Here is a 72089-nt window from a genome sequence, read left to right as displayed (position 1 = left end):
AGCCTATAAATAGAGGAGCTTGGTTTCATTCTCTCTCATCCCTTGGCACACCACCTCTCTCACACTTCATCCACCACCCATCACCACCATAACACCATCATCCACCACCATCATCCATTGTCCATCATAGAGTGTGTGAGTCGTCTCGGGATCCAAGATTGATCGTAAGAGTTCTTGACAATCAAGGCCATGTTTGCCTAAGTCTCTTACATCACTTGGTGAAGACAAGTGTTTAGTATAATACTTTTTATTTTTAATCTTTTGCACTTTTTATTTGGTTTTGTATTAATGACTTTAATAACTAGTTACTTATGTTGAAGGTGATCTTTCCTTATCGTTTGTCCGTGGTGTCTTGGCATTATTTTACTGTCTATATAAAATAAAAGATTTTCACCATTCATATCTCCACGGTCTATATGGAGGTATGTTGGCTACCTGGTCGGGGGTTAAGGGAACGGTTTGGTAAAGGTCTTGCCCTTGTTCAGCGTTTAGAGGTCCTGCTTGGGACCTGGGTCAAATTTAGTAGGATCTCCTTCAATGCCCATAGGTATTGGATGGCGGGGATCCAAACTCTTTGACCCCCTCATAAGCTAACTACTATTAATACTATAACCCGGTTATTTAGGACTGTATCCCTGCTGACTCAGACTACTTAGCCGAGGGTAACGTCACCGCCGAAAACGGGGCCTACCATAATTTGCATTAATAACTTAATTCATTATCTTTCAATAATCCGACCCTTTAGGATTGTATCCTTGCTGACTCAAACTACTGGGTTGAGGGTAACGTCACCTTCGAAAAAGGGGCCTACTACAATAACTAAGATAATCTCTTAAACAAGTGCAAAAGTGCGAAAATAATCAAAGGTTATACTAATACACGTGTCGGATCCAAGTGATTCATCTTGTCTATCTGTTTTTTATTTATTTTATTTTTCAGCATTTAGTTAGTTTTTATTTTTCTTAGTTTAAAACATTTTTCTAACTTTTTTTGATTTGATTAGACGTTGAGGATAAACCGGTATTAAAAGCTCTTGTGTCCTTGGACGACCTCGGTATCTTACCAACACTATACTACGTCCACGATGGGTGCACTTGCCCATATGTGTGCTTAGTGTTAGTAAATATCGTGTTTTATAAATTTAAAACTTGGCTAAAAGTGTAAAAAGGGCTTAAATATATATCTAAAAACATATATACACTAACACGCATCACTTATGTTTTATGCTTCCGCTGTTAAACTAAAATCGGTTTACTTCCTTTTGGTCACCAATCGTATTGTGTTTGGTTTTATTTACTTAATTATGTTGTTCAATATGATTGGTGGCTCGATCCTGGTCATGTCACCCCTCCAAGCGGTGATACTCCGCATGATGGATTTTGGGGGTGTGACAGTAATCACAGTTTGTTTTATAATGTGAAGGGGATAGAATTTGATGAACAAGGTCGAGATAACTTTGATTAGGTCAACATATAAACACATAAACACATAATTGTTTTCTTGGTTATTAATTTGTTATCAGTTTGTTATTAATTGTTATTAACTTGTTCTTGATTTGAACATGGGTATTCAAGGTATACCAGGAACCCAGTCGATGGACTTCAACGTCCTCAAGAATCTATCTGAAAAAGATAGGATGATCTTCCAAAAATTCAATTTCGTTTACAAGGAAACGAGATATTCGAATTAAGGTAGACAACAATTAAGGACTTACGAAAATATCCTTAGGTACCCTATTAAGGATTTATAGTGGTACTTTGGGTATTTGTCCCGAGTTGTAACTTGTGCCTTGTACTTCGTTTCCTTGGAAGAAACGGGTACTTAAGATTTTCATGGAAAACGCAAGAGATCATAAAATGGAAGAATTTTGGGAGTAGTTTGTTCTACAAGGAATACGGTTCCTTGGTTGTCGGTATTGTAGGGGATTTGTTGTTTATATATGCAACCACATTTGAACATTGCAATGTAAATAAAAGATTTATTTATAAACAACAACAACTGTTTCATAGACCATGACAACAAAAGAAAATAATACACATGGCTTGATTATTTCTAAACAGCGTTGTCTTCCAGTCGGTCCGATGCTCATCCCTGCGCTGGATTTGCATTAGCAAGCTTTGGGCAATTCCTTCGGAAATGACCCATCTTGCCACAGTTATAGCAAGACCCTGGAGGAAAACGAGCTTGAGCAGGATTGTTGTCAGCTGGATTTGGTGCAGCTGCAGCTGGGCAAACCCTTGCTGTATGACCTATAAGTCCACAAATTAGGCATTTGCGGCACTTCACACTGGCATGATGATGAAGGCTACATTGGTTGCACAAGGGTGCAGTTCTGTTGTATGGCTTCCTAGCAGGGGGTTGAGCTGGTTGGTTGGGGACAGCTTGATCATTGTGGGCAACCACAGCGAAGTTCTGAGAAGCCTTTCGCTTCTTGGACTTCTTGGAGGATTCAGTCTGCTCATCCTTTGGTTTCGATTCCTCGATCGGTTTCTTGTCGCCCTTTCGGAAAAGTTTACCTTTCCTGATCTGAGATTCAGTCAAGGTAGCGGATAGCTCAATGGCCTGTCTAACTGTAGTGGGGTTGCTACCAGTAACAATGTCGTGTACTGAGTCAGGGAGGCCATCAATGTACTTTTTGATTGCCTTATCCAAAGGCGTAACCATGTTCGGGCATAACAGACTTAATTCCTCATAACGGTCCGTGTAAGCTCGATGCTCACCACTATCTTGCTTAAGATCGTCGAATTCCATTTCCAATGCCCTGATTTCATGACGAGGACATAATTCCTTCATCATCAGAGCTCGAAGCTCTTCCCATGTTTGAGCCAGTGCTACCTCGGCACCCCTATCTCTCATCACACCATTCCACCATGTCAAAGCTTGTTTCTCAAAGACACTAGATGCGAATTCAACCTTTCGCTCGTTTGGACACTGAACATGCCTGAAGGTGCTCTCTAGACTCTCGAACCATTGCAGAAGTGCAGTTGATCCTTGGGACCCAGAAAACTTTGATGGCATAGCTGAGTTGAACGTCTTGAAGTTGCAGGGAGCATTATTGTTGTTATTGAGGGCTTGGTTAGATTGAACAATGATGTTTGGGATTGCAGCAGCCATTTGCTGCGTAATGATAACTGCCAGTTCTTCATTAGGTATCTAATTGTCATGTCGAGGAGGCATTCTAAAAGAGGAAGCATGAGAGAAAACAAGGGAAATGGCATTGGGTAAGAATAGGATGTTACAATTACCGACCAAAAAGCATGGGTGAACGTCATTTGTTCGAACCACGAAGCAAACAAACGACACACAAAAGCTGAATCAAAGTAAATAGGTCCTCATAATGTATCGCGAAGACATGCTTTAGCCTATAAGTGGACACTCACCCCAAGAGTTCCCAGGTAAGAGTGACTGGTCCGATTATGTGGATTTGTACGGACACTCTAGCCTTAGACAGAAAACTCAGGATACAGGCACCCACCCTTCCAGATTGCACGTGTTCAATTAATAAGACCCAAACTTTGACAAGATTTTGAAAACTTTGAAGGTTCAAAACCATGTAATAAATCATCCTAGAACAGATGATTAGTTTTCAAAGCAGATTCGAAATTTGTGTTCCTGTTGTGGTTGTCACCTAAAGATAGGCGACGGTATTGTTTTATGACTAAACGCAAGTAAACTCGCGTTAGGGTCCTAGGAAGGTTATAGACTAGGTCAAAGCATCACTAATAACCTAATTCCCTATAACCATGAGCTCTGATACCAACTTTTCTGTCACACCCCGGCCACGTTAAAACAACAAACCGCGGCGGAAACGTCGGGGAGTGTCGTAACAGAATCATTGTTTCACAACACATGGATAAAAGTTCTGTTTTATTGAATTAAATTTATTACATTGTATTGAAATTGGAAACAAAACATGAACAAATAAACTTTCATTGTTATTAAGTCACTAAGGCCTCGTCCGTTCCTATGTGAGCATGCATCAATATCATCATCAAACATCACCAACTATGGTACCTGAAACACATGTGAAAATAAGTCAGCATAAATATGTCGGCGAGTACATAGGTTTTATGTGAGTGTCAGATTCATGGCTCGATTTACCTTTTGAAATAACTCAAACAACTTTGTTATTAGATATTTAGAAAACTTAGTTTTGTAAAATGTTCATATTGTGAATTGAAATAACCAAGTTAAAACAGATTTGTTATAATTTATAAAACCTCGATGCCATGAAACTTAACTCAAAACATTTGTTTTTGTAAACCCAAATCATAAATTGTTTTTGTAATAAAACTCAAATAGTTTATATTGTTAGAAAAACCTTGTAATATAACTTCGTTTTGATAACCTTTGCCCAAGTGATCTAGATAATGCAACGATATATAATGTGTTGAAAGCACTTATATATAGGAAGTACCAGTGGCGTATCCACCACGCTTTTAACACATTACACCTGCCCCGTTACCTAATCACTTCCCCAACCCAACGGTTCTAAACGGTTCACATCAATCAAAAGTTCCATACGGTTCACAAGGATCAAATAGTTCCAAATGGTTCACAAGGATCAAACAGTTCCAAACGGTTCTAACAGTTCAATAATTCACATAGATCAAACAGTTCAAAATGTAAAACAATGTGTCCATATGCTGGATGAACATATGCAACAAATGTAATATAAATCAATGTGCTAGCATGCTAAGTGAACATACATAGCAAAACATAATGAAATCATGTACTATAGGCGTACTAATGAACATAGCCAGTATATGATATAAAAGCATGAAAAGCACGAAAGTAACAAGTAGGCACATGTGTTTCACCCCAAAACAGTTGAAAATAGTAAAAGAGGGGACTATGTACTCACTTGAAAATGCTTAGAAGTTAACAACCAAGCAAAGCTAGAGGGATCACGGAAATCAAACGGCACCTAATATAGGTAACTACAATAATAAACCGGACCTAAATCGGAAGATCGGATAGGATGTGGTTTCGTAAACCAAATGAGTGTTGGAACTCATATGATATGGTTTAACAAAGCCTACATACTAAAACGAAACCTATCCTAAGTGCTTACGACCCATTACGACCTGTTTAGGTAGCTTACGCTACTATAACGCGTCGTTCGCGTAAAACGCATTCGGGCCGCCTAACTAGTCCTATGACAAGTATTATATGCCTTAACATGTCTAATAATGTTACCTAATCAGCTTAGATGTAAATATTTAGGTTACATATGCTTAAATTGATATTATGCGTAAAAAGGGCATTTTGGTCATTTTCCTAAGGCATATAAACTACCTATCATACAACTAACTAAACGAAGTGACCATAAGGTATAACCTTGGAAGGTTATTCCCTATATAACTATGGTCACAATATATGCTTGGTCAGATCCTAATGATCGACCAAACGGGTCGGGTTCGAAAGTCTAAGCGGTTGTTTAGACCGCTTATCTTACGACCCTATATAAGCACTAAACTAAAAGTGACGAGTTAAACATGTTAAAATATGTTTAACGAAGTTAGATAACAAGTTTGATATCAAAACAAAAGGTTTTGATACCCAAGAATAGTTTGGTTGCAAAATACGCATAAACGCGCATTTTGACCGAAACTATGACTCGTCACTATGCCTAAATAACGTGGTAATCAGTAGGTATAGTCACAAGGGACTATAACCATCGTGATTACGCTCACGTTGCGAAGTTCAAACAAACTTCGTGTTGACCATAAACTTGTCAAAGCTGAAAGTCAAACGCAGTTTGACTTTCACGCTTAAAAATGCGTAAAAGAACGAAAGAAACTTACAACGGGTCCAAGCAAGGAAGAACTTGATCTAAAAATTCTTAGGTATGAATAGGGATGGCAATCAAACCCGAACCCATGGGTAAACCCGAAACCCAACACATTTGGGACGGGTTTGGGGTCAGTTAATCGGGTTTGGGATGGGTTTGGGAATGGTTATTATTGTGACACCTGTGTCACCACAAACACCAAACAAAGGCCAAATCAATGAAACATTGTGTTTCATACTTGGGATTTGTATAAATATGTGTATCCTTTACACATATCAATTCTTGTTTCAATTCCGAGCTTTAAATCGCTTTCTGGAAAGTTATACGCGCACTGGTGCGTAAACGTAATTAGTATAACGCGACAAACACTCCGGAATAGTTAAATAGGCTTAACATACCTTAAATGACCTTTACATAACTTAGAAATAAGTTTTGGAAGGTTTGGTATGGCAAAAGCAAGTTTATTCGATCGCAGGGACTATTTGCGTCAAACTGCGAAACTATACCGATTCGTAAGGTAACGTACATTCCAGAACTTGATCATAAGTTAAACATACCACATATAACCTAAACATGGCTTAGAAATAAGCTTTGATAGGTTTGGTGTGCGAAAACATGCTTATATGATCTTACAGGGGCTAAAAGTGTCAAAACGACGTAAGTTTGCATTTTCGCGCATATCTTACGTTCTGATCACATATGGACATCCAAAATTTTTGTACACACTAAAATATTTTTATTTTAGTGATCGGCATGCAAAAATCCCATTCGTCGCTTAATTTGGTTCGTTTTCGCGTCCGTTTGAGTTTCGTCGTAATTTAACGAACAACGCGACTGTACGACCAAACGAGCTGACATCCGAGAGTGTTCCAAGCATATTTTGAGTCCTCTAAACTTTATTGACCTTGTAGAGCCTTGAAAATGGCTTATCGGGTGTCAAAAGTGCCAAAAATGGACTCGAATGCATGCAGGGACCAAACTGTCATTTTCAAACTTTTGCTGATCTGGGGGCTCAGGCGGGGCGCGTAAGCCCAGCCCCAAACCTTACGCGGGGCGCCTCAGGTGCCCAGCGACCAGAAAGTTGGTTTTCAGCAACTGTTTGCAAATTCAGGGGCTGTTTTGGTAAATTCTTGGTGTGTTGAGCAAGTTTGTGTGTTCACCAAGGCTCCTAATCAGTTTGTAACAAATGGATGGTCATGATTTATTGCTTAATGGTTAAACAAACCACTTGTGATGATCTTGTTCATCACCAACAACTATAAATAGCTTGGCCAACTTCCTCATTCCTTGCTCATTTCCTTCTCTTCACCTCTCTAATCTGATTTGGGAGCTTTCTAATCTGCTTGGAACTTTATTCTTTGTAGAAAAGATAGCTAGGACCCTTTGTAAGTCTTCTTTCATGCTTGTTCTTTATGTTTAAGCAGAAAGTCAAACAGTTTGGCCAACAGTTTGACTTTCGGTTTTGACCATCAATTGGTCAAGTCAAAGTTCAATTGAACTTTGACACGTGATTGTAATCACGATAGTTATAATCCTTCGTGATTATAGCCGCTGATTACCACGTTAACTAGGTATAGTGTCGAGTCAAAGTTTCGGTCAAAATGCGTTTTAGCACGCATTTTGCAACGGAACTACTTTAGGGTATCAAAACACTTTGTTTTGATACCAAATCAGTAGGTTAAACATGTTTTGACATGTTTAACTCGACACTATTAGTTTAGTGCTTGTTTAGGGTCGTAAGGTAAGCGGTCTAAACAACCGCTTAGACTTTCGAACCCGACCCGTTTGGTCGATCTTTAAGATCCGACCAAGCTTAGTTAGTGATCATAGTTGCATAGGGAATAACCACTGAGGTTATGCCTTATGATCACATAGGATTGGTTAGTCGTATGCTAGTTAGCTTGTATGCCCATAGGAAGTGACCAAAATGCCCTTTTGAAGCTAAAATCCATATTTTGACTATGTGAACATATTTTTGACATATAATCTGAATTAGTAACATGTTTAGGGATAATTGGGCATGTAAGACTTGACATAGCACATAGTTAACCATCCGAACGTAGTTTCACGCAAACGACGCATTATAGTGGCTTATACTACCATAATGGGTCGAAACGGGTCAAAAGCACTTAGGTAGACTTCCAAATCAGAATGTTGGGACTATTAAATCATACCATATGAGTTCAATTACTCATTTGATTTATAGAACCTCATTCTATCCTATCTCCCGACTTAGGATCCGATTGTTTAACATAGTGATCCATACTAGGTACCACTTGATTCCTTGATTTCTCGAGCTTTGTTAGGACACTTAATCAAGGATACTCGCAATCTCAAGTGAGTACATAATCCCCTCTTTTACTGTTTTCAACTGTTTTGAGGTGAAACATATATGCCTATCTGTTATTTTCCTGATTTTAAACTACATGATTATACATGCTTAGTACATATTCTTTTGATAAATTAAACAATTACCTATGGTTTAAACACTGATTTTCAAAACTTTTAAAACTAATTGTTGGATTGTGCCTATTTTTATACATTCACCCAGCCGATTGGTAGTACGATATAGCGCTATAGGACTAGACACCCCATTCCTGTTGTATGGAATGTCAGAAACCAAATTTTAACCAAATAGAAATTGCCTTCGTGGTATTTCTATAGTCTCCAAAGTGTAGTTTGATACACTAAGGCTTGATTGAATACCAAATCACACTCCCTTTGTATATGTTGATATACTACAAAAGTACAGTTTGATGTGCTCTCAAATGTGATCTACCAAAGTATATTTTGATATACTAAGTACAAAATCCAACATATGTTTTAACTTACTACTTTGTTATTTACCAAAGCATAGTTGATATGCTATTTTTAAACCAAAGCATAGTTTGATATGCTACTGTTTACCAAAGTATAGTTTGATATACTACCAACATTTTTATTTCATAAACCAAAGTATAATTTGATATACTACCAAAGCATAGTTGATATGCTATTTTTAAACCAAAGCATAGTTGATATGCTATTTTCAAACCAAAGTATAATTTGATACACTATCAATACTTTTATCCTTAAACCAAAGTATATTTTAGATATACTACCAAAACTATTATTCTAATTACTAAAGTATATTTCGATATACTATCCATTTAACTATTTTAAAACTAAAGTATACTTTGTTATACTATTTATACATACTTTTCAAAACCAAAGTATATTTTTGTCTATACTATAAACCTTTTTCCAAAACGACACGTTTTCAGAAACAAAAACTTTTACATTAGATTCATGGCTATTTTGAAAACATAAAACCTTTTCTCGCATTATCTAAAGCCATGAATCTAATACACAAAAACCTATGTTACTCACAGGCATTTTTATGCTGACGTGTCTATTTTCATATATGTTTCAGGTATTGCTGTGTGATGATTGTTGATGCATGCTACACATAGGATGGACTCGTGCCTTAGTGACTATAAAACTGAGAAACAATTATTTGTGTTTATTTGAATTGTACCAAAACATTGAGTTCAATAATTTAATAAAACAAAACTATTTGATCCATGGTTGTGAAACAATGATTCTGTTACAACACTCCCCGACGTTTCCGCCACGATTTGTTGTGTTACGTGGTCGGGGTGTGACAGAAAAGTTGGTATCAGAGCCAATGGTTATAGGGAATTAGGTTATTAGTAAAGCTTTGACCTAGACTATAACCTTCCTAGGACCCTAACACAAGTTATCTTGTGTTTAGTCTTAAAACAATACACATCACCTATCCTTAGGTGATTAACAAGAACAAAACACAATTCATTCTCTCGAGTCAAAATTTTTCAAAACATCACAAGAAGTCATCTATCCTTAGATGATTTGTTTTTAGGCTTTTAAGCCTTTGGTGTTTTCAAAATCTCGTCAAAGTTTGGGTCTAAATAATGTGAACACGTGCAAACTCGAAGAGTGAATGCCTGTACCCTGAGTTTTCTGTCTAAGGCTAGAGTGTTCGTACAAATCCGCAATATCGGACCAGTCACTCTTACCTGGGAACTCTTGGGGTGAGTGTTCACTTATAGGCGAGCATGTCTTCAGTTACATTATATTGACCCATTTACTTTGATTTGTCACAGTGTCGTTTGTTTGTTTTAAGTAACGAACAAATGGTCACAATCCTTATGCTTTGTCGATATTCTTAACATCCAGTTTTGAATATCCAATGACATCTCACTCGATTTTCCCTCATGTTTCTTTGCTCTTTTAGAATATGCCTCCTCGACGTGATCCAGCTCAGGATGCCGCTTTGGCAGCCTTAATCGCTCAGCAATTCGCTGCTGTACTCCCGAACCTTATCGCCTAGATAAATCAGGCAAACAATAACAATAACAATGTTCTGTGCACCTTTAAGACATTCAACTCAGCTAAGCCACTCACATTTACTGGGTCTGAAGGGGCCACGGGACTCCTACAGTGGTTTGAGAGTCTTTAAAGCACATTTCGTCATGTGCAATGCCCAAACGAGCGAAAAGTTGAGTTTGCGTCGAGTGTATTCCAGAAAAGAGCACTCACATGGTGGAACGGGATAATGAGGGATCGAGGTGCCGATGTGGCAATGGCACAAACCTGGGAAGAGCTTCGGGCTCTAATGATGAAGGAATTCTGTCCTCGTCATGAGCTTAGGGCGTTAGAACGGGAATTTGATGATCTCAAACAAGACAGCGGTGAACATCGAGCCTACACTGATCGTTATGAGGAATTGAGTCTGTTATGTCCTACCATGGTTACGCCTTTGGATAAGGCAATTGAAAGGTACATCGATGGCCTTCCTGATCCAGTTCAGGATATTGTTACTGGTAGCAACCCTACTACCGTCAGACAAGCCATTGAACTATCTGCCACCCTGACTGAATCTCAAATCAGGAAGGGTAAGCTTTTCCGAAAAGGCGATCCGAAACCATCTGACAAGACAGCACAAGATAAACCAAAGGATAAACAGACCGAGTCCTCTAAGAAGTCGAAGAAGCGTAAGGCTTCACAAAACTTCGCAGTAGTCGCTCAGAATGATCAAGTTGCACCAAATCAGCCAGCACAGCCTCGTGCTAGGAAGAACTATATTGGTACTGCACCCTTGTGCAACAAATGCAACCGTCATCATGTGAATCAGACTCCGTGCCACAAGTGTACCCACTGTGGACGATTGGGGCATTTGGTCAATACATGTCGTCATGTTATCCAAAACCAGAATGCTGCAAATCCTGCTGCTGTTCAAGCACGGTTTCCACTTGGATCGTGCTATAACTGTGGTGATCTTACTCACTACCGGAACAATTGCCCGATACTTGTTAATGCAAATCCAGCACGTGGACGAGCATTTAACATAAACGAGGCAAATGCAAATGACAATGCAGCAGTGAACAATTAGACTTTTGTATTTCCTTTGTTTGTTATCCTTTGACATTTGAGACAATTCAGTTATTATAAATAAAATGGTTGTTCCAATTTTATTTCCAAAACTGATATGATTGTGTATGTGTTGGCATACCTCTACAATATCGACACCAAAGATCCATGTTCTTTCCAGAACAAACTACTCGTGTGGTTCCTTCATTCTATGATCATTTGTGATCTCCCCAAAAATCCTAAGTACTAGTTTCTTTAAGAAACAAAGTACAGGTACGAATTTCAAATTCTAAATCAGATACTTGAAGTACCATTTCAAATCTTTGATTTGATAAAGGTGCTATTGTAAGTCCTTAATTAGATTCTTTATGTGTCCTAATACGAATGTTATAACACGACATAAACAAATTCCAAATCCTTATAAGATCTTCCTATCTTCATAGTTAGATTCTTGAGGATATTTTAAAGTACTAATTGAAGTCCGTGATTGGATTTCTAGTGTACTTCAAATTAACAAACGAGCTAATAACTAAATTAACGAATACACAATTTAGTGATTTTGTGTTTATGTGTAATTCCAAAGCTCATTATCTAAGTCCTGGTGGAATCTTTCGTATTTTCATATGTTAGATTCTCAGAAGGATACTCAAAGTACTGTCTTAAATCCTGAAGGGGCTTCTATGCAAATAGTAAGAACCTTGGATTCCAAAGTGCTGATTCAAAACGATTATTTGGTTCCGAGTTATAAAGATCCCTTAGATGGTCTATTTAAAGAGATCATACGACGATCTAGATAAGGAGATCATGTGTTGATCTAGTTAAAAAGATCGTTCGTTGATTTAATTAAAAAGATCTTTTGGTGATCTAGTCAAGTCATTTCATGTTTGTTCGATTGATTTTACCCCACACATTATGAAATGAACTGTGCGGACTGTGCAAGGAATTACGTAATTATGGATGCATACGTAATTATGGAATTCAGTGCACAGAAACCACAGCAAGTTTTGTCATGTGTTAAGACCTATAGTGATGAGAATAACGAGATGGGAGCAATGTAAAAGGGCATGGTGGATACGCCGCTGGTACTTCCTATATATAAGTGTTCCTTATTACATTGCAAAAGTAGCGTTATTTAAATTACTAGAAGTCCTGGACCTTGATCAATGCCATTCTATTTTGCAAATCTCCGACTCTGATTTCGAGCACACACAAGTTTCCTATAATAGTCTTCATAGGAAACCTCCTCCTATCCATTACCCGAAACTCCATGTTTTTGTTATTTCAACAACGACATTTTGGCAGTTATCATATTCGCTAAGAATCCAAACGTGACCTAGAGTTTTACTTGGGAAACGGAGGATTCATTCGAAAGCGAAACAATCACAGTTGTCTTCACAAGTTTCCTCTAGAATTAAATTTCGCGACGAAATTTCCTAAAGTAGGGGAGACTGTGACACCTGTGTCACCACAAACACCAAACAAATGCCAAATCAATGAAACATTGTGTTTCATACTTGGGATTTGTATAAATATGTGTATCCTTTACACATATCAATTCTTGTTTCAATTCCGAGCTTTAAATCGCTTTCTGGAAAGTTATACGCGCACTGGTGCGTAAACGTAATCAGTATAACGCGACGAACACTCCGGAATAGTGAAATAGGCTTAACATACCTTAAATGACCTTTACATAACTTAGAAATAAGTTTTGGAAGGTTTGGTATGGCAAAAGCAAGTTTATTCGATCGCATGGACTATTTGCGTCAAACTGCGAAACTATACCGATTCGTAAGGTAACGTACAGTCCAGAACTTGATCATAAGTTAAACATACCATATATAACCTAAAAATGGCTTAGAAATAAGCTTTGATAGGTTTGGTGTGCGAAAACATGCTTATATGATCTTACAGGGGCTAAAAGTGTCAAAAACGACGTAAGTTTGCATTTTCGCGCATATCTTATGTTCTGATCACATCTGGACATCCAAAATTTTTGTACACACTAAAATATTTTTATTATTGATCGGCATGCAAAAATCCCATTCGTCGCTTAATTTGGTTCGTTTTCGCGTCCGTTTGAGTTTCGTCGTAATTTAACGAACAACGCGACCGTACGACCAACGAGCTGACATCCGAGAGTGTTCCAAGCATATTTTGAGTCCTCTAAACTTTATTGACCTTGTAGAGCCTTGAAAATGGCTTAACGGGTGTCAAAAGTAAAAAAAATGACTCGAATGCATGCAGGGACCAAACTGTCATTTTTCAAACTTTTGCTGATCTGGGGGCTCAGGCGGGGCGCGTAAGCCCATCCCCAAACCTTACGCGGGGCGCCTCAGGTGCCCAGCGACCAGAAAGTTGGTTTTCAGCAACTGTTTGCAAATTCAGGGGCTGTTTTGGTAAATTCTTGGTGTGTTGAGCAAGTTTGTGTGTTCACCAAGGCTCCTAATCAGTTTGTAACAAATGGATGGTCATGATTTATTGCTTAATGGTTAAACAAACCACTTGTGATGATCTTGTTCATCACCAACAACTATAAATAGCTTGGCCAACTTCCTCATTCCTTGCTCATTTCCTTCTCTTCACCCCTCTAATCTGATTTGGGAGCTTTCTAATCTGCTTGGAACTTTATTCTTTGTAGAAAAGATAGCTAGGACCCTTTGTAAGTCTTCTTTCATGCTTGTTCTTTATGTTTAAGCAGAAAGTCAAACAGTTTGGCCAACAGTTTGACTTTCGGTTTTGACCATCAATTGGTCAAGTCAAAGTTCAATTGAACTTTGACACGTGATTGTAATCACGATAGTTATAATCCTTCGTGATTATAGCCGCTGATTACCACGTTAACTAGGTATAGTGTCGAGTCAAAGTTTCGGTCAAAATGCGTTTTAGTACGCATTTTGCAACGGAACTACTTTAGGGTATCAAAACACTTTGTTTTGATACCAAATCAGTAGGTTAAACATGTTTTGACATGTTTAACTCGACACTATTAGTTTAGTGCTTGTTTAGGGTCGTAAGGTAAGCGCTCTAAACAACCGCTTAGACTTTCGAACCCGACCCGTTTGGTCGATCTTTAAGATCCGACCAAGCTTAGTTAGTGATCATAGTTGCATAGGGAATAACCACTGAGGTTATACCTTATGATCACATAGGATTGGTTAGTCGTATGCTAGTTAGCTTGTATGCCCATAGGAAGTGACCAAAATGCCCTTTTGAAGCTAAAATCCATATTTTGACTATGTGAACATATTTTTGACATATAATCTGAATTAGTAACATGTTTAGGGATAATTGGGCATGTAAGACTTGACATAGCACATAGTTAACCATCCGAACATAGTTTCACGCAAACGACGCATTATAGTGGCTTATACTACCATAATGGGTCGAAACGGGTCAAAAGCACTTAGGTAGACTTCCAAATCAGAATGTTGGGACTATTAAATCATACCATATGAGTTCAATTACTCATTTGATTTATAGAACCTCATTCTATCCTATCTCCCGACTTAGGATCCGATTGTTTAACATAGTGATCCATACTAGGTACCACTTGATTCCTTGATTTCTCGAGCTTTGTTAGGACACTTAATCAAGGATACTCGCAATCTCAAGTGAGTACATAGTCCCCTCTTTTACTGTTTTCAACTGTTTTGAGGTGAAACATATATGCCTATCTGTTATTTTCCTGATTTTAAACTACATGATTATACATGCTTAGTACATATTCTTTTGATAAATTAAACAATTACCTATGGTTTAAACACTGATTTTCAAAACTTTTAAAACTAATTGTTGGATTGTACCTATTTTTATACATTCACCCAGACGATTGGTAGTACGATATAGCGCTATAGGACTAGACACCCCATTCCTGTTGTATGGAATGTCAGAAACCAAATTTTAACCAAATAGAAATTGCCTTCGTGGTATTTCTATAGTCTCCAAAGTGTAGTTTGATACACTAAGGCTTGATTGAATACCAAATCACACTCCCTTTGTATATGTTGATATACTACAAAAGTACAGTTTGATGTGCTCTCAAATGTGATCTACCAAAGTATATTTTGATATACTAAGTACAAAATCCAACATATGTTTTAACTTACTACTTTGTTATTTACCAAAGCATAGTTGATATGCTATTTTTAAACCAAAGCATAGTTTGATATGCTACTGTTTACCAAAGTATAGTTTGATATACTACCAACATTTTTATTTCATAAACCAAAGTATAATTTGATATACTACCAAAGCATAGTTGATATGCTATTTTTAAACCAAAGCATAGTTGATATGCTATTTTCAAACCAAAGTATAATTTGATATACTATCAATACTTTTATCCTTAAACCAAAGTATATTTTAGATATACTACCAAAACTATTATTTTAATTACTAAAGTATATTTCAATATACTATCCATTTAACTATTTTAAAACTAAAGTATACTTTGTTATACTATTTATACATACTTTTCAAAACCAAAGTATATTTTTGTCTATACTATAAACCTTTTTCCAAAACGACACGTTTTCAGAAACAAAAACTTTTACATTAGATTCATGGCTATTTTGAAAACATAAAACCTTTTCTCGCATTATCTAAAGCCATGAATCTAATACACAAAAACCTATGTTACTCACAGGCATTTTTATGCTGACGTGTCTATTTTCATATATGTTTTAGGTATTGCTATGTGATGATTGTTGATGCATGCTACACATAGGATGGACTTGTGCCTTAGTGACTATAAAACTGAGAAACAATTATTTGTATTTATTTGAATTGTACCAAAACATTGAGTTCAATAATTTAATAAAACAAAACTATTTGATCCATGGTTGTGAAACAATGATTCTGTTACAACACTCCCCGACGTTTCCGCCACGATTTGTTGTGTTACGTGGTCGGGGTGTGACAATTATTTTTTTCACGGGTTTGGGACGGGTTTGGGATTTAGTGGTATACCCGTTTACCCGACCCAATTACCCGATAAAGTATACCCGTTTACCCGATTGTATACCCAATATTATTTCTTTTATATTATTAATATGTATATATATGATACATCCATTTTTTACACATATAGGTATTCTATTCCGTATACATTATAGTTATTTGATATATATTTTTATAATAACAATACAAAATGTAATCGGTTAGTAGTTACCCGATAGATACCCAATGGGTTTTGAGATGAGTATACCCAGCGAGTAATCTTTTTAAATTAACGGGTTTACCCGAAACCCGCGGGAATACCCGATACCCGATGGGTATTTACCCGCTAGAAACCCGACGGGTTTTGGGACGGGTTTGGGACAAGCTTATCTAATCGGGTTTGGGTTTGGGATTACCTAAACCCGTCCCAAACCCGACCCGTTGCCATCCCTAGGTATGAAGGTTTTGAGCTTCAACTTAGAGAAATTCAGATCAAGGTGTGAGGATTGGAATGAATGGAAGTGGGTATTTATAGATTTCGGTCCACCGTTAAGATCGTTCTTCGATAAACGAACTTCGATCTCAACCATCCATGTGTGCCCACTGAATTAGATTACTATGGGTACCCAAAACAAACTTCAAGTATGAAGAAACCATGTGTAAAACCCATGAAACCAGCTGCTGAATTGAAAAACAAGTTTGCTGAACTGGGCTGTTTACACGGGCCGCATAAGCAGAAGCATTGGGCTACGCGCCCCGCCTGGCCTGACTTTCAGAAAAAGTCAGTTTTGGTCCCTGCATGTTCAGAACTTACTTTTCGATGCATTTTTGGCACGTTTAAGCCCCGTTAACCCCATTTCAAAAGCTCTAAAATGAAGTTAAAGTATAGGGAACATGAAACATGCTCAAAAACATCTCGGATGTCGGTTCGTTTGGCCGTACGGTTGCGTTGTTCGGTTAATTACGACGAAACACGAACGGACGCGAGAAACGATCCAAATTACGCGACGAATGGAATTTTATCATGCCAATCACTAAAATAAAATATTTTAATGATTACATATATTTTTGGATGTCCGGATGCATTTAGAATGTAAGATATGCGCGAAAATGCAAACTTATGCACTTTTTGATGCTTTTAGTCCCTGTTTGATCTAAAAGTTTATTTTTGCGCACCAAACACCTCTAAGCCTATTTCTAAGCTATGTAAAAGATATTTAGGGCATGTTTAAATTAGATCATATTCCAGAATATTAGTTACAGTGCAAATCGGCATACTTTCACAGTTTGTCGAAATTAGTCCCTGTAAGCGAATAAACTTGATTTCGACACACCAAACCCTTCAAAACTTATTTCTAAGTTATTTAAAGGTTATTTAAGGTATTTTAAGCCTATTTCAGTATTCCGGAGTGTTTGTCGCGTTAAACTGATTACGTTTACATATCCGTTCGCGTATAACCTTCCAGAAAGCGATTTAAAGCTCGAAATCGAACAAGAATTGATATGTGCAAATGATACACATATTTTTACAAATCCCAAGTATGAAACACAATATTTCATTGATTTGGTATTTATTTGATGGTCGCAGAGGCACAAATGTCATAGTAAGCCCCGGACGTTGGGTAAATACGCCTTGCGGTTATAGAATTTGTTAGTGGTTGAATTAGTGCAAAAGTATACGGGACAAATAAATAATTTAGGCATTTATAGTCTTTCAGCCTGTACATTCTATTTTTGACACAATGATCTTGATAGACCCGTTGGTAATTTAATTACGTACGCATAGGAAAAAGAATCACCTAAAACGGACGCTCGGATAGAAAGTTATGAATGTTTGAAGTTAGAATTGTGACAAATTTAAGAGCTGGGAATCTGTAGCTCAAAACAAGCAACCTGCTGTCGAAATTAGGGTGTCGCGTCGCGCGACACCAAGGCTGAATCATGGTCGCGTCACGCGACGTCGGTCGCGGCCCACGACGGATTTAAGCGACTTAGTCGCGGCCCGCGAGGGCTCTATCAGCTGCAAAAATTTTGGATTTTGTTCGTTTTGTTCAAGGGACTTGTTTAATTATGTTTTTAACTCATCAAAACTAACTTATGTGTTGGTTTTGAATTTAGGTACTCATTGTATGCTCTCAGATAATGATCAAGTATGGAACAAGAACCGAACACACAACGTTTTGAAGCTTCCGCGTCAATCTAAATTTGTTATTGACAATGTTCGTTTTGTTAACACTTAACTTGAAGCCTTGGATGTTTTAAACTAGTAGTTAGTTAACTAGAACTCTATCACTATGCAAACTTACGATTTTGTCTAATCTGTTTGTAAACAATGTATTTGGTATAAAAATACGTATTTTTATGTTAAATTCTCAATTAAATGAGACGGGTATTACAAGTTGGTAATCAGAGCTCAAGGTTATTAACAAAGTGTGTTCAGTTCGAAGCTTAATCAAACATCCGGTAAGAATTAGTTATCCAATAGATGTTATTACGATTATTGAAAGAAAGAAATTTTAGTTGATGTGCATGGGAAGAGCGTGTTAACACACTCAAACCCGGAAAGTGAACTAAACATGAATGGTTTAAGCAAGTGGTGAACTTGCCTAAACCAAAACGAGTAATGCATAGGTTATAAAATGAAATGTTTAATAATGAATATAAACATTCCAGATTCAAAATGGCCGATGGAGGGAATGATGATACGGTGCCGATGGTCACCGAACAAATGAGAGGAGTGATTGCCGAAGAAGTAGGGAAGGCAATTGAGAATAGTCTATCTGGTTTTATAGACAAAATTCAAAACACGGTGCTTAATGTGGTAGAGGAACGAATCCAAAGGTTGGAAGAAAATGCCAACCGAGCTAAGGAAAAGTCCAGAGAATGGAAAGGTTTTTCATACAAGGAGTTCATGGCGTGTAACCGCCAATTTATAATGGGGAGGTCGATCCGATAATATGCCAACGGTGGCTAAGCGACATCGAGGGAGTGTTTGAAACGACCCACTGTGAGGTAAGCGATTTTGTAGCTTACGGTACGGGACAGTTAAGAGGTCAAGCCAAGGACTGATGGGATAATAAGAAGAAGGAGATTAGGGCCGATGCTGCAAAGGCTATGACTTGGGATGAGTTTAAGGCACCATTCCTTAAACTCCATAGCCCCAAGGCGGTCATCAACAGAATCAAGGAGGAATTCATCTAGTTAAGGCAAAAGGGTGAATCAATTGATAAGATCACAGGTGTTTTCATGGATAAGCTGAGATTCTGTAATGAGTTAGTGACTACCGAAGAGTAGAAAATATATTACTACTACAACATGTTGAGTGCCGAATATCAGGAATTCATGACTCCCTCAAAATACGAGACTCTCACCGAGATCATAAACACTGCTCGGGAAAGAGAGATAGAGTTGAAAAAGCAAGTCGAGCGGGGTGAAAAAAGGGCGGTAGATGCTAACCCAAGCCCTACGAAGCAGGTACGAACAACTGAATCAGCAAAGAAGCCGGATGTGAAGGGCGGATCGTCAAGCTGTAAGGTATGTGGAAAGGGGCAAAAGGGCGAGTGTCGCTTTAAGGATAAACTGTGTCCCATATGAGGAAAGGTAGGGCATACGGCTTCGCTATGCCCGGGAAAAGTTTCGGTTTGTTACAAATGCTACCAACCGGGTCACAAGAAATCTGAGTGCCCGCAGTTGGACGGGAAAAAGAATGAGAAGGATGTGCAGATGGAGGCACATAAGGCAAGGGCTAGATCCTTCCAATTAACCGCATCCGAAGTGAAGATTGAAGCTGATGACGTTTCGGGTATGTTTCTTGTAAATTCAATTTTAAACACGAATTTTGATCAATATAAGTGTGAATGATAATTGCATAAGGGTATATATGAGTAGTGAAATGAGTGAATTATGTAAAAGAAATACCTATATATATATATATGTATATAAGAAAATAAATAATGGTAAGCATGTGAAGCCGAGGTAAAAAGTAATCTCGATGAATATTGCAATGGGAAGTAGTACGCGTACACTCGGACCCGGGAACTTAATGAAGTGAATAAATGTTGCATTGGGAAGGAGTGTAATTACACCCGAACCCGGAAATTGCAATAGTAATAAATGTCAAGGACATAGTTATGGACTTGGCCAAACGAAATAAAACATGTAAAAACATTGTTTATATCAATAAACAATGTGGAGAAAATGTCATACAACAATATGGAATAATGAAAATGAAGTAAATTGATTTTGTTATTATTACAAAGGATTAAGGTCAAAAATGAGAAATTTAGACTCAGACAGAAATATCCTCGAGAAAGAAGCTAAATGGGTAATATGTAATTATTCGCTGCTGTGAATAATGAAGTATCAATAAATTTAGATCTAGAAACTTGGATATGGGTAACTATCCAAGTAACATGTTATTAATAAAATCCTTATGAGGAAGAACGATGATCACATTGATGAGTATGAATGCATAAAGGATCAGTAAATTAAACGAATTAAAAGTGTTGGAATGAAATGACACGAGTAAAAGATGATCTACGGGATCACCATAACCCTCGGGATTATAAGCCGAGTAAGGGTTTAAAGGATTAAATGAACCGCGTGTCAGCAATAGAAAGGAATAAACCAAAAAGGGGAGAAAGCCTAAAGAAATAACCTACGAGGCTAAGCAAAAGAACCTACGGGTCACTTGGGGTAAAAACGCAAGGAATGGTTACAAATCCCCGCGTACTATAATAGCGAAAAAGAATAAATTCTTGTCGTCAATTCCTGAATATGAGTAATTGACATGAATTAAAGAGACAGATGTTAAACTAAGATTTAGTTTTAGTAAGAAACAACGCTTAACAAATATGAATATTATGGGATAAATCAGAAAAATAGTTAATAACAAAGAATATAGGCCTTAACACCGATAGGTGTAAGACGATACGTTAGAAAGAAGATTTTGATAATGAAAAGTTTGTAAAAACTTAAATATGACGTGATGCGATGCGATCATAATCATAAAAGTGATATAGAATATAATCAAGTTGTAGCGCAAGTTATGGGATAGGAGATCATAAACTCACATAAGTCCAAATATGACGAAGGGATAGATCCAAATTTACGAGGCATGAGGTGACGGTGACTAATCAGACTAACCGATAAGATCACCCAAGGTCAAAATAGTGTTGTGATTTACATAAAACACTTGGCAATATAGGGTAATATAGAATAAGCATATTGACGAACTCATACTATTGAGTGGTCAAGTGGCAATTAGGCCGAGTAGGCGGCAAAATAAGAAATACAAGACACAAGTTAAAGTCTGACGTGCTGTCGTGGTACACGCAAATTTAATCCAATTACAACTAATTAGCTAGCGGTAAGTGGGTATCGAACACAGGGAGTTTGTGGAATATGTGCTATCTTGATGTATGTCTAAATTAACTAAAGCAAACTAAATTGCAAGAAATGTAAATTCAGAATTTTGGCAATTGGTTTCAATTACTAGATTAAACTAAGTTAAATTACAAATCAAGGTTATGTTTTGTAACAGGATAAGAGGATAGTGATCATCCCAAGTTTCAGGTTTTAAGTGACAATTAACGTTAATGTTCAACTGGAAAGAACCACATAGACATGGATCATGTAAGATCAATTGTTTGTGATGAAAGGGAACTAAGTACTCGGATTCCTAGAACGCGAGGTTGTTACCTGATGACCAATCAACATATATCCAACTCTAATCCCTCCCATGATATCTCGATTACCAACGGCACCAAGAACGTATGATTTAGAACTATGATCAAACATACATCAACAGTTTACAAACAACCAATCAAACACCATACTAAACTAACAACACATGCACAGTCTAATATTCCAGAAATTAAAGAACAAAACATAAGTGTCACGAGAAAACCTTACATTCGGGATGACCACCAACGAGATTAGCTGCGCATAGTGTGGTGAATCATCATTACATCAATTATATTGTTCATAGGAATTAAAACAACAAACCCAATGTTAGAATCTTCCAAAATCCACACAAGAACACCTATTTTCACCTCCAAGGACTGCTCAAAACGGTTGGGAATGATTGGATTTGAAAAGACACCATAAAACATCATAAATTAGGGCAGTTACACATTTCTCGCTGGCCTCCACCGTAAGCTACGATGGCCACCGTAGCTTACGGTGGCTTGGAATGGCTTACGGTGGGTCTCTACTGCCTTACGGTGGAAGAAAAATGTTGGGGGCTACCGTAATTTACGGTAGCTACCGTAAATTACGGTAGGCTTCAGCATGCAATTTTGTTTTCAGCATAACTTTTTCGTTTCAACTCCGTTTTCTTCACCGTTTTCGCCTACGTTCTCGTAATTTCGTCCTCTATAATGTTATCCTCTTAATTCTTCCATACCAATAATTGATATTTTTTCATTTATTCTCCGTCTTTCAAACTCCAATCCAGTCGCGCCTATTCGAAGCTTCATTTCCACACTTTTAAGCCCCAAATGTACCTGAAACACAAGCAACCGTAGTTATCTAATTCTAGACAATTACCCGATTAAATGTGGGATTTTAATATCGTTTATACCACTTAAGGGTTGTCCTACGGACTACCCGTCACATCCCCACACTTAACCGTTGCTTGCCCCTAAGCATCTCATTTAAACAAACGACAATTTACTTAAGTGATCAAGCACAAACCAAGCAAACAAATGTTCTCATTTACTAACTCTTTCTAAAAATTGCACATGACACACCCCTCACAAAACTCTCCTCTCGGCGACAAGCAATAACTAGCAAAGATAAGCTAGATCACACTAAAAGCAAACGGGTGGTTGCACGACAATAAGCTTCTAATTATATCGGTCCTTCGCCTAAATGATTTGCTAAACATGCACGTGAATCAAATGATCTTAGAGGTTGTAACGTGGCAAGGCAAATGGGTTGGAAATGGAAATACATATGCGAAGTAGCTAACGATTCAACCCGGTCTTTTATTTCTAACTAAAACAAAACATAAACAACTATATACAAACTATCTCATTCATTTTTTTTTTCATTTTTCATTGCTTTTTCTTTTTTTTTTCTTTTCTTTTCATATCTCTTTTTTTTCTTTTTTTTTTTCTTTCGATTTAACAAACATAACAAACAAGCATACTGGAACAAGATGATTATACTAATAGACCGAGTCAAATACGGGTTAATTTTTTAAGGGAAAGTAGGCACGGGTTAACAAAAGATCGGCTCAAAGCTCAAATGGGCTACTAAAGTCCAAACCCCCGCCCCTCTCGCTACCATCTATACAACCTAATAAAAGCCTTAATTAGGGGACACATGTCCCCCTTCTAGGGCCTCTAAATCTCATTTTCCCGCCAAAATGTTCATTCTCCTCATTTCCCTTGAATAACCCGACACAGGATCCAGCAACTAATTCGGATCCTCAATCTTCGGTCCATATTTAAGAGAACAAATCGATCAACTTTCCCATTCACCTTTCTTCTCTTATACTCTTTGTGATTTTAGGGGTTTTTTACCTTTATATCGTTCGATTCTTCATCAGATCTAACAACGATTCTTGAAACATCGACGGTATGTATGTTATTCCTCTAATACGCAATCTTTGAATCTGTAATTTTATTTGTTCTTATGACTAATTTTAGGGTTTTTTTTCCTTTCTATTGTTGGATTCTTCATAAGCTCTTATACCGATTCTTCGAACATCGACGGTATGTATGTTATTCCTCTAATACGTAATCTTTAAATCTGTATTTTTTTTGTTCTTATCACTGATTTTAGGGTTTTTTTTCCTTTCTATTGTTCGATTCTTCATCAGCTCTTATACCGATTCTTCGAACATCGACGGTATGTATTTTATTCCTTTAATAATACTTAATATTTCAATCTGTAATTTTTTTTGTTATCATTGAAGAATCGAACAGACAGGTTACATCTTCAGAACCATTAATCATCTATACAACCTAATAAAATCCTTAATTAGGGGACACATGTCCTCCTCCTAGGGCCTCTAAAGCTCATTTTCCCGCCATTTCTCTAAACTCTTCATTCCCCTTGATGTGAACCGAACACGGGATCCGAATAACACAACCGGGTCATTATAACCCGACTTCTTACGTTTCATTCGCATAGACCTAGGGTTTCTCCTGTCTCCTTCCACATACGCCTCTCTCTCTCTCTCTCTTCCCATCGCCTCCTCAAACCCTAGATTCTTTACTCCTCTCTTTCTCCGCTCTTTAGAACTCTGCATAGATCTTTCTTTAGAATCATCGCCACTCTCCTTCGCTCCAATCTCCAACACTCTCCTTCCAGATCTCCATCGGCTACAAATCCTCGATGACGTTGAAGATCATTCATCCTTTTCTTTTTGATTATGTCACATCTTGAAAGGTCCACCACCCTCCCTTCAACCCAGGTATATCACTGATTATTACCTATATCTTCAATGTCTTCGATCGTCTACAAAAAGGTATGTATATATGAGATGTGTATGTTTATGTTATTGTGTTTTTTATTACAACAACGCTGATGGTTGGCTATGGTTTCAAGGTCGTTATCTGATTTCAAATATTCTTCACATTCATTTTTCTCTTACTGATATTTTGATTTTGATTACAGAATCTGTTGGTATATATTTCGCCAATGGTTCAGTTCATGTTGTCTGAGAACACCAACGGGAAATTGTCAGACCAGGAGGCGAAATCGTCAGCCGGAAAAGAGATCCCGTTGTTCCTCAATGAGACCAGCGAGTAAAAATTTGTAGTCATCTTCTTCTCCAATGGCTAAGCAGGTTGATTTTTTACCTAATTTAGATTGGGGGTTTTATGTGATATTGATAGACGAACGTGTACTGTGAGTTTTTTTTCTCAATAATGAATGATATGGAAATTCTAGAGAGGAAAACTAAATTGTTTTGAATACTTTCCTACAGTAACAATTTTTCATTATGAAACCAACACAAGTTATAACCCAATATTTTGAAGTGCACGCAACATCTGATCAAGTGGCAAGATATCGGGATAATCATCATGTTAGTACGTTTGTGTATAAATATTCTGTAACCAAAACATGTCATTGTAGTTATATTGGAAGATTCTGACTTTAAAGAAACGGATAATCGGGTGCAAGTTTACAACCAGAGCCACTGTTCTGGACAACAGACGGAGCACGGGTATGGTATATGATCGATACAAACAAAAATTTATGGTTTCTTTTGTAATTGATTTGAATTTTTTTTTTTTTTTTGTAATACAATGTTCGTAGATGCCTCAGTATGTTTTTTTTTTGTTATCTTTTGATATATCCCTTAAAAATTACTAGAGGTTAGTAAATGCATGATTTAGTTTTATGTTCATTAATTAATTAATCCACATACGTATTACTTATTTATTTCAGATAACAGGGGAACCACCAAAGAGTGGTACCGAGGTGGTATACAAGGTTACTTTGAGTCTTTTGAGGAATTTCGGCATGGCCTTTGGGAGGGTATGGTCAACTTCATTAACGGAAAAACTTGCAGGGTATCATTTCATTTGTCCGCGCTCTACCTGAAAATGGATGTCATCCGGTTCTGTCTTCATCGATTCAACAATGTTAAATATCATAGGTATGTGGTAGTGTGGGAATTTTTGGGAAGATGATCATATCTATATGTGAAAATTGTTTGTTTGCTTGGAAATATGATCTTTTAGACTCTTAGAATAGATGTTGGCCTGAGATTGACTATGAAATGTGTTATTCTATTATGTCGTTGCTTCGAATCAAGGTTTTTTTTTAATGTGTTACTCGGCCTTCATTATGTTGAAAAGAAGTATCTAAAATTACTTAAACAAGCTAACAAAGTCAAAACTCATAAGAGGCTGTGCATTTTGGAATAATGTTATGGAGAGTCGGATATGAGTTGTTTTTAAAAAATAAACAAGTTTAGATAAAATGGTGCTTTTTAGTTGAATTATATAGATGACGATAGAGACTTGGCTGAAAATGCTCTAAGCTGTAGAAAGATAGTGAGTTAAGGATAAATGTAGAATTATCTATCACCTTGAATATGCACTTCCAAGTTCCAAAATTCTCTGTGATTATTACTTTAAGATTATATTATTCTCTCTTTCTTTCATAACTATATAGAAACAAACATTTTTGTTAATCATCGTGATCTTTCTTACTTGATTGAAGGTATGCTCATTGTTCTAATTTTGTGTGGGTTCGTATGATTTCAACTTTTGCTTGATTGAGATTATTTTTCTTTGATTCGAGTGTTTTGGGAGATTGATCGTTTCTATGATTTAAGGTTTGTTTATCTTTCAGATTCATACATTTATTATACCTTCTTATCTGTTCCGCTAATCAGTAATTCTGTTTGAACCCCTAAAATATATGATTTTGTTGAAGATTGCGCTTTGTTTTTCAATCAATTATGAACAATGACGGTACTTGTGGTTTCGATTGGGCTTTTGTCCGTGATTTTGATGCTTGGTGTTTGTAGAGGGTCATCTACTTCACGAATATTTGAAGGCATGCTGACGCACAACAATAGCACCGACATTTTTTTCCATTCAAAACAGGTACAGTTAAATTTTCATAATTCTTTATTGACCATAAATGAGATGATTTTTCATTCATGCTTCTTGGGTACATAGCACAAGAGTTGGCTCATTTCCAATTAAGGGTATGGCACTATTTGTTGGAAAAATAGGTGAAAATAGCATTTTCACAAATATAGGAAAATGATTTTTTCCTATTTTGGACTAGAAATAAATATAATAAAATGAGTGGGTTTTATATATTTATTTGTGGGTTTGTGTTCTATGTTGGAAGAGCTTCACAACGAACTAAACCACGTCCAAAACGGAGCTAAGATGAATGAGGTATCGATGCTCAAAGTTGGGTGTTTGGAACATTCAATGCTGAAACTAAAGGGAAAGTAGCACCTTGTCCCACATAGGAGGAGAGATGGAACCTAAATGGGTATTTAAGGTGGAACTCTCCATCCTTATTGTTTCATGGAAGCACACACTAGTGTCCTCGCGAAGGGTGCGGAGCACCCAAACTCGCACTCGCACTCGCACACACTCGCGCGCGTGGCGTGGCGTGGCATGGGCGATGAGGCGCAATGTGGCGCTTTGATGGCGCACTTTGCACTTCGCATCACAGCTTGAGAGCCGCCTTTGTATTTTTGACCGCGTGTGCGTGGTGGAGCACAAGGGTTGCAAGGACTAAGTGGTAGGTGATGCGGCGCATGACGTGGCAGTCATGCGCATGCGCGCGCGAGTACACATGGCACGGAGGCGCGCGGTTGCGCGCTTGGTGCTTGGGTCCTGCTGTGTCGTGCGCGGCGCACCAGAGTGAGCCAATACGGCGCGACTGTGTGGCGCGCTCGTATGGGTTCACAGGTGACGTGGCGCACGCGCGCATGGACTTGAGCCAAGAGGACGCACCGCGCATGGGCATGCAGACCTGGGCGCGCGCGCACAAGCTTCCAGCATTGAATGACAGTGCAGTTTCAGTCCAGCTTCGTAACTGACGAGTTAATAAGCTTTGACTGAGAATTAAATGACGTATTAAATTGCATTGAAGACGTTTAATACAATTTAAACCTCTCTTTAATTCGTTTTTGACTGTTTCAACCTAGGAGCTGTATAAATACAGCTCCATACCCACAGCAGAGGGACACTAGCAACAACAGCTATATGCAAACAAGTCTCTACACACTTCTGATCATTTTCCTCCTGCAAGTTTCAAGGTAACCTTCGGGTTGTAGACGAACTCCGGTAGTACCGCTGCTTCGGCTGTTGTACCCTGGGAAACAAAACGAGTACTCTTGGGAGACTCGGAATTTGTTTTAAGGGAAGCGTGTGTACACGTGCCTCAGCCTTCTTGTTCATCTAAGTTCTTGTATTTCTTTTTATTTCAATTGTAATTGTACTGTAATTTTCTGCTTTCTCATTTCTGTATTGTAATCAGTAAATTAATTTTGTTTATTTTATTTAAATTACGCGAGCGGTTCCTACAATCTTAAAACAAATTTTTAAAACCGTTTGTGTAATCAAAACCATTCTGTTTGTGATTCAAACCAGTTTTGTTTTCACTCAGTTTGTGTTTTAAAAACAGATTTTTTTTTTGTTTTCATCTTCAAAGGAGCGACTTTGGTTGAAAACCATTTTGGTTACATTCAGGTTGTCCTAAAAAAACTTGCTAAAAACTTTCTGACTTGGTCTTCAAAGTTGGATTTAGAAGCCAATCAGTAAGTTATAATTATTAAAATTTCTGTTTTTTGGTCTTCAAAGTTGGACTTAGAAGCCTAAACAGTAAATATGTGGTAAAATTAAAATTTAATTGTTTACTTCTGGTTTTTGCGTAAATCGGAATTTTTGACTAAACTTTTAAAAATTTTATTTTTTCAGCATGACGAACGATAATGTCAACGTTAACAACACCACAAATGTTGTGACGGGAACCCTCCTAAACGCCACCACTATGGGAGCGTCCACAGTGGCTAATCAATCTGAACGACCCGAGAAGTTCTCGGGTCTACACTTCAAGCGGTGGCAGCAGAAGATGTTCTTCTACCTGACCACCATGAACCTTGCGAGGTTCTTAACGGAAACCGCTCCCCAACCTGGGGAAGGGGAGACCGACCCACAAAGACAGTGCGCGGTAGATGCGTGGAAGCATTCGGATTTCATATGTCGTGGCTATGTGTTAAACGGCCTGTCAGATGCGTTGTATAATGTGTACTACAACGTCAAGACTTCCAAAGAGCTTTGGGATGCCTTGGACAAGAAGTACAAAATGGAGGATGCTGGCACAAAGAAATTTGTGGTAGCCCGTTTTTTGGATTTCAAAATGGTTGATTCTAAAACAGTTATGAATCAAGTCCAAGAATTCCAAATTATACTTCATGACATCTCTGCGGAAGGCATGACACTTAGCGAGACATTCCAAGTGGCAGCGATGATTGAAAAGTTACCTCCTAGTTGGGTTGATTTTAAGAATTATCTTAAACACAAACGAAAGGAGATGACTATAGAGGACCTTATTGTTCGTCTTCGGATTGAAGAGGACAATAGAATTGCCCTAAAAGGCAGCCTTGCGCAGACTAGTGCTAGCGCAAATTTGGTTGAGCATGGGCAATCCTCTAAGGGCGCGAAGGGCAAGGGGAAAAAGGACAAAGGGAAAGCAAAGGCTAGCAACCTTGGACCGAAGAAAGGGTTTGTGAAAAAGAAACCTCAGACGTTCCAAGGGACTTGTTACAACTGTGACGAGTCGGGGCATCGGGCTAATCAATGCAAGAAACCAAAGCGTGAGCGTGCGCACATGGTGGATGAAGACGGAATGCCTTTGGTGGCAATGATTTCCGACAAAACCGCAATGTTGGATGAGGTCAATGCTGTGACCAACACTCCAAAAGGATGGTGGGTTGATACGGGAGCGACCCGTCATGTATGCCCAGACAGGAGCATGTTTACCACCTTCAAGGAGCTTGCGGGAGATGAGAAGCTGTACATGGGAAATGCAGCCACCACGGACATCAAGGGTGAAGGAACGGTGATTTTGAAGTGGACTTCAGGGAAGGAGCTCACTCTAAGCAACGTGTTATATGTCCCAGACTTGCGCAAGAGCCTAGTCTCGGGTTGGTTGCTTAATAAGTTTGGATTTCGTTTAGTTTTTGAGAGCGATCAATTTGTACTAACTAAACGAGGAATGTATGTAGGCAAGGGCTATTCCCAAAATGGAATGTTTAAGTTGAATGTAATGGCAGTCAAGAAAAACATGAATAAAATTGCTACTACTTCTACTTATATGCTTGAGTTTTCTTATTCGAATAAATGGCATGGTAGATTAGGTCACGTAAATTTTAATTCAATACGCCGTTTAATCAATTTAAATTGTATACCAACATTCCATATTGATTCACACTATAAATGTGAAACATGCGTTGAATCCAAACTTACAAGATCATCATCAAAATCGGTTGAACGAATAACCGAACCCCTTGATTTAATTCACACTGATATTTGTGATTTAAAAGCGGTACCCACAAGAGGTGGAAATAAATACTTCATCACGTTTATTGATGATAGTACTAAATATTGCTATGTATATTTACTAAAAAGTAAAGATGAAGCAATAAATAAATTTATCTTGTATAAAAATGAAGTTGAGAATCAACTTCAAAAGAAGATAAAAGCTTTGCGAAGCGACCGAGGAGGCGAATATGTTGCACCTTTTGCCGATTTATGCGCAAAAAGTGGCATTGTACATGAGTGTACACCTCCTTATTCTCCACAATCAAATGGCGTGGCGGAACGAAAGAACCACACATTGAAAGAAATGATGAACGCCATGTTGATAAGTTCTGGGGTGAGCCAGGAAATGTGGGGGGAAGCCATTCTCTCGGCTAATTATCTTTTGAACAAGATACCACTCAAAAAGAGAGACGAAACTCCATATGAGTTATGGAAAAGGAAGAAACCTTCATACAAATACTTGAAAGTGTGGGGGTGCCTAGCAAAGGTGATTGTACCACCTCCTAAGGCTCTTAAGATAGGACCCAAAACTGTTGATTGCATATTCATTGGGTATACGCATCAAAGTAGTGCACATCGCTTTCTTGTACATGAGTCCAAGAATCCTGATGTACACGTAAACACTATCATGGAGGTGAATCCTAACGTTGTGTCTTACTTTGAAAATGTGTTTCTTTAAAAAAAAAAAAAAAAAAAAAAAAAAGAAACATGCAACGTCATCAACACCTACTTTTGAAGTAGGTGAAAGCTCTTTTACACCAATTGAGGAGGTAGTTCATGATAAGACACATGAACGACCTGAGGTTGAAGAAAGTGATCGTAGGCGAAGTAAAAGGCCAAGGGTTGAAAAATCCTTTGGTCCAGACTTCGTTAGCTATATGGTTGAGGGCGAGCCCAATACATATCGCGAAGCAGTTTCCTCTTCAGAAGGACCTCAATGGAAAGAAGCAATAAGAAATGAAATAGATTCTATATTGCAAAATCATACTTGGGAGTTAGTAGATCTTCCACCTGGTTGCAAACCACTTGGATATCGTTGGATATTCAAAAGGAAGATGAAAACTGATGGAAGTATTGATAAATACAAGGCTAGGTTGGTGATTAAAGGATTTAGACAAAAGGAAGGTCTAGATTACTTTGATACCTACTCGCCTGTGACACGCATAACCTCGATTAGATTGGTTCTTGCTATAGCGGCTTTAAGAAATTTGTAAGTTCACCAAATGGACATTAAAACCGCATTTCTAAATGGCGATTTAGAAGAAGAGATTTACATGGAGCAACCTGAAGGTTTCTCCGCCCCAGGTCAAGAGGGTAAAGTATGTAAACTCGTCAAGTCTTTGTATGGCTTGAAGCAAGCACCAAAACAATGGCACAAAAAGTTTGATCATGTCATGATTGACAATGGTTTCAAAATAAATGAGTGCGACAAATGTGTTTATTTCAAAGACACAAATGAAGGTTATGTGATCTTATGTCTTTATGTAGATGATATGCTTATCATTGGGAGTAATGATAAAATTATCAAAGCTACTAAAAGCATGTTGAAAGCGAGATTTGACATGAAAGACATGGGTTTAGCGGATGTGATTCTTGGATTAAAGATCATAAGAACCCAAGATGGTCTTGTGTTAAGTCAATCTCACTATGTGGATAAAATTCTTGAAAAATTCAACTCGGGAGACACGAGTGTAGCTCGAACTCCAGTTGATACCTCACAACATCTCAAGAAAAATAAAGGAGATGGAGTGGCTCAGTTAGAGTATTCAAGAATTATTGGCAGTCTCATGTATCTAATGACATGTACTAGACCCGACTTGGCTTATGCGGTGAGTAGGCTAAGTAGATACACCAGCAATCCGTGCGCGGATCATTGGAAAAGCTATCACGAGGGTGCTTAGATACATAAGATACACAAGAGATTATGGACTGCATTATACCCGACAACCAGCAGTGATCGAAGGATACACTGATGCAAACTGGATATCGGATAATAAAGATTCCAAATCGACAAGTGGTTACGTGTTTACACTTGGAGGAGCTGCTATTGCTTGGAAGTCTTTTAAGCAAACGGTCATAGCAAGATCCACAATGGAATCTGAATTTATTGCCTTGGATAAGTCAGGCGAGGAAGCGGAATGGCTACGTCAATTCGTGGAAGATATTCCAAGATGGCCAAAGCCTTTGCCAGCCATATGTGTACATTGTGATAGCTAATCAGCGATTGGCAGAGCTCAAAGCTTGATGTACAATGGCAGATCAAGGCATATGCGACGTAGGCATAACACGATACGACAACTACTCTCAACGGGTGTTATCACAATTGATTATGTGAGATCAGCGGATAACATTGCGGACCCGTTTACAAAAGGCTTAAGCAGAGAGTTAGTAGAAACGTCGTCAAGAGGAATGGGACTAAAGCCCGTGGTAAATGGGAATATGAGGGAAACCTAACTTAGTTGACTGGAGATCCCAAGATCTAAGTTCAATAGGACAACTTAATCATATTACCAAAACGGTCACTGTGGGGGAGTACCCCAAACAACATAAAAGGGAGTTATATACTTCCTAGTCCATTCCAATCAGTGACATTGAAGTGAGGCTAAGCATATTAAGGTTAACAATTTCGGGAAATCAAATAACCATGGTGCTTTTAATGATTCATGGGAATCACCTATGTCAGAGAGAAGTGGGGTCGCTTCAAATGGATTTGTGGGGTGCGCAAATCCTAGAACTCTCGCAGAACCAGGCTAGTGTTCCAGGACCATAATAGGACACGACAATGAGGAGTTGGCCAAACCAGGGAGAGTATTGTGTGAAGTGTAATGTCGTTTACATAAATGGGGGTATGTTCAAGGACATCGCGTCTACAAACCGCTAGTAAGCTAAGTATGCTTCACAAAAGAAGGTTCAAAGGCTTCAACCTACCTATCTTGCAATACTCAACTGTCGAAGTTTATCGTTGAAAAGTGTAAGGAAAAGATCCATTTCCATACATGTGGGGGATTGTTGGAAATTTGATGAAAATAGCATTTTTCATGTGGGGGATTGTTGGAAAAATAGGTGAAAATAGCATTTTCACAAATATAGGAAAATGATTTTTTCCTATTTTGGACTAGAAATAAATATAATAAAATAAGCGGGTTTTATATATTTATTTGTGGTTTGTGTTCTATGTTGGAAGAGCTTCGCAACGAACTAAACCACGTCCAAAACGGAGCTAAGATGAATGAGATATCGATGCTCAAAGTTGGGTGTTTGGAACATCCAATGCTGAAACTAAAGAGAAAGTCGCACCTTGTCCCACATAGGAGGAGAGATGGAACCTAAATGGGTATTTAAGGTGGAACTCTCCATCCTTATTGTTTCATGGAAGCACACACTAGTGTCCTCGCGAAGGGTGCGGAGCACCCTAACTCGCACTCGCACTCGCACACGCTCGCGCGCGCGCGTGGCCTGAGCGATGAGGCGCAATGTGGCGCTTTGATGGCGCACTTTGTATTTTTTACCACGTGCGCGTGGTGGAGCACAAGGGTTGCAAGGACCAAGTGGTAGGTGATGCGGCGCATGACGTGGCAGTCATGCGCATGCGTGCGCGAGTACACATGGCACGGAGGCGCGCGATTGCGCGCATGGTGCTTGGGTCCTGCTGTGTCGTGCGCGGCGCACTAGAGTGAGCCAATACGGCGCGACTGTGTGGCGCGCTCGTATGGGTTCACAGGTGACGTGGCGCATGCGCGCATGGCAGTGAGCCAAGAGGACGCACCGCGCATGGGCATGCAGACCTGGGCGTGCACGCACAAGCTTCCAGCATTGAATGACAGTGCAGTTTCAGTCCAGCTTCGTAACTGACGAGTTAATAAGCTTTGACTGAGAATTAAATGACGTATTAAATTGCATTGGAGACGTTTAATGCAATTTAAACCTCTCTTTAATTTGTTTTTGACTGTTTCAACCTAGGAGCTGTATAAATACAGCTCCATACCCACAGCAGAGGGACACTAGCAACAACAGCTATATGCAAACAAGTCTCTACAAACTTCTGATCATTTTCTTCCTGCAAGTTTCAAGGTAACCTTCGGGTTGTAGGCGAACTCCGGCAGTACCGCTGCTTCGGCTGTTGTACCCTGGGAAACAAAACGAGTACTCTTGGGAGACTCGGAATTTGTTTTAAGGGAAGCGTGTGTACACGTGCCTCAGCCTTCTTCTTCATCTAAGTTCTTGTATTTCTTTTTATTTCAGTTGTAATTGTACTGTAATTTTCTGCTTTCTCATTTCTGTATTGTAATCGGTAAATTAATTTTGTTTATTTTATTTAAATTACGTGAACGGTTCCTACACTATTTAACCCATATGAATCATGTGGTCTTGGTACAGTAAATTAATAAAATTATTTTTTTATGGGTATTGATTTCCTGCAGAATACGGCATATATTTGGCATACTCGTGCATATTTGCTTGCTGACTCATCATGTATGAAAGGGATAAACTAATGATGCATAACAATAGCACCATTAAACCTCTTTTCATTCAAAATAGGTACGGTATTCATAATGTTCAATCTACCATCTGAGATATTTTTTCATCTATGTTTATTTGGTAGGAGAGTATACGGAATTGATAGTGTTATATTGCTATATATATAAATTCAGCATGATATTAAAATTACCGATATCCCACCGCGATAATAGATATCTAAAATATCGGTGTCCTTGACCGATTTTGATTTTTTACCGCATTAACTACTTAGAATGCAAGATGAGGCATTGCTTATAAATTGAGTTAGCAAGTTGGGTGGATCAAGTTGGGTAACCTGTTAAACGGGCTGGGTTGTTCAAACAACTTTGATCTTACAATTATAACTTCACTTAATGAAGAACTCGAGTTTTTTTAATAAAATTAATCAAAAGGTCTCATGCTTTGAAAATACATTATAGATGAATTTTTTAGTAGAATGAATCAAAAGGTCTCATATTTGTTGGGTTCGATGTAACTACATATGTGGTTTAGGGTTTTCAAAGGAATCACTTCAAAAAAACTGCCATTTTGGTTTCTTTCTACAACCTTTTTCTTACCAATTTTGGAACTTCATTGTGTTGATTTCATCAAATTGGAGCTCAAATGAAATTCACATGAATAAAGGTTTTGGTGGAAACTTTGACAAAGATTTGGTGGATTTTGGTGGCAGGGTAGATCTGGGGAGATTAAGGGGTAAAATGGTTAATGTTGATAAAGAATTCTCACACAAGTTTAAAGGAAATTTTGGCTTCATATCTTAGGTTTAAAATTTTATTTCCTCTAACTGATACCTTATTCCAACATTTATTTTGAAAGCACAATCTTAAGTAGTCGGGTACCCATATAGTAGTCTAAGGGACATAAGTCATAGAATCTTAAAATAAGAAAGGTAGATGGCAAAATTGCATTCACCGATGGCTCGAAAAAGACCGGTTGAATATATAGGATAGCTTATTGGAAGCCTTTTTGTGTTTCAACCTGTTTATAAATAAGTACTGGAACAGTCGGGGTAATGGGTCATAACAGGTAACGGGTCAAAATGGACTTTTTTTTAAAAGTGAAAAGGGATGTTTGTAAATACCTTCTACTTGAAATAACTTTAATGATATTATGATGTAACATCAGTTCTTGAATTCCCAGTGGAAAAGATATTCGTTCAAATTATATTGGATTGTAAACAGATATTATGATGTAATATATTTAACCAAATAAAGTTATGTTTGTAAGTGCCTTTTATTTGAAATATCTATAGTGATTATTTATATATGAATCGAATTTTAACGGTCCGAAAAGCTTTCTTACATGTGTTAATCTTCTGTTCAATATAGTTTATCTTGCCGAATTTTAGGAGGACATATGAATACTAAAGCCATTGGAGAAAATGGGTCTTTGGTTTTGATAAAACAAGTTAGCAAGGCACTCAAGTTGTGAGTTAATTTTTATACTACATACTTTATTGTGCCTAGGAGCATGCAATTCAGATTCTAAATGGGCCACGTTTGCGTTATCCCAAAAACGACATGAACTTGAGAATCGTGTCATAAGCGTGAACCCGATCAGGACAAGTGTATTCATGGGTTGACACGTATGCGGCCTGTTTAACCGGTAATCTATACATATTAAAACATTTAAATTCTATTTACATACTTTCTTAATTTTTTGAAGCAATTATGTTTAAACTATGCCATATCATTTTTAATAGAACACATCTTATGAAACTAAAAAACAAATACATGGGTTAAACAGGTCGACTCACAAACTTACTTTCTTGACACGGACACCACCTGTTTAGCTAAAGATGTATAGTTTTGAGTATTGGTGACAATACATACGTGAGGTTGGGTTTAAATGAAGTTTTTAATGGCATAATCCAGTCTTCTTAATTAGGTACAAACATTTGTTCCTTTGATTAGTTGTGAGATTGCTTCCAAATTTTATGCTTATTCTCTGTTTGGTGAACTTAAATGTTTTGTAAAACTGTTAACCAGGGTTTTTTCTATATAATCAAAGAATTTGAAGCAACTTATGGTGTTTGTGCTTTTATTTGATATGTTGTGTAAGCTTTATTGATCATGTTATTGCTAATTAAAGATGCTGAATGGAAGTATATGTTTAAATAGGATTACAAAGCATGATATCTTGGTTTATTTTATATCATTATTGTTATTATTTTGTCTGCATGCTATTTGATATCAACATTTGGTGATCTGCAAAAAAAATGTGGAATTCTCAGTTTCACAAGTTCAACGAATTAGCTTGGGGATCAATTTGCATTGAGATGAAATGATGAGCCATCATAATCCCAATGTCATTCTTTTATTCTTTCATTTCATTTTATTTTGTTTTAGAATATCTGAGTTATTCATATTCTCATTTATGCAAGGTCTAATAGTAGGTTAATTTGGGTGACAGTGGCTTTTAAAAGTTGGAGATGGACTGCTCCGTGCACAAGGATACAATTTTAATTTTACATACCAACTAGAACATGGAAGCAATGGATATTTGCCCAGCTTTGATCACGTTCCTTTAAAATTCTTAGTCATGCTTTTGTAATGATATTTAGTTATTTACATGTTTTATATTTCCTTTATACAGATAAATAAATATGATGTATAAAGAAATTTTAAAGACATGTGATTTTTTCGTATTTTAATCTTTAACTTCATATTTCCGAAATAAGCCATGCGTACAATTTCTTTATGATTAGTATAAACGTAATTTTTTTCTTTAAAAAATCATATCATTTCTAAACACCGCGAAATTCGCGGGTATTAGCACTAGTGCTCATATATATAACTTATGAGGTCCAACCCCCCAAATCCCACACTCGCACACACCAAGACGAGGCTACCTAATTGCCCTTATCCTTTTCACATGCATATCAAGCTAAGGCCTCAAACCGCATTCAAGCACAAGTTCACCACCACCCATTGCCACTCTCATCAAGAAAAAATGTATTCTAATAAATTCAAGTAGTGGCTCAACTCTCACCAAGAAAGAACAAGGGGATATGGGTTGCCGGTGTGTCATGCAATTTAATACTCAACTGTTCAGTTTGGACCATTTTTCGCTTGATTTTAAAATTTTCATATTTTTTTTCAAAATTTCCCCTCATCCCCACACTTGGGATACATTGTCCCCAATGTATGGGTTTGAAGGGAAGATCGCTTAAACCACTACAAAATCAATTGTAGCTTTTCCACTTAAACCCAAATTTCTTTTTGTTTTTTTATTCTTATTACTAAAAACACCACCAACTTTCACAACCCATCACTAAACATATCAAAACACCACCCATCCACCCAACCATGAACATAAACATGAATATATACAATGGTGCACAAAATGAGAACAAAACACGACCTGATCCGTAAATCAACAGTGTTGGTAGTGTGCAGCAGCGGTGATCAGACAGGAACACAAGCATCTCTTGGATTCTCTGATATCTCAGCGGGGATGTTGCCAAACATCCCCACACTTGAATCATTGCATCCGCGAGGATTGAAACGTAGTAACCTGCCAAAACACAAACACAACACCAAAACAAAACAAAACAAAACAAAACAAAACACGAATACAATACTCTACATCCTTGGGCTGCCTCCCGAGAGCACTAAGTTTAAAGGTCTTCAGCCAGACCATACCTGATAAGCGTTACGGTGGTCTCAATGCACACTTACCCAAAACATTTCCAATAAATGCTCGGAAATTTACATGCCATCTCCATAGATTTGTAAGTATAATTGGCATGTTAAGACTGCACTTGCGGGCTTTGCTAATCCACTTCATGATATATACCTTAATGTCTTGTAGTTTCACCCTTCTTATCTTCTTCCTCGAACCCTCTTCCCCACACTTGTTATTTTGAATGCCTGATATGGGAAAAGGTTCAGTACACATATTCATCTCCTCAGACTGTTCTGCCTCATCATCTGCACACACCATCTGATCCACCAGTGACTCTTCATCAGATAAAGGACTCATTGGTGTGGTATTATCCTCCACAACCTTCTCCTTCATGTGAGAAAAATCTCTAATATTATCAGGTAATGGTGAAAGGCGTTGTTCTATTTCTATCTTCATTTTTAAATTCTGACATTTAGAAACTAAACAGTTGATTCGATCTTCATCGGAAAGGTTGGGTGTTGATAAATACTGCTCGAGTTTGGACAAAGTTACTTCCAATATAGCAAGCTCTTTCTCCTCCTCGGTCTGATAAGCATAAACACCCTCGGGCTCAGAATATTCTTCAGGATGATATTGTCGATATCCCTGATACGGTCTTAAGATGTGTGCATCCATCATTTTTTTATTCCAATACTTTGGGTTTTCTGAATACACCATGCACACATCATAATCATAAGTGTGATCGCGACCGCAACAAAAACATAGACCATCCGTCCTTGTCTCATAATAAACATCCTCGTCCCGATCATATCCATCCGAGTAATAATCATCCTCCATCCTAAGTCATAATCATCAGCGTATGATGGAGGTGGAAGCTGTGAAACATAAGACAGCGGTTTTCCATGTGCCCTCCTGTAGCGGGCCTCGTGGCAACCGATACATGGATGACGTGGACCCCCGCACAATATACACGTAGAGAAGCTGAAATCTGTGTAACGCACTGTCATCCTGCACAACACAACTCAACTACCAAGTGTAAATCACGAACATCAAAGAAAATATTTTTGGGATTTTTAATTTTTTTAACTAATACACAAGATAACACACGTTGCGCACTACTCCCCGGCAACGGCGCCAAAATTTGACGTGCTGTCGTGGTACACGCAAATTTAATCCAATTACAACTAATTAGCTAGCGGTAAGTGGGTATCGAACACAGGGAGTTTGTGGAATATGTGCTATCTTGATGTATGTCTAAATTAACTAAAGCAAACTAAATTGCAAGAAATGTAAATTCAGAATTTTGGCGATTGGTTTTAATTACTAGATTAAACTAAGTTAAATTACAAATCAAGGTTAAGTTTTGTAACAGGATAAGAGGATAGTGATCATCCCAAGTTTCAGGTTTTAAGTGACAATTAACGTTAATGTTCAACTGGAAAGAACCACATAGACATGGCTCATGTAAGATCAATTGTTTGTGATGAAAGGGAACCAAGTACTCGGATTCCTAAAACGCGAGGTTGTTACCCGATGACCAATCAACATATATCCAACCCTAATCCCTCCCATGATATCTCGATTACCAACGGCACCAAGAACGTATGATTTAGAACTATGATCAAACATACATCAACAGTTTACAAACAACCAATCAAACACCATACTAAACTAACAACACATGCACAGTCTAATATTCCAGAAATTAAAGAACAAAACATAAGTGTCACGAGAAAACCTTACATTCGGGATGACCACCAACGAGATTAGCTGCGCATAGTATGGTGAATCATCATTACATCAATTATATTGTTCATAGGAATTAAAACAACAAACCCAATGTTGGAATCTTCCAAAATCCACACAAGAACACCTATTTTTGCCTCCAAGGACTGCTCAAAACGGTTGGGAATGATTGGATTTGAAAAGACACCATAAAACATCATAAATTAGGGAAGTTACACATTTCTCGCTGGCTTCCACCGTAAGCTACGGTGGCCACCGTAGCTTACGGTGGCTTGGAATGGCTTACGGTGGGTCTCTACTACCTTACGGTGGAAGAAAAACGCTAGGGGCTACCGTAATTTACAGTAGCTACTGTAAATTATGGTAGGCTTCAGCATGCAATTTTGTTTTCAGCATAACTTTTTTGTTTCAACTCCGTTTTCTTCACCGTTTTTGCCTACGTTCTCGTAATTTCGTCCTCTATAATGTTATTCTCTTAATTCTTCCATACCAATAATTGATTTTTTTCATTTATTCTCCGTCTTTCACACTCCAATCCAGTCGCGCCTATTCGAAGCTTCATTTCCACACTTTTAAGCCCCAAATGTACCTGAAACACAAGCAACCGTAGTTATCTAATTCTAGACAATTACCCGATTAAATATGGGATTTTAATATCGTTTATACCACTTAAGGGTTGTCCTACGGACTACCCATCAAAGTCCATGAGGACTTACACATGGAAGGCGCATGCGTCGAGGAAAATGATGATTTTTACTAAAAGAAATAATGTCTGAAAAACGAAACTAAGTGAGTTTGGCCCAAACCAAAAGAACCACGTAAAGAAGGTTTCGGGGACGAAACCTCTTTAAGGGGGTAGACTTGTAACACCCCGAAAAGAGAAAATATAAAACTTTATACTAAAATTATAAAGTATAAAATAAACAAAAAAATAAACTAACTAGGAACAAATAACCTAGTTAGTCATAAGTCTGGTTGTAACAAAGAAACTTGGTTAAAAACCCTTATTGGTAACTTAAGTAAAGATAAGGGACCAAAGTGGAACATGTGTTAACTAGTTTTAATAAAAACAAAATTGAACACACCAAAACACACACTTGGTGTGTTCTGGTCGCGCACAAACACAGAGCGAGGAGAGACTCCCCAAGCTCAAACCCTAATTATCTAGAATTGATCAAATTGAAGGCCAAATTCCGTTCCAAATCGAAACCCGAGTATAGAATAGTGATCACCGCAGTAAAGGGATCATAAGGTATGTAAAATTTCATGGTTCGATCTCATCTTGATTTCTAGATGAACACATGAGATTCGAAATCTGAGTTTGCATGATTGTTACTTGGATGAAATTGTAATGAAATCATGTCTAGGAGTAAACCCTAGTCATTAGTTTGTTTAATTAGGGTTTAAACTATGAAAATTATGATCATTCATTATATGTGCTTGATGGGTTTTATAGAACCATGATGAACACTAGAATCATGATTGTCAAACTAGTGTTGTTTGAAGCTATATGAAGTAAAACCAGAATATTGATGTGGAATTTGATATATGAACTTGTGTTAGATGTTAAAATTTGGCCAAATAAATAGTCATCAGCCTTGGTTATGGGTTTAGTAAAATAATGCCCTTTAGGTGTTTGTTGAAATGCCTAAAAGAAGATTAAATATTGAAAATTCTGAATAAAAACGCATATTAGAATGATGAGATGAAATATGCGTGATATGTTGTGAAAAGAGTTCTAAACAATATATGGTTGAACTCTATAGGCAAGGAATCCGGATCGTTAAGTGGACAAGCCGGTGGAGACACGCGTTTGAAAGGAGCGCTTTAAAGGTACGTAACTACGGTTTCGTTACGTTATGCTCGTTATGATATGTGAAGTTGGTATTTAGTTGAAGTGACGAAGATCACTAGATAGATAAACGGGTCAAATATTGGTTAGAATAAGTTTGGTGTGTTGTAAAATGGTGGTTTCCATTAAACAACCAAACGGATCGAATAATGGTTGAATTTGTAGTGTTGAAGTGACTAATACGTCACTCATTAAAATTGAGTATAAAAGCGTAAACCATGGAACGGACGTGATACGCTAAGGTTGACAAGCCCGGGAATGGGTAATTATGGTTAGAAACCAATGTTTATGAATTATGCAAGTATGTAACCGTGATTCCGTTACATTATATTATTTGAATAACTATGGATACTTGAAATTGTGTTATTTAGAAATGGTAGCGTTAGTAAAAAGTGACGTAGATCACTATTAGTTAAACAAGTCAACAACTTGAATAGCAAATGTTGGGTAGTCATTAGAAATGGAGGATTCCATAAATGAGCCAAACGGGTCGAATAATTGTTTAGTAAGTAGTAGAAGTATGTTTTGAATAGCAATTGGTGACGACGGATCACAAGAGCGTGAAACCATAGATTTGGTAATGAAACGCCTGTGATCGTAAGCCCCGGACGTTGGGTAAATACGCCTTGCGGTCATAGAATTTGTTAGTGGTTGAATTAGTGCAAAAGTATACGGGACAAATAAATACATTAGGCATTTATAGTCTTTCAGCCCGTACATTCTATTTTTGACACAATGATCTTGATAGACGCGTTGGTAATTTAATTACAGGCGCATAGGAAAAAGAATCACCTAAAACGGACGCTCGGATAGAAAGTTATGAATGTTTGAAGTTAGAATTGTGACAAATTTAAGAGCTGGGAATCTGCAGCTCAAAACAAGCAACCTGCTGTCGAAATTAGGGTGTCGCGTCGCGCGACACCAAGGCTGAATCATGGTCGCGTCACGCGACGTCGGTCGCGGCCCGCGACGGATTTAAGCGACTTAGTCGCGGCCCGCGAGGGCTCTATCAGCTGCAAAAATTTTGGATTTTGTTTGTTTTGTTCAAGGGACTTGTTTAATTATGTTTTTAACTCATAAAAACTAACTTACGTGTTGGTTTTAAATTTAGGTACTCATTGTATGCTCTTGGATAATGATCAAGTATGGAACAAGAACCGAACATACAATGTTTTGAAGCTTCCGCGTCAATCTAAATTTGTTATAGACAATGTTCGTTTTGTTAACACTTAACTTGAAGCCTTGGATGTTTTAAACTAGTAGTTAGTTAACTAGAACTCTATCACTATGCAAACTTACCATTTTGTCTAATCTGTTTGTAAACAATGTATTTGGTATAAAAATGCGTATTTTTATGTTAAATTCTCAATTAAATGAGACGGGTGTTACAACAGTCCTTCACTTTTGTGATTTTTTTGTCATTTTTATCCAAACGTCTAATTTGCTTTATTTTTTTGTTGGTGCATACGTCTGTCGACTTCGTCTTGTATCGAGTCTTGCATTGTTCGTGGCACGAAGATCAAGAAAACAAGTCAAAAGCCTAATTCCGCTTGAAATGTCATCATGTAATTCCGCACGGAATTAGTATTCCGTTTGAAACTGGTTACAATTCAAATGAAATTAGGTAATTTCGTTTGAAGAGATTAATTCCGTTTGAAGTTTGTTGTTGCAGGTTAATCTCGCTTGAAGTAATCTCGCTTGGAGTAATTTCGTTTGAGACACTGATTTCGCTTGAAAAGTTTTTGTCTTGATAACCGTGTTACTGAATCATGAGTGAAGAATTTTACAACGCATTTGCCACATCCACGACTACTCTGGCTGTCATTGCTCAAAACATGAACTTGGAAAATGAGACCGGAACTATGCAAAAACCCCCGAAACTAATGAGCATTGAGGAGTATTACGGTTGGAAAGATCGGTTTGAAAACTGGGTTCAAGCCAATCATTTGAGATCTTGGGAGTGTATTTTGAAAAAGTATGTACTACCACGTACTGAACTGCGAGTTGAAAAAAAAAATCTCTGAATTCAATGACAAAGAACAAGACATGTACAGAGCTAAAAAGATGATGATTAGTCTACTTCAGCAAGCTATTAAAGAAGACATCTTTGTATTGCTTCAACATGAAAAACTTCACGATCAATTTGGGATGCTCTTAAAATCAAGGTTGAGGGAAGTGAGAAGATGATTAAGAGTAAAAAGGCATTGCTTAAGAAAGAATTTGATCTTTTCACATGTCTGCCAGGGGAAGATACAAAGAAGTTGATTGAAAGATATTGCCACTTAGTGCGTTCTATGTCATTGTTAAGCATAACCAAAGAACGAGAGGAATGGGTTGATAAATTAGCTGATGCTTTACCTCAGAAAGAGTGGGGTACATTTTTTATCTTAAAAAACACCGGAGAATATGATGATTTGACGATTTCTCAGTTCATCGAAAAGATTGAAGGACAAGATCTTGAATAGCAAAAGATTGCAAGGATGAATAATCCTAGTAGTCAACAAGATGTGAAAATGTATTACAAAGGCAGTGTTCAAGAGGCAGAAATGAGTCCAAAAATACAAACTGCTTTTAGTGCTGGAAACTCATCTGAAAATGTTGATCAAAGTCCAAACAACAACAGTGGATTTTCTTCATATCCGAGTGTTAATCCAAAGAGTTCAATTTCAAGTTTTCATTCTCAAAGTTCAAAAAGTGGAAATGGTTGTGTGATACAGTGCAACATTGCATTGAATCTTCCAGATGGTCAAAGTTTTTCTGAAGAAATTGCAAAAGATCACATGGCGTTACTTGCAATTGTGCTACAATCCTATGAAGGTTTGGTTGCAGGGAGAATCGGCAATCCTATGCTGACAAAAGAGGATTACGATCAGATAGACGCTGAAGAGATGGAGCTCATGGATATCAAATGGTGCTTAGCTAGTGTCCTGAGAAGAGCTGAAAAGTTCAAAATGATTACAGGAAGAAATGATTTTCTGGATGCACATGTTTCTACTTTAGGTTTTGATAAATCTAAAGTTACTTGTTTTCGATGCAGGGAGAAAGGTCATTTCAAGAGAGAATGCAAAAATCAGGAAGCTAGTGGAACAAAGAATCCGTTTGGAAAAGATGATTACTATCGGAAAGCCATATATCAACAAGTCGGACAACAACAACAACAACAACAACAACAACAACAACAACAAGAACAAGAACCACAAGTGGCTCATGGTAGAAAAGTAATAGAGGATTCTTCAAAGAGAGCATGTTTGGTCAATCAAGAAAATTTCAGCTGGGATAAATACATTTCAGCCGACAACAAAGCATGTCTAATCAATCAAGATGATGAAAAGTTACCAGAAGGATTTAGCTAGGATATGTTTGTGGATGAGAATGGGGAATTTAAAGCTTTCATTGCTAAAATTGTAAAAGAACCAGATTTGTTTACAGAATGGATGAAAGTGGTTGGTGTTAATGTGAAGAATCAAGAAGAAGAGTCTGTTACATCCGATGAAAGTTCAGAAAGAGCAACTGTGTTTGATCAAACACCATCTGATTCTAGTTTTTCAGATGATAGTTCTGAAAAGTCAATAGACATTGATCAATCACCAACTGATGACAGTGATGATGATGAGGAGGAAGAAAGACATATTAATGTTGCAAAAACTCATCTATCTCCTGAAAGTTTTCAATTTTATTTTGCAGATTGCTTGGAGAAGCTGAATGAGAGACGGGCTGCAAAGGAACAAAAGAAAATGAAGTGTGAAAGTGTTGGTCAAAAAGAAGAAATTGTTCAAAATGAAGAGGTTAAAATTGTTGCTGAGGAGATTGTTGAAAAAGAAAAGGTGATTGAAGTTGAAAAAGTTGTTGAAGCTGAAAAGATCATTGAAGTAGAAAAGATTGTGGAAGTCATCAAGCCTTGCTTAAAGTGTTTAGAATCTTGCAAGCATTGTGCAAAAAAAGATGAGAAGTTGACTGAGTTTGAGAAAATGAAAGAACAATTATTGTTCAATCTCAATTATGTGAAAGAGTCATATGATGTGCTAAATAGAACAGTAACTGGTCTACAGAAGACAAATTCTGAAAGAGAAGATGCATTGACCATGATGAATGCTGTGATGATGTCGAAGCAAAAAAGCAATAAATCATTACATTGAGGAATGTGCCAAGCTAAAACAAGAGTTGGAGACCGAGAAAATTGAAAATGAAAGAATTTGAAGACTGTTGCAAAGTTATTCCAGTTCTGATTATTTGATTGATCGAATTTATCCAACTGTTGCAGGTTTTGAAGCATTTCAAGATGATGAGAAGCCAAAGAAGAAGGATACTGGTAAGAAACAGAGCGTTAGTTATAACAAGTGTCCGCCACCGATTTGGGAAGGGTATTCTCCTAGAAAACCGAACGAGGAGCAAGTCAAAAAGGCAGTCAATATAAAGTTAAATCCGAAACAACTGATGAATTACCAGAAAATATTGACATCACGTTCACTTCGTCTGACACTGATCATGAGTCTGAGTTAATAAAAAAGGTGGTCGATCAGGTGTTGGATATAGATGAGGAGTCGGAGTCAAAGTCTGAGTCTGGAAGTTCGAGTTCGTTGGTCAACAGTCCAAAACCGTCGGTTAAACGGGTTTATAGTAAAGAGTTTTTGCTATCAAAATCTAATTTGAATAATGAAACATTTGAAGTTGCATACACTTTAAATGATTCTGACAAATTATATTCTGATAAAGAATTTCCAATAAGAAGTGTGAGATTTGAAATGATTAAAAAGGTTTTCAAATTAACAGAAATCAATATTTCTGAAATAAAAGACTTAAATCTTAAAGCAAAACCTAAAAAGTACACTTCAAGAGTACAACAATGGTTAAACAAGAAAAAAGTTTCAGTTCTGGTTCAGGTTATCGAAAGAAACCAAACCACAACAGTAATTTCAAAAAGAAAGGTTTAGGTTTTATTCCTCCAGAAAATTATAAAAATGAGAAAATTTCTAAAAATACAAAATTTGTGTCAGGAACATCTACAGAGAATGAAAAGAAGAGTTCATTCTGGAGATAGTCAAATCAAGAATTTCTTGCTGAAAAGAAGAAAACTGAAACTCATCAGAGAAAAGAGACAAGAACCTGTTATAAATGTCAAGAAGTTGGTCACATCGCCTGGAACTGTCCTAAAGCAACCAACACAAAACAGGGAGTCTCAGAAAAGCTCGAAGAAAAATTTGTTGAGAAAAATGAACCACCAACTGAAAAATTCAAAATTTTTGAAAATTCAACTTATGAAGTTGGTGAGTGTTCAAAGAAAAATTTTTACAAAAAGAAAGCTAAAGACAACCAAGTGTGGTTAAGAAGTCTGATGTGAAATCTGGCGATGAATCTGATTCCACAAAGTCAGAGGAGCCACAGATTGAGGTTAAAGATGAAAACTCAGTACCTCCAATGGATGATGAAAATTTTCCACCATTGAAGGCTGAGAATTTTAAACAAAAAGTTGGTAAGGTTGAGATCTCGAATCAATTCTATTCTGAGAAGAAAGAATTTGATGTCGAGAAAGCATTTAATGGAAATGTGAAAAATATTTTTGAGAAAATGGTCGAGGGAAAGGCAAAAGGGGTAAAGGATTTTTGTGAAACAAAGAAAGCAACTTATTACCCAAGTGTTGTTGAGGAGGAAACATCCAAGTTTGGTCAGGCTTGGATGGAAGTTTTTCACAAGTAAAATCCTGACTTGCCGGAGCTCCCAAGTTTGTAATCGTGGAGCAGGAATCGGCATCACTTTTGATAAAGATTGTTTTTGTGAATGAATCTTAAAAATAGTTAAACTTTACAGGTTATGGACTATGCCGGAACTCCCAAGTTGGTAAGTGAGGAGTAGGTATCGGCATCCTTATTGAAAAATTCATTTATGAGAAATTTCAGTCTTCAAGATTAATCAGGGACATTAAATTGTACTTGGTTTATCTTTCCTACATGTGGTTGATAGTTATTCGTACAAGTGGTTAAAGATAAACAATGTGAGGAGATGAACCCCTAACCTACAAGTGGTTTAAAATCAACAAAACTTATTTTCCGGAAAAACCATTTTGATTAAAACAAACTTAAGTGTTTTGAGATCGTAATGGGAAAATAGTTTGTTGTAAGGGGGAGTTCTGATTGTTAATGCCGAGTGGATGGCGAATTGAAGCAATTCACAACAGTTGTCACTTTGATTGTATAGTTTGTTTTCAAGTTTTCTTTAAATGTTTCTGAATTTTAGGGGGAGTAAGCAATTTTCAGAAAATCCAAAAACATTAGAAAATTTGAAAAATCCAAAAACATGATAAAATAAAAAAATGAGTTTTGTTGTGAAAAGAGGAAATGATAGTACATCAGTGGACTGTCACAACACGCTAAAGAATTGGAAAGTCAAATGTGATAAACAATCTCACTGCGGATGTGTCAGTAGGTTTTTACACATTTAGTAAATTGTTTTCGAGATATAAACCTAAAAAATCAAACTTGCTTATCTCGTGGGGAACATTTCTTGGATATATGGGTAACCCCCGAAATCTTGTTTGAAAGGTCCCTTTTTCTGAGATACTAGGTCTTTATAATCAGTGATATCTGGGGTATTATCCCGGGACTTCTGATTTTGCGGAAGCAATGGCCTAGTCCCCGTATAATGTTTTACGCTTGCTTGAAATAAAAGCACTACCCTCAGCATAAAAAATGATGAAACATTGCAAAATGCTAATCATGTGCTGTTGAAGAAAAGATTCTTTAAAGGGAACACACCTAAAGTCGAACCATCATCTCTCTGCTGAACGGAAGTTCTGACCTGAGCTCTCACAGTTTCGCATTTAACCCTTTAACATATATCATCTAGGTATACTCACTTGTAAGACTGAATATTGGGATCTGGATACGGGAGTATATTCAAGTTGACGGGACAAGCGAATAGGTTTAAGTCTATTAAAACACTAATCTCGTATCTCGAAACAGTTGAACTTTGTGTGAAAATTTAAGTGGATCAGTATACTGACAATCTAGGTGAATTGTTTAGAACTTAAAATGTTTAAAGCTTAACGGTGTTGGTGATTTGTCTCAAAAACTGATATGATCCTCTTACACAAACTCACAAAAATATTGTCTGTAAATATTTCTTTACTGCGTTTTATATCAAAAAATTCCTAAAAGATTTTAAGTGTGTTTTAGCTTAAACTTTTGAAAAATCCAAAAAGATTTTCGACAACTGGTGTTGAAAAGCTGATTTTCAAAATTCCAAGTGCTGAACATGATGATCATTTTGTGAGGGGGAGTTTGTGTTCTAAAACGATAATGATTGTTTTCAAATGGTTCATCAGAAATTCTGGTTGAATTTAAAGGGGAGTCTGAATATTAAATTGTTAAATTTGTGAAATTTATTGTGAGGTAGAGGATGTGCAGGATAACCTGGATTCTGAGTCTGAGTATAGAGCCAGGTCATGATCCTGATCTTGTGAAAGCCAGGTTCCGATACCTGAGGTACTCATGATTTCAAAAAGCCAGGCTGCGATCCCAGCATATTGAATGGGGGAGTCTGAAGACATCCGAGGAGAGTTTGTTCAAGGGTGTCTGTTGATGCTAAGGAGGAGAGTAAAAGAGAAGAATTGAAGAAGGTTTTACTGTGTCAGATTCTTCAGAGATAGCAATCAGACTGATAAAGACTAAAGACGTTGAAGACTCGACACTTAAGACTCGTCAACATCCGAGGGGGAGTCTGTTGGTGCATACGTCTGTCGACTTCGTCTTGTATCGAGTCTTGCATTGTTCGTGGCACGAAGATCGAGAAAACAAGTCAAAAGCCTAATTCCGCTTGAAATGTCATCATGTAATTCCGCACGGAATTAACATGTTAATTCTGTTTGTGTGTAATTCTGTGTGAGATGTCTAATTCCACGTGAGTTGTAATCTCGTTTGAGTATGTTTCGTGCGGAATTAGCTAGCCTATAAATAGGTGTGATTTCGTGTCATTTGTAACGAAAATTAGTTAGAGGTTTTTCGACGGCGAAGCTCTGTCGAAGTGTCATATTGCTGTAAAACTGTTTCAGATCAATATAAACGACAGTTAAAGTGTTTCAACTCATCATATCTGTTTCCGCCTTTCATGTTGAGTAGAACGCCTCTGATCGACTCGTCTCGGGTCCGACAACGATCCTACATTTTTCTATCAAACATTTGGATGAAAATGATAAAAAAATCACAAATCTCAGGGACGTTTTTGGAAAAAAAAAAAAAAAAACCGTCTCACATTTGGATTGGGGATGCTCTACTTTCTATTACTCACCACACCCAATAATGTTCTGCCACGTCATCGAACTTGGTTCCATCACTAGTCATGGATTTTAGTGGGGGTGCCCATCACTAGTGATGGATTTTTTTATTTTTTTAAATAATAAATTAACAATAATAATTTCATTTAAATAAAAAACAATATTTCTAGACATATTTTAGGTTACAACTTAAAAAAATATAAAAATAAAAAGATACATAAAGAAAACTTACTCCTCGTCTGAATCCGTAAATTCAAACCTAAAGAACCTACAAGTTCAATTAAATCATATCTCAACCGAAAGTGAATTTCTTTCATTGCGCAAGTCTTGTTGGACATTTTCGTGAACGGGAACTTGTGTAGGAGGATCCGGCATCCAATCTAGAGATATTGCACGCCCATCTTCTTTTATTAGCATATTGTGCAATGTGCAATATGATACATGCATATACTATGCTATGAATTGTTTTTTTATTCATTGCACGAACCAGTCGGTTTAGTATGCCCCATCTACCCTTTAAAACACCAAAAGCCCTCTCACCATCTTTTCTTGCCGATTCTTGCAACTTCTTGAACATCTTTTCTTTAACCTCGATAGGAAATGAAAGAGCTTTTGTAACGTCCACTTTCCATAAGGTCTAAACTCAATACTTTATTGTTGAAAATCACGACCCAATTTGAACTTTTTACATACCATTAGAAATAAACTTAATTGTTCATACAAAAACCATTTCCGTTTAGACATTCGCAACCAAAAGGTTTATACGTAAGACGTGGCATACTAAGATTTAAAGTTTAACAACTAAACATAAATTATTTGTAACAAAGTTATTTGAAACACCCTTAATGCACATTCGGAAATATTATTAATGACATACTATTTCTAACAAAAATTGGGCATGACTCGTCCGTAACATGAGCGGTTCCCTGTTTTTAACAATCATCATCATTTCAAGAAAATTCTACGACACGTTCAAAAGACATAACATGTTAAGCTTTAAGGTCTAGCTACTAAACAAAAGTTAGATACCACGAAAGTAATTTTTGACCCATAACATAATTACAAAGTAACGGAAGCGCGTGATGGACATGATTCGTGTGTGTTCGTTCCAAGTCGCCAAGCCATTATGTAGAGGATTTACCTACATCAAACAACAAACTTGAAGAGTTAAATTCCATTAACTATGTTACATTTTATCTAATAAACCAATTCATCTATTTCGTGTCTTCACATTATTCTTGCACTTACTACCCATCGAAACGGGTCAAACATACTTATCTCAAAATAGAGATAAAACATACCATTCATTGAATCATTGCTTTCCCGTTGAAATGGGTCAAAACATACTATCTCATTACTGAGATAAAACATACATTTATTAACCCGCTAGAAACGGGTAATTACATTCGTAACATAGACTTCCAGTCGGTCTGTTTACCATGGACGAATACATTCCTTTCATCTTTTGTACTTTCATCAACTCCAATCCGTTTATAATGGTTCGAGTAATTACATTCATTTCTTACATAACTTTCCAATATACGGTTTATTCGAGACAAACTGATCATAACACAATATCATTCATAAACTTTCTTTTCATATGACCCGTTTATGACGGGTCATGCTATCTATAACATAACTACTACGGACTAGCATAATTATGATTTTGATATAAAACGACAAGTTACAAAATAAAGTTTGTATGCATAAAACAACATACCTCGATCTTGCGAGCTTTCCAATTTCCTAGTGTTTGAGCTTTCTTCTTTTACGCCTACATTAATACATTCACTCTTTTAGCCCAAACTATGTCATTCCATCATTCATATAATTCCTCATATGACAACATTATCATAAATGAACAAATTTCACATATTTGTTCTCTTAGACATTTTATCGAACACTTGGCGGGTTTCGCATTGATAGGACATTTTGTTCAAATATTCAAAGACATAATCCTACTAGTTCATCTAGTAACTTACCAACAATCAACCAAATTCATAAATCCTTTTTAACCTTCACTGATTTATTTAACATTTCAAGTATTACAACAACATCATATGTTAGAATTACACATGGTTACTTCTATTTTTGATCATCTCATTCATAACATATTTTTATCAAATGGGTTTATACTAAAATCATTCAATGACCTAAAATCAAGCATGATTCTTGTTCTAGAGGGCATTCCTAAATCCTAACTCCAATTTACACATTTTGTTACATGAACTTACCACTTCAATATAGGGTTGTAACCCACTTCCTACAAAATCATAATTTCAAAGAATTGAACTTACCACTTCAATAATCGAGTTTAGTAGAGCGTTATTTGATGTTCATGGAGTGAATTATCCTTCAATTTCTAGTTTAATTGCTTGATTCTTTGAAACAAGGGTTTCCCCTTGTGCTCCTGTTCTTGTTCATTCCCCAGACACACACACTGTGTGTTTTTTGGGTTTAATTCTTTTTTATAAATTTAGTTTTAGTAATTTACACCTTTGGCCATTCTAGTTTATTTACTTATTTATCTTGTACCTTTTTCATTACATTACTAATATTTGTATCATTTCCATTAATTAAGTTAAATCTTTAATTGATTTAACTTTTATGTCTAGTAAATCTTTTTGGGGTGTTACAGCTTTCACAAAAACAGACCATGATGCGTAGATACCATCCACAAGAACATAGCCTCGTCTGTAATATCTTCCGTTAACAAAAAAATGGGCAGAAGGGTGCGGTACCATCTGTTACGCTTTGAAACAATGGCGATGTGTACAAAACATTGATGTCGTTGTTTGAACTAGGAACACCAAAATATGAATGCCAAACCACAAATCATTCGACGTCACCGCTTCAAGTATGATGGTCGGTCTTTTGACGTCACCCCTAACATACGCCCCTCGCAACTCTCTTGGACAATTTCTCCATTAGATATGTGTACAATCGATGCCACCGAGCATCCCTAGAAAATGCCATCTAGCCTCATGTGCGGCGTAATACGTGCGATGTCGTGTCCCGTCGGTTTACGTAGAAACTCATTGCCATACAATTTAATGATCGCGTTACAAAAGAATTGCAAACATTCACGTGAAGTTCTTGTCGACGTAGTATTCATCAAATTGATCGGGAGGGTTACCTGTCGCTAGTTGGCGAATGGCGGATGTGCATTTTTGTATCGACGTGAAACTTCGTTTGCCCCTCCCGTTGTAACCTTCTTGAAACCATTCTTCGCTTACTTCAACGTCTGCTACAATATTTAAAAATAAATCTTTCGTTAAAAGAAATCGTTTCCTAAACGTTTTGGCATTGTAGACCGGATTCTCCATAGAATAATCCTTCGTTAACACTTCGTTGGCATGTATACGATTACAATCCACCATTTTCTTCTTTGGGCAGCTCAAACCTTCAAGTTCGTTATACGCCTTCTCGAAAAAATCAAGCGTGTCATCGTCAGAAGACGAAGAGCTATCGGTGTCTAGCGGAAACGAATCGGTTGGAAATTCAATTTTTATGCAAGAAAGTGGTATAAAGTTATGTATTTGTGTGGGTGAAATATGTATTTGTGTGGATGGTATATATATAGTGTTTAAAATATTTATTTAAACACTCCAACAGTCCCTCTAACGGTAACTTTCAAAGATTTTCACGCGTGGTCACCAGCACGCGTAGTCACCATGACCGGTGTCGGTGTTCCACGCGTGATCACCCAACCACCACACTCCATCACATAGCACCCCCACCTCTCTTGGTGGTATATAGAAACTATTTTGATAGTCTCTTAGAACATTTATTAATTAGATTAAAAAATCCCTAATAGTTTCATACATCAATTCCAAAACAAACTCGAACTTAATTTTATTCATGTAGGTAATTTATGTCCATATGAAATTATAGTGTAGGATTGAATTCTAAGATTGTTTAGAATTCGAATTAAACTACAAGTTTACAACAATTTGTGCAATTAAATTAAGAGTTTATATATAAATATGGAAAAGCCACTTTGTTTCACTATTCCTTTAAACGTTACCATCTTTTTATAAACAAAGTAAATATAGGGATTGCATTTTACCAATAACCCATCGTGTTTTAGATTAATTTAAGAAGACACTGTGTATATACATAGATACATTATAACTTTTTTTTCTATCTCACTGTATAGGATTAGCATGTACAAAGTAAAAAAAAAAGTATTAATGACAGTAGCGGGTATTAGTCAAGATGCATTTTGACACGACGAATATATAGTTTTAGCATCTTAGTCCGAATCCGAACCACTGCCACCACCAATTTCTTCTCCTAAAGCTACTCCAAGTAAGGCTGCCCCGACTCCGGCTCCAATGTCGAGCAACGTTCCAACAACCCCTTCCCTTTTCTCCTTTTTCTTCTTTTTCTTTTTCTTTTTCTTGTCTTTGTCTTTTTTATCTTTATCTTTATCTTTGCCTTTATCCTTATGGTCCTTGTCCTTATTTTTATCCTTCTTTTGGTGCTCACTACCACCTGGCTGTGGTTGTCCGTAAGGCGGTTGCCCGGGTGGATATTGGTTTGGGTATGAACCATTTGGTTGAGGTTGGTTTGGATATGGTGGGTAAGCGTTTTGTGGGGGTGGTTGGTTTGGGTATGAACCATTTGGTGGAGGTTGATTTGGGTATGGACCATTTGGTGGAGGTTGGTTGGGATATGGTCCGGATGGCGGGTAAGCGTTTTGCGGAGGTGGCTGAGCCACCTTATCGTCTTTCGTGGGTTCATGAGCCATGGTGTCTACCTCTAGACAACCATTAGGATTTTGTAGATTATTTTTAAATTGGAATCCAAATTTTTTTGAGATAAATAGGAGAATGTTGTGAATACGAGACAAGTAAGGTGAAACAAACAATGATTACAAAGACCCTTCTTTTACTCCCTTCCACTCATAACTTAATTTTGTGTTCCCTAAAGAAAAAAAAAAAAAGAAGAAATGAAGGAAAGATAAAAAAAAAAAATGCAATTTTATAGTTATACCCTTATATTGGTAAAATAGAAGCTAGTGGGGATGGTAAGATAGTAAATAACAAAATGTTATATTCTATTCCCTTTCACTTCAAAGCACTTCAAAGTTATGAGAGAAAAACTATTATAAATCTTCCTTCTATTTTCTTCTCTTTCCTTTGCTTTAAAAAACTCTAGAAAACCCATTTTTTCACTTTCCTTTCATTTCATTTCATTTCTTTTCTCTTGTCAAATGAAACAAAATGTATTTTAGTAATTATGTGCTCGTCATGGATACAATAACCTACTTACCTAGCTACCTAGGTTATTATATGCACGTATTGGTAACAAAAATCTAATGGATACACATGTGCTTGTTCAGTGACAATCTAGAACAAAAACTCAGAGGTATCCAAAAAAATTAAATAAAACCAATTGTTGTGATAGAACTTTTTAAAGCAATTTTTATATATGAAGTTAAAAAAAACAAAAAAAAAACAGTAATGGATGATCATGTTTGTTGTGGGTTGGGAAAGAAAAAAATCAAAGTAATAAATTGTAAAAAGGTTTCATGTTGAACAAATTATAATTTGGGTTTTTAAGGGTTTTTTTTTGTAAATGGTTGGTTTATATTCCAGGACAAAAGATAAAATACAAAGTATCTTATCGTACAAAACGTACGAATAAAGTGGAAAAGTAAAAAAACACGGTGATATTTTCGTAATTATTTTACTCATAGCGTAATTATCAAAATTACTCTACAAATGATCTTGTAGTGTAATTGATCTTGTTAGGTAATTTTAATCTTGTAGGGTAATTTGATCTTGTATGGTAATTTTGATCTTATAGGGTAATTTGTAGAGTATCATAATTACTCTACAAATGATCTTGTAGTGTAATTACGATTAAAATAATTACAAAAATGTCATCACGTTTTTTTTTTTTACTTTTTCATGTCATTCGTATGGTGTGTACGATAAGATACTTTGTACAAAATCCTATAGTAATGTGAAATGGCCCATAAGATAAATAATGTCCTAATAGATTGACCCCAAAATAGCATATCCAAATGATAAGAAAGCCTAGAGTCGTTGGGCTTTGTTAAATGGCCCATAATACAATTTAACCTAAATATAAGTAGAGATTGTTTTTTCCTACCTTCTTCCTCATGAAGTATCTATACATTTCTCAGCCACATTAATTTACACGTTAATTTCATTTTCCTCTCTATATTCAGTGGATTTATTTCCTATATATAATTTATATATAAAAAATTTGCACTTCTTCAAACATTGATGAGTATCCCAGGCAACCTCTGGGATACCCGTAGATCCACCTTGTGTCTGTTTCAAACGATAGATGTTTACACATGTGTAGATTAACAAAAATTAAATGTAAGAAATCTACATTAGACAACTTAGGATGGTAAAATACATATGTAACCTAACAATAGAAGAATTATTAGGGTGGAAGGGGTGCTCAAACACAAAACACACTGGGAGTGATAAACTCTTCACTTAGTCAATCAACTCATATCATGTCAACTCTGCTCTTTACTCCCTATTTTGCACTCAAACACTAAGGGTGCTCCACCCAAACAATTTTTTCTTAAAAAAAGAAGATAAATTTATGATTTGTTGAAAGAGAGTGGGGTTCACCATTAACCCCCTCTCTCTCCCTTCTTACTCCTCTTCCCCACTCTGTGGCTACTCACCGTTGAAACCACTTGCCGAATACCAACTGGGTGCCGGCGGCGCTATGACGCGCGGCAAACCCAACTCACTGAGCATGTTTTCCGAAGCGCCCCTACCACCCTTAGACTACCGAATTGACACCAATGAGAAGTAAAGGTGAGAATGTTCAAGTTATTGAAACTGAGATAGAAAGGGAGATTATATTGTTAGTTATGAAAAGGTGAGACTAAATTACCTATAATACTCGTTTTATGAAATATAAAATACAAAAAGTATAATATAAAATACAAAATGTATTAATAATCTAAATATACTAATTTATATACTATTAATTTGCAACAAGTGAGTGCATTAGTAAGTTGTAAGTTGTGCATTAAGGGTTTGTCTTGCAAGGTGTTATTGTACATTTATATTGTTTGGTTGTAAATTGTGCTTAAGTGGTTGAACCTTAATCAAATAATGTTTTCATTACCTTACCAAATTCAATTTGTTTTGTTTTGTATGCATGTATGGTTGTAAATTGTGCTTAAGTGGTTGTACCCTAATCAAATAATGGTTTCATTATCTTACCATATTCAATCGGTTTGATCCATTCAAAGTTGTGTTGTTTTATTTGTAAATTATTATTATTATTATTATTATTATTATTATTATTATTATTATTATTTATAATAATCTAATTAATTTAGCCAAAATCTTGTATAAATATAATTTGCAACATATTGATGCAATGGTTGTTGTAATGTATGCATTATAGTTTGTATAGTGGTAATGATATATATTATATATAGATTACGATGAACCTGTCAAACGGGAAAAAATAGATGCGGGTTCATCGTAACGCGCGAGTCCTAGATCAACTTAGTTATTTTATTCTATGTTTTACGTTTCGGTTTAATTTCTTCACATTAACACGCCGCGACTTCAGTGTCGGTGGTCGCTGGCAGTAGTGTGGAATTAGTGCTCGCCCCGCCGCAACGCCAGGGATACTTAATACTAGTATACTTTTATATTTAATCTTTTGTATTGGTGATCTAAAGCGAATTAAAAATAAACAAAAGAAAACTTATTATTATTGGTGAGATAACCCGAATTAAAAAATGGATAAGAAGAAAACTTATTATTATTAGATATGTGACTAGTCAAATGAAGTGCTTCTTCACCTTAATGCTACTTGGAGGCCATTAGTGGGGGTGAAGCTTCTTGGAGGGGCTGTTAGTAGAGACGCAAGCTTTATTAGTGGGTTGGCAAAGAAAAGAGCTGCTAAGGCAGTAGATTTGATGCGTCTTCTACCGAAATTAGGTGACCCGCAGAGTGAACTACTCTTGCTTCGATCCTGTATGGGTATTGCCAAACTTTTCTTTGGCTTGAGGACATGCCAACCTGTACACATGAAAGATGCGGCGTTGTTCTTTGACAAAGGTTTGCGTGAGGCGATTGAGGAATTGGTGGTTTGTGGAGGTCCTTTCTTTGGAGACCTCCAGTGGCGACTTGCTTCTTTACCTATTAGGTTTGGAGGTTTGGGGTTGTATTCGGCTGTGGAGGCTTCATCCTACGCTTTTGTGGCCTCAAGGGCCCAATCGTGGGTGCTACAGGACCACATCTTAAGAGACAGTGGCATATGCAGTATGGATTCTGATTATGTTTGTGCTTTGGCTTGTCTTCGTGATACGATTCCAAGCTTTGACTTCAGCGGTTTCACTAATAAGGACACCGCCCCCCCTAAAGCCCAACATGCATTGGCGAGTGCTCTTTTTAGTAAAATTGTCAACGAAATCGAAGTGCAGTTTGACTTGACCGTTAGACAAAAAGCCGTTTTTGAGTGTCTCCGAGCACCACATGCACAAGATTTTCTTCTTGCTATACCTATAGATGGGTTAGGCCAGCATATGTCGCCGGTGGAGTACCGTACTATCCTTAAATATCGCCTCATGATTCCTTTATTCCCGGTTGATGAGGTATGCCCTGTTTGTCATAAGGCGTGTTTGGATTCTTTTGGTGAGCATGCAGTTCATTGTAGAGAGCTCCCGGGGTTCAAATACCGACATGATTTGGTTAGGGATGTCCTTTTTGACATATTCAGGTGCGCTGGTATTTCTGCTAAGAAAGAGGCACCCGTTAATTTCTTAACAGACCCGTTGGAAGGGAGATCTACCCTTCGACCAGCCGACATTCTGGTCTTTGGATGGGTAGGAGGAAAACACGCATGTGTGGATCTAACAGGGGTTTCCCCGCTTGTGGGCTTAGGGAGTAGTGCTTTCACAGTGGGTCAGGCTGCTTTAAAGGCTGCTTCGGGTAAAGTGATCAAGCATGAGAAAGCGTGCCTTGACAACCAGCACGTGTTTATCCCATTTGCTTTTGATACTTTTGGTTTTCTGGCGCCAGAGGCTGTGGACCTACTTAGTCGAGTTCAAAGGGTCATGCATAGTAATGTTATGACCCCGAGATCTATGGACGTAGTTTTTAAAAGGCTTAGTTTTGCTATTCAAAAAGGGGTAGCGGCGCAGCTTGTTGCCCGTTTACCAACTATCTCGATGTAAATTATTATACGTTAAAAAAAATTAACATTTCATAATAAAAAAAAAAAATAGAATTTAACCTGAAATATGCTACTTTGCATAAAACAAATAAAATTCAAACCCGAGCATAAATCGAATGTATGTTTTGTTTTGTTTTGTTTTGTTTTGGCATTAACCAGAGAGATTACCCGCGTTACATAATGAGGTTCTGGTCAATATCTATTTTGGTTTAGTATAGCAACCGAATGAAATATGCTCTAAACGTAAATCAACTTAAATTTATACTAGCATACATTAACATGGCGCTATAGGATTAGCACACTGCCCGTCTTCGTGGTCTATGTTAAGTATTCAATCGTTAACGGTCTAGTTCACTAGTTGACAAGATTACGCTCGTGGAATCTTTGGTTGACACTTAAGTTGTGCATGCTAGTATGAAATTTTACTTGGTATACAAAATGCCATGTTGGAATTGAGACAATCATTTATATGTATGCTATGTAATTAAACTTGTATAATTGCCGACCTTTATGTTAATTTTATTTTAATACACGTTGCAAGAAATTGATGATGATATGCAAGAAAGCTACTTAGAGTGAACTAGAAACGCACCCAAATTTTATTGTTATGTATTTCCATTTGTTTTGTTATGTTTAAGTGACAAACATGTTGTATTTTAATTTCCAAGACAATGTATTTCTATTTAGAATGAAATGAAATATGGTTTATTTAAACGTTATCACATTAGCATGTTATGAAGTCTCGAGCAATCTCGTTTCGTCATGCCCGATGTTTCCGCCATCGGTTAGGGTGTGACAACCAGAGTGAGAGTAGTAATGGCGATGGAACGGTAGTGGCCGGAAAGTGTTTTTCGCCAGAGATTGAAAGCAGTTGGTAGATGAAGGTTGGGTTGATGAAGGAGGAGATGTCTAAGATTAAAAAATGGTGGGTTAGAGTTGAAAAAGTGTTAGGATATAATTAGGAGAAATGACAAAATTAGCCCTGAATAACTGAGGTGAATAGATGAAGTTAAGTCAGTTGGATTAAAATGACAATGTTAAATACTTTTTGAATACACAGGAGATAAATGAAATATTTGGACTAAAAGTGGGAAAATGGCCTAAACCACATGAACTAAAATGATATTTTACTCTACTATCTATAATATGAAACAACCTCTAATAGAATTTGATAGATAGAATGTTAATGCTCTTAGTCCACCATAATGCTAGCTTACATTAAGAAAAAAGAAAAAAAGAATCTTAAACCAAACACAAATGGATTGCACTTCTTTTTTTATGTTTTTATTTACTTGTTCAATTCTGGTATCATGGCAAGTTGACTATACTTCGTTTTTTATGTTTTTATTTAGAGTAATATGCTAAAATAGTCTCAGTTTGGTCACTTTTATCACTTTAGTCCAAAACTTAAACTTTTTAAATTTGGGTACCTGTGGTTTTAATTTTATTGCTATTTTTGTAACGCGCTGCGTCCCTGAACTTTTATCTTTGTCAATTCTAGTCCTTATACTATGTCAAACTTGACTCTTATGATACTTGAAACTTTGTGATACTTGAAACTTAAATCTTGATACCTTGAAACTTGATTCTTGATGCTTGATCCTTGTTTAACACTATGAATCTTGATACTTAATACTAGATACTTGATAGTTGATTCTTGAAACTAGAGACTTGATACTTGATTCTTGACTCTTGATACTTATGAAACGAGAAACTTTGAGACTTTGAAACATGGAAACTTTTGTGTTAGTTATACAATCTAATCATGTAATAATATTACACAATAATACGCAACGCAACCTTCTGGGGTAGCCCAGTTGGCCAGCCTCACCCACCCTCTCCCTAGAGGTCCCGGGTTCGAATCTTGGTGTCCGCATACCCACGACCAAGCTCTTCGCTCTCGGATAGGTATTCAGCCCCAGGCAGCTATGAGGCTAAGCTAGCTTGTGGAGTGTGATCACTCCAGCGGTTGGGAGGACCGTGAAATATCCCCCCCCCAATAATACGCAACGCGATACTTAATCTAGCTCGCAAAACGAACCAAAGTTAGAAAATCTTGCAAACGCGTCTCGGCTGTCCAAATGGACATCCGATCGGATGACCATCCGATCAGAAGGCCATTCGACCGAACAGCCATTCGACCATCACGCTTGCACCGCCTTTCTCCCCCTTGCACTATAAATACCTCTGTCATATCACTTGATGTGACAGGCTCCTCCGACCCAGACGCTCTCTCACATTCTAAGGCACCTTTCTTCGATTTTCAAGCGATTCTTGTAAGTTTTCTCTGTAATTATTGTACAACTATCATCAAAACACACTTTCTCACAAGATTCCTTATCAAAATCCTACTTTTCACCATGAAATCACTGAGATTTGAGCTCTTGAGGATGACGTCATCACGGCTGCTTGTACAATCGGCTTTGTGATGTCATTTTGTCAAGAATCTAGTCCAAATCTAAGAGATTTCTATGCGTTTTACTACGAATCTTTACAAAATCTAAGCATTTTCGGTTAAAGTCATGTTTTTCTTCAAACTTTCTTAACTTTATACTCAAATCGGTGGAATCTAGACCCAAAATAGGCCTAGGACTTGTTCCTTAGTCTGGAGTCGGCTCGGTAACGGATTCACACCGGAGAAGATGACCGGGTTACGGGTCAGACATGAAAACCCATCAAGAACAGTCATCCGATCGAACGGGGTGATTCCCATCCGATCAGACAGGCTGAACCTTGGTGATGTTTCCGTTGTCTCCATACATTACCATGTCGTCTACGTTAAACTCAAACTTAGAAATTTTTACGAAGGTTGCAAAGGAAAAGATCACACAGTCGAATGACCATCCGATCGGACGATCATCCGACCGAACGACCAGTTTCCCTTAAGCCTTCAATACTTAAACTATTTTGAATCAAAACTTTGAACTTTGAAACTTTCACTCGAAAAGTCATCCGATCAAACGGTCATCCGTCCGGATAACCATCCGATCGAACGACTTGAACTATACTACAACAAAAACTTCAAAAGTTTGAAACATATCACCAACTCACCCACTGATCGAACGACCATTCGATCGAATGGTCATCCGACCGGATGACCATCCGACCGGATGAGGGTCCATCTAATCCAAGGTCATCCGACCGGATGACCATCTGTCCGGGTGGCCATCCGATCAGGAAACCTGTCCGACACTTTACACTTTTCGATATTCTATTCGACGCTTATCTGTTATACTATAATCAAGCTAACTCCAGCGCTCCCTTCAATCCAATAGTAGGTGTCGATACTTAGCACCCACTGTGAGTATACTCGATCCCTTTTTGTTTCAACACTTTTGGGGTGCAACATGTATTCTATGAAACTTGACACTTGAAACTATTTGAAACTTACTCTATCCGCTGTAAACATGAAACTTGATACTTGGAAACTTGAGACTTGAGACTTTTATGCTATGTGAACGTTTAATCCTTGTGTGTAGTTCCGCCTTAACAATGGTAGCGCTATAGGGGTAATGCACCTCCCGTTAGTCTTTGGGGTATTGTTAGGAGGAGACATTTTTGCTTTCCTTGAGTCTTGGGAAAGCGGTTAACGCACTGGAAACTTGGGCTATCACTCGGACTGCGTTTAATAGCATGGTGAAACTTGTTATATGTGTTTTATTGTTGGATACGAGTTTTTGGGACGTTTTAAACTATTATACTATTATCTACTCAAACTTGTATACTCGCCAACATTTTTGTTGATATTATTTTAATACATGTTGCAGGTTGATAGTAGCTGAGGAAAATCTGGAACATGCTAGGATGCTGCTAGAAACACATCTTAGATAATTCAGGAAACTTTGAACAATGTTTGATCACTTTGTAATTTGATATTTGAGGGTTGATGCTTTAGACTATTGTGATGAAATGGATTAATCTATATTGAAATATTTAGTGTTATGGAAACTTTTGAGCAATCTGAACGCTTAGTGTCGCACCCTGATGTTTCCGCCATCGGTTGGGGCGTGACAGATTGGTATCAGATCCATAACTATAAGGAATTAGGAAAAGTAGGAATGCTTTGCCTAGTCTATAGTTCTAGGAATCTTGACTCTTATCTGTTGTTTAAGACTTACGCATTCTACCGTACTTGCTTCCTAGCAACACATATTCCTGTTGAAACTTACATGTCTTTCCTAAGGCTGACACAATATACACTTGGATACTTTGAAAACGCTGTTATGCAGTGTTTGTATTTTGCGTGAAATTTACCCTCAAGTCAGGAGTGACATCCAAACCTTGATAGAAATTTCCATATTATATTCTAGTAGGTTTTATCATTTGATAAGTGCCGACACAATTAGGGTACGAAGTTGTCAAGTTAGAGGTGAAACTCACACCTTGATAACTAGTCCCACTCTTGGATTTTCTGTCTTGCCAAAGTCCTGAAATTCCCAATCAATTAGGGACGTGAAAATGACCAAAAGGACAATATCGTAGGCCTAACATCGATGACGTATTTGTCTAAGTAAGTCAAGACACGTTACCTCAATTCGAGAGGGGTTCGATTCACTTTGGTTAGTCAATGTTCCTCTACCCGGAACAATCCTATGTTTTATGAGTCTATCTTTTAAGTTACCTCGGTTTTATATGTGGTTTTAAACTTGATCCTTTGTTCTTTTTGAGACTTTTTACACACAAATCACACGTATGTCCGCAATCTAAAACAATAATCATAAATCTTCAGGATCGAACTAAATTTATGACGCTTTATTCGTAATAAACTACATGGAATCTTGATTAAACTATGGGAAACATGATTGAACGTGAAGCTATGTAAAACTACTTAATCTATGTGGAACGTACTGTTGAGGGTAGCAAAACACTATACGTAACATGGCACCGAAAGATGAGACAGAAGTAACATGGACGAAATATGGTAGATACGCCGCTGGTACTTCCTATATATAAGTGTTTCCGACATGATACCAACTTTCGTACCACGTGCCATGCGAAATCTAGTGTTTTGCAGGCCGGTGATGAGAATGTTGAACGCTAAGCTATGTGAAACTACTTGACTGATCTATGTGTATGAAAGTGATGGAGGGTACTGTTATGGGTGGTAAAACACGACACGTAGCATGACACCGATGACAAGACGGACGTGACATGATCGAAGTATGGTGGATACGCCGCTGGTACTTCCTATATATAAGTGTTTCTATCATGTTACTGAACTTTCGTAACACATGCCATGCGAACGTCGTGGGTTTGTGGATTTGTGGTGAGAATGTTGAACGTTGAGTTATGTGAAACTATTTGTTGGATCTATGTGTATGTAACCGGTTGAAGTGCGTGAAAATGATGGAGTGTATTGTTGTGGTTGGCAAAACATGACCCGTAACATGACACTGAAGACGAGACGGGCGTGACATGCCCGAAACATGGTGGATACGCCGCTGGTACTTCCTATATATAAGTGTTTCTGACATGTTGCCGAACTTTCGTACCACGTGCCATGCAAAAGTCATGGGTTTGCGAGCTTGTGATGGAAATGCTGAATCTATGTGAAACTTGTTGAGCGTTTTGGTGAAACTTGAATCTTTTGCAATCGCGTTTGTGAAACTATGTATTGTGAGACTTTGTGATCTAGACTTATACGATCCTTTTCTTGGATCTTTAGATGTCTTCCCGTAAACTATCCGACTCTCTCAAGAGATCCAGGGAAAACTCTCAGAAGAAGATGATGTCCTTCATGGTCGATCAGATCGCTCGCATTGTGCCAAAGATCGTCTCTAAGATCCAAGGATCGAACACTCCTCCCTCCTCTGTGGATTCTAAAGCTAAGAAACCAAAGTCTACGAAGTTTAGCTACAAACACTTCGTCTCTTGCAACCCTAAGCCTTTCACGGGCAGTGATGGGGTGACTGCTATGCTAGAGTGGTTCGACAGCATCGAGGTTACCTTCATTAACAGCGAGTGCCCAGAACACTTAAAGACTAGGAGTGCAACTGGCATGTTTCAAGGTAGGGCTCTGGAGTGGTGGTCGAACGAGAGAAACATCCGCTCGAACGAAGAAGCTTATGCTCTTCCATGGCCTGAAATGCGAGAATTGATGATGCTTGAATTCTGCACTCCCCATGAACAGCTAAAGCTTGAGGGAGAGTTTTGGCATCTCAAGCAGGTTGGAGATGACAACTTGGCTTATACCACCCGATTTAAGCAACTCAGCATAATCGTGCCTCACTTGGTTTCTACTCCTAAGCACATGATAACCAAGTACATCAATGGGTTACCTCCTGCAATGCGTGATTCGATTGAAGCAGCTCAGTTCGACACTATTGAGAAAGTTTATCATCTTGCCGCAAGCTTGAACAACAACCGTGTCCGCAACAAACAGTTCGCTACTCCTGCTCCATCCAAATCAGCAAACCAAGTTACCCAGTGGCAGCAGAAACAAGAAGCGAAAAGCTCAGGGTTCTGGCTGCAACGCCATTATCCCTGCTGCAAATGTGAACCCTACAGGCAATGCTCTTATGCCTACTACTGCTGCTAACCCTCCTGCTCAGGAGAACAAGAAGTCGTACACTGGGATTCATCCCAAGTGCGCTACTTGCAACTTCCATCATCCTGTTACCTCTGCTTGCCGTTTATGTACCAATTGCAATCGCTATGGTCACACAACTCCCTACTGCCGTCAAGCAAACCAAGCTCAGCAAGCGCCAGCTCAGGCAACTCTACCAGCTCCCCCAGCTCCTCCGCAGAATCCTAGGCCAGTCAACGTTGTTCGTGCATGCTACAAATGTGGAGGCACTACTCATCTCCGTAACCAGTGTCTTCAGCTAAACCAGGAGCAACAGCCAGTCGCTCGTGGACGAGCGTTCAACATTAATGCTAATCAGGCTCGTAACGACAATGACGTCGTTAATGGTACGTTTCTCGTCAATAACCTTTATGCTTCGATACTATTTGATACTGGTGCCGATAGAAGCTTTGTGTCCGTAGAATTTGAATCTTTGTTAAACTGTGCACGCTCTAAGCTACCTAAGTCGTTTTCGGTTGAGATTGCCGATGGTAAGTCGATTCTAGTTGATTCTATTCTCAGTGGTTGTTCCTTGACTCTTAACGACCACGTCTTTACTATTGATCTCATACCCATGCAATTGGGTAGCTTTGACGTCATAATCGGCATGGATTGGTTGCGTAAGAATCATGCCGAGATCGCTTGTCACGAGAAGTATGTTCGTTTACCTCTTCTGTATGGAGATATTTTGCACGTTTATGGAGACCGACCTTCTAGAGGACTGAAGTTGATGTCATGCACTCAAGCGAACAGGTGCTTACGTAAACAGTATTTTGCCTTCTTGGCCCACGTGATGGAACAAAAAGGCAAGGGAAAGAACATAAGCGACGTTCCAGTAGTGTGTGATTTCCCTGACGTCTTTCCTGAGGATCTTCCTGGTCTTCCTCCTCCTAGATCTGTTGATTTTCGTATTGACCTCATACCTGGTGCGACACCTGTCGCCAAGGCTCCTTACCGACTTGCACCTTCCGAGATGCAAGAATTATCCAGTCAACTTCAAGAACTGACAAAGGTTTTATACGTCCGAGTACCTCTCTGTGGGGTGCTTCGGTGCTATTCGTCAAGAAGAAAGATGGTTTGTTCCGTATGTGTATCGACTACCGTGAACTTAACAAGCTTACCGTTAAGAATCGTTATCCTCCCCCCCCCCCTCGATGATCTATTCGACCAACTACAAGGTGCGTCCTGTTTCTCGAAAATCGACCTTCGATCTGGTTATCATCAGCTCCGTGTTCTCGAAGATGATATCCCCAAAACTGCGTTTCGCACTCGTAATGGGCACTACGAGTTCGTTGTTATGCCGTTTGGCTTGACCAACGCACCCGCTTTGTTCATGGATCTTATGAATCGTGTTTGTAAACCTTATTTGGATCGTTTTGTGATAGTCTTTATTGATGATATTCTCATTTATTCGAAAACTAGAGCTGATCATGAACACCATCTACGTCTTATACTAGAACTTTTACGTGGCGAACGCTTATACGCTAAATTTTCTAAGTGTGAGTTTTGGATTGATGAAGTGCAATTTCTAGGGCACGTTGTTAGTAAACAAGGTATTCATGTTGACCCTTCTAAAATCGAAGCTGTGAAGAATTGGAGTACGCCTAAATTTGCATCTGAGATTCGTTCCTTCCTAGGATTGGCGGGTTATTACCGCCGATTCATCTCAGATTTCTCCAAGATCGCCGTTCCTCTTACTTCTTTGACTCAGAAAGAGAAACCTTTTGCTTGGGTTCCCGAGCAAGAGAAATCTTTTCAGACCCTTAAGACTCTTCTTTGTAATGCTCCTGTGCTCGCTATCCCCGATGGGAACGATGACTTCGTGGTATATTGTGATGCCTCGAACCGTGGCTTGGGCCGTGTGCTCATGTAGCGGGACAAGGTTATTGCTTATGCCTCCCGCCAACTCAAAATACATGAGAAAAACTATACTACTCACGATCTGGAGCTTGGTGCAGTTGTGTTTGCGTTAAAGATTTGGCGACACTACCTATATGGAACTAAGTGTGTGGTTTTCACTGAGCATAAGAGCCTACAACATATCTTTAACTAAAAGGAACTGAACATGCGACAAAGACGTTGGGTGGAGTTGCTTAACGACTACGATTGCGAAATTCGCTATCATCCTGGCAAAGCGAATGTCGTGGCTGATGCCTTTAGTCGTAAGACTCATGTTAATACTATCCGTTGCTTTCACATTTCTAGTGATCTTCATGCTTGTATCCCTGAAGCTCAGTATTAGTCAGCGAACGAAGGTAGTCTATTTATTGAAGTACGAGGTGCTTCTGTTGATCAACTCGAAACTAAGTCTGATGGACTTCAATACTATCTCAATCGCATCTGGGTGCTAGATCGCGACAACCTTCATGAGCTCATTATGAACGAGGCTCACAAATCTCGATACTTTATTCATCCTGGCGCTGATAAGATGTACCATGACTTGCATAAGACTTATTGGTGGCCTGGTATGAAGAAGGACATTGTTGCGTACGTCTCCAAATGCCTTACTTGCATGAAGGTAAAGGCTGAATATCAACGTCCTTCATGTCTTTTAGAACAACCCGAAATCCCTGTTTGGAAATGGGATAGCATCGCTATGGACTTTATCACTAAACTACCCCGTACACCCGTTGGTCATGATAGTATTTGGGTGATCTTTGACCGTCTGAGTAAATCAACCCACTTTCTTCCTATTCGCGAAGATTATAAAGTGGAGAAACTTGCTCGAATCTATACCGATGAGATTATATGCCGCCATGGCATACCTCTTGACATAATCTCTGACCGTGATGGTCGTTTCACTTCCCGTCTTTGGCAAACGTTTCAATCCACTATGGGTTCTCATTTGAATCTTAGTACGGCTTTTCATCCTCAAACGGATGGACAGACCGAACGTGCTATCCAGACCCTAGAGGATATGCTCCGTTCCTGTGTCATCGACTTTGGTGGTAACTGGGATGTACATTTACCATTGATTGAGTTCTCGTACAACAACATCTATCATTCCAGTATTCGGATGGCTCCTTTCGAAGCTTTATATGGTCGCAAGTGCCGATCTCCTCTCAGCTGTCATGAGGTTGGTGACAAACAACTTACTGGCCCTGAAATCATTCAAGAGACAACGAATAAGATTATTCAGATCCGTGATAACTTGATCAAGGCTAGGAGCAGACAAAAGAGCTATGCTGATAATAGGCGTAAGCCTCTGGAATTTGATGTTGGAGATCGGGTTCTTCTCAAGTTATCTCCCTGGAAGGGAGTGGTTCGCTTTGGTAAGAATGGAAAGTTCGCCCCTCACTATGTGGGTCCTTTCACGATACTCGAAAGGATTGGCAAGGTGGCGTACCGACTCGACCTGCCACAGGAACTTAACAATGTACATCTGGTGTTCCACGTGTCTAATCTTCGGACATACTTAGCCGACGAGGAACTGCAGGTTCCCCTCGAAGACTTGCAAATAAATGAAACTTTACACTTTGTGGAGAAACCGGTTGAAATCATGGACCGAGGCGCAGCAAGATTTCCATAGTCAAGGTTCGATGGGAAGGAAAGCGTGGCGCCGAATTCACTTGGGAACTCGAAAGTGAGATGAAGACCAAGTATCCGAAGCTCTTCGAGCAGTCATCCTCTTAGATTTCGGGGACGAAATCTCCTAAAGGAGGGGAGACTGTAACGCCATGCGTCCCTGAACTTTTATCTTTGTCAATTCTAGTCCTTATACTATGTGAAACTTGACTCTTATGATACTTAAAAACTTTGTGATACTTGAAACTTAACTCTTTTATTTACTTCTTCAACTCTGGTATCATGGGAATGTTGGTTGGTTGGTTGGTAACTCTGTGTTTCTTTCCTTTTGTAAACCTTTTTAAGAACTTAACATGCAAATCATTTATAAATGATTTACAAGTTGAAAGTAAAGTGTCGTCCATATTCTTTTAATGTAACATATTGAGCATATTCCATTATTGCAAAACAATAGTGCCATCGACATTATATTAGACTATCCGAGTGTTTACGTGATGCGGTGGGTGTGATATTTTATACTGCGGTAATTTTTCTGGTAGTTTTCTTATTTGTATAATATATATTGTAGCATCATTGTGATGGATATACATCGTAAACGAAGTCATCGATTAGCAGTGGCGAAGCTTGAGATTTCCGACCGGGGGGTCGAAAACGTATATACCAACAATATCTATAAAATTGGGGGCTCAAAAACGTATATACCCAAAAATTTCTATACGAAAACTACATGCTCGCCACTACTACGCGAAAAGTTCGGGGGGTCGGCCGCCCCCTCCCGTCCCCACAAAGTTACACCCTTGTCGGTTAGTCCACTTTTTGTAGTGTGCATGGTTCATTCGATCCAATTATTATTCTTAACTGAAATCATCGGTTAGTCTATTTTATTAACCAATCAACGGTTCGGTTTATTCAGTTAGAATAACGGTTTTTGGCTCGATTCTTTTAATTTCGGTTAATAGATAAAACCAAACTTTGGCTAAAGCTTTTTCTTAAGAATACATGAAATTGAGGTATAAATACATGAAATATATGTATAATATATCAAATGGATGTATAAATATGAAATACAGGAACATAATGTATAAACGCTAGAAATATATGAAAATATGAATATTTCGGTTCGGTTCGGTTAATTTTGGTTAAGCGATGGTACAAAAAAACACAATAACCGGTTTTGGTTCATTCGGGTTTCGGTTTTTCAGTCAATTCAGCTTTTTGTTGATTTCGTTTAGAAGGATGACCGCGTGATGCGACATGAAACACAAACACTGCCAGGGTGTGCATTGTTCGGTTGGTTCGATTATTATCCTCAACCTAAACCAAAGTCATCGATTAGTCTATTTTATTAACTAGTTGGTTTTCGGTTAATTAATAACTAAAACCAAACTTGAGCTTATACATTTTGCTTATAATACATGAAATTGAGCAATAAATACATGAACTTAACGTATAAATACATGAAATAGAGGTATAAATATGAAATACATGAACTAAAGGTATATAGGCTAGAGATATATAAAAAATAATGGCTCAGTTCGGTTAATTTTGGTTAAATAATGGTACAAAAAAATGCATAACCGGTTTTGGTTAAATGTTTTTCAGTTAATTCAGTTTTTTTATTTCGGTTCTGTTTCGTCTGTTTTCAATTCGGTTCTGGTTAACGATTAAGTTAATGCTCACCCTCAGACATTGTTAATCACTTAAAATATCAATTTTTTTAACTAAAAAACTATAGCAATACTATACTCAAATTAAAGAGAATAAAATACTCATTTTTAAGGTGTAATTTAAAAAAATATATATTAACATACAAAAAAATTATAACCGTTTAAAAATCATGGGGATATATAGTTTTTTGTAAAAGGATGAAGTGTAACTACTAACTAATTATATATAATTTTGTTAAATATGCGGGATCAACTGTAATTAAGATAAGAAAGTTAAAATGTAATTGATTTTTTGAAAGAATAAGTTACCCTCATTTTAAATTGTACCTTATGCATTAAGGCAAAAAGAAAATTCTTTAACTTTTAGATATCTTAAAATGTTCTTATCCTATGCATTATATATAATACTACCTAAGCTATCCATACAAAATGAATCACAACTTAGTGTTTATCGTTATTGTTAGAAGATATGAGTTAACGTCATACCCACATGAGAACTTTATGTATTGCAAGATGCATTAAATCAACTACTACAATTGATTATTTATTAACATAGAGTTTATACTTACATGGAAATCTAAGAAACAAATAAGTGTTTTCAATGTATTTGAACCCAAATGCCCGGATTTTGTGTGAACAAAACAAAAGATAATTCCCTGCCGGAGCAATGTTACCAGAAGATGAGCTCTCACGACTTGGTAACCATGCATGTGCCATCAGAGTACCAACAAGCTTTGATACGTTGAAAAGGAATGTGTGAAATGAAGGTGCCACCAAGTTTATTTTGGTTCACAAAGAGATCCCAAGTACAGGCATTTGGGTTCAAATACAGCGAAAATGCTTATTTATTGTTTGGATTTCCATGCAAGTACAAATTACTTTTATGGAAGCTTGGTGCTTTTAATTCATCCATCTTTTTTTCAGTTCGTCAAATATAAGGTTATCCAGGGGCGGACCTAGCCT

General features: G+C 37.6%; 2 protein-coding genes and 2 long non-coding RNA genes across 17 annotated transcripts; 2 read left to right on the top strand and 2 right to left on the bottom strand.

Moving 5' to 3' along the window:
• The first annotated feature begins 24253 nt into the window (after positions 1-24253).
• Positions 24254-37359, top strand: LOC118483808. Of its 14 annotated transcripts, XR_004871685.1 has the most exons (9): positions 24254-24602; positions 24752-24923; positions 25214-25304; positions 25529-25739; positions 26309-26423; positions 26619-26697; positions 34584-34701; positions 36009-36987; positions 37093-37359. XR_004871685.1 is itself a non-coding variant. In XM_035979431.1 (7 exons), exons 2-6 carry the CDS (start codon positions 24912-24914, stop codon positions 34653-34655), a joined length of 465 nt encoding a protein of 154 aa, XP_035835324.1. In that variant the 5' UTR covers positions 24262-24548; positions 24752-24911; the 3' UTR covers positions 34656-34701; positions 37093-37345. The 14 variants fall into 14 exon arrangements, 5 of the variants coding, with proteins under 5 accessions (XP_035835322.1, XP_035835325.1, XP_035835321.1 ...); XR_004871684.1 differs by lacking the exon at positions 26309-26423 and having other exon boundaries at positions 24255-24602; positions 36147-36987; XR_004871683.1 differs by lacking the exon at positions 26309-26423 and having other exon boundaries at positions 24255-24602.
• Positions 37360-41173: 3814 nt separating this feature from the next.
• On the top strand, positions 41174-43214 carry LOC110892097. The gene is made up of 3 exons (XR_002565830.1): positions 41174-41305; positions 41820-41886; positions 43017-43214. It is a non-coding gene; the product is annotated as an uncharacterized LOC110892097 (long non-coding RNA).
• A 7809-nt stretch (positions 43215-51023) lies between these two features.
• LOC110892098 lies at positions 51024-52632 on the bottom strand. Its single transcript, XR_002565831.2, has 3 exons — positions 52469-52632; positions 51892-51945; positions 51024-51312 (listed from the first exon to the last, which is right to left on the bottom strand). It is a non-coding gene; the product is annotated as an uncharacterized LOC110892098 (long non-coding RNA).
• Positions 52633-53254: 622 nt separating this feature from the next.
• On the bottom strand, positions 53255-54924 carry LOC110888387 (galectin-3-like). Its single transcript, XM_022135916.1, has 2 exons — positions 54612-54924; positions 53255-53646 (listed from the first exon to the last, which is right to left on the bottom strand). The coding sequence occupies exons 1-2, from the start codon at positions 54922-54924 to the stop codon at positions 53255-53257; spliced, it is 705 nt and encodes a 234-aa protein (XP_021991608.1).
• Between the last annotated feature and the right edge of the window lie 17165 nt (positions 54925-72089).

The sequence above is a fragment of the Helianthus annuus genome, chromosome 11 (genome assembly GCF_002127325.2).
Source record: "Helianthus annuus cultivar XRQ/B chromosome 11, HanXRQr2.0-SUNRISE, whole genome shotgun sequence".
NCBI classification, from domain to species: domain Eukaryota; kingdom Viridiplantae; phylum Streptophyta; class Magnoliopsida; order Asterales; family Asteraceae; genus Helianthus; species Helianthus annuus.
Note: the sequence above shows the minus strand (reverse complement) of the source record. Positions and strands in the feature narration are given on the sequence as shown.

What these genes read in the sequence shown, in the direction of transcription:
- LOC118483808 (XM_035979429.1), top strand. An exon ending in GGACAACAGACGGAGCACGG is followed by an intron (nt 25,305 to 25,528) that starts GTATGGTATATG and finishes TATTTATTTCAG; the next exon opens with ATAACAGGGGAACCACCAAA. An exon ending in TTTTTTTCCATTCAAAACAG is followed by an intron (nt 26,698 to 37,092) that starts GTACAGTTAAAT and finishes TTTGGGTGACAG; the next exon opens with TGGCTTTTAAAAGTTGGAGA.
- LOC110888387 (XM_022135916.1), bottom strand. Translation starts at nt 54,924, where the DNA reads ATGGCTCATGAACCCACGAAAGACGATAAGGTGGCTCAGCCACCTCCG. An exon ending in CAAGGACCATAAGGATAAAG is followed by an intron (nt 53,647 to 54,611) that starts GCAAAGATAAAG and finishes CGTTTCCGCTAG; the next exon opens with ACACCGATAGCTCTTCGTCT.